The sequence below is a fragment of the Arachis ipaensis genome, chromosome B4, assembly GCF_059453495.1.
Source record: "Arachis ipaensis isolate K30076 ecotype BB chromosome B4, ASM5945349v1, whole genome shotgun sequence".
Lineage (NCBI taxonomy): Eukaryota > Viridiplantae > Streptophyta > Magnoliopsida > Fabales > Fabaceae > Arachis > Arachis ipaensis.
In genome coordinates, this window is record NC_142439.1 from 78677576 (window position 1) to 78749664 (window position 72089).

General features: G+C 38.7%; 2 non-coding genes across 2 annotated transcripts; both read right to left on the bottom strand.

Annotated features, from left to right (window-relative positions):
• Positions 1-20382: 20382 nt before the first annotated feature.
• On the bottom strand, positions 20383-20490 carry LOC148568051 (small nucleolar RNA R71). The gene has a single exon (XR_015882453.1). It is a non-coding gene; the product is annotated as a small nucleolar RNA R71 (small nucleolar RNA).
• A 23906-nt stretch (positions 20491-44396) lies between these two features.
• On the bottom strand, positions 44397-44504 carry LOC148568052 (small nucleolar RNA R71). Its single transcript, XR_015883075.1, has one exon. It is a non-coding gene; the product is annotated as a small nucleolar RNA R71 (small nucleolar RNA).
• Positions 44505-72089: the final 27585 nt, after the last annotated feature.

The following is a 72089-nucleotide window of genomic DNA, read 5'->3' on the forward strand; positions in this document are numbered from 1 at the left end:
GTACAAAATCTAGAGACTTGTGTCACATTTGGGCCAACCTTGTGCCATAACTGACCCGTCCGTGCACTGTGCGCGTCCGTGCCAGTCGCGAATTCCTCAAAGCACGCTTCTGCGCACTGTGCGCATCCACGCGCCTGCACCACATGCTAACTCTGGTACAAAAACCAGAGACTTATGCCAACTTTGTGCACGTTCTGTGCCAGGGGCACAACTCCCCTCGGACGTGCACGCCACTGATGCGTACGCGTCCCTTGCTAAAACCCTCACCGACGCGCCAGCGCACTGTCCGCGCGCGCCGGTTGCGCGAATCAGTTTTAAAGCTGCGCGCCCTGCTTTCTCATCCCCTTTCTTTTCTTAATTCAATTTTTTCTTCTTCTTTCATCACACCTCCTTCTCTTCTTCTCCTTTCACAACCCACCACTACCGTCTCCGGCCATTCACCGGCGACAACCACCTCTTCCGGTGGCACTACATCTCTCCTATTTCTTTCTCATCTTCACAAAAGAAAATTCAACCTTGTTCTTATATACTTTTCAAGGTTTCACTACTTCCATCTCTTTTCTTTCATTTTCTTTGCATCATTTCTTCTAGTTAGATTTTTCTTGTTGCTTTACTTAGTTTCTCTTTTCATTTGCATGATGATGTTTCTTACTTTTTGTTTGCTTACTTTTCCTTTTTTCTTATTTTTCCATGGATGTTGAATTTGAGCTTCATTTGCTTTAGTAGATCTTTTGTCATTTTCTTTCCTTATCTTAGCCAATATGTGATGTTTATGTGATGATTGATGTTTCATTTTGGGCTTTAAATTGATTGAGTATCTCATAATTGCTCATTGCTTGACAATTGCACGCCAAATGTTCGAGGAAATGCATCAATGCCATTTTGGTTTCTATTAGCAATGTGCTTTCGATTGGATGCTTATTCTCATTCACTTGTTGTCTTCCATACGCATTGAGTCTACTTCGCTTGCTAATTAGATACTCATTGAATATGACTTGCTCTTTGTTATGGATGCTTGAGATTACTTCTCTCATGCCATTGCATGCTTTACTTCCTCTTGCATCCCATGCCAAGTGTTGTAACCCATGTCTTTATGATTACTTTGTTGCAAGATTTCTTTCGGGCACTATCCTTCACTTGCATGTTTTTGTTAAGATGATGCTTTGGGTTTAATGTTTTCTTGTTTTGCCTCCTTTCTCAGGATGGCCACCAAGAAAGGCAAGGAGAAAGCTCCAAGGAAACCGGCCGCAAAGAGGGCACCCCAAAGATCAACTTCTAAGGCGCACTCTTTATTAGGAGCCAAATCCCTATCCAAGAAGGCTAAGATACCCGCTCCTATTGATGAGAAAGAAAAGAGCAAACTGGCAAAAGATTCTTCAAGGTTCCCCAACCGCTTCTGTGAACTTGTGTTCCCCTCCATGGTTGTGAGGAACTATCATCCCGAGCATCTACTTGCTCCGCCGGACAAGGTTGCTCCTTATATTCTACCCCACATTGAATGGCGAGGATGGGAGTTTCTTTTGAGAAAACCAAGATAAATCAACCTCTCTTGGGTGGAAGATTTTTACACAAACTACCATCTCCCCTCCCTTCAATCGGTGTACATGCGCCGGAAGTAAGTCTCAGTTTCAGAAGAGCCTATTCAACAAGTGCTTAACGTTCTACCGGTACCAAGTGACATGGATGGCTACCAAGAAGTCTTACGTCAGTGAGAGAAGTTTGGATTTGATTGGGACTCGATCCTCCGAGTCATTGCTGAGCCGGAGACATTTTGGACCCAAGGTCGACTCCAGATGAGGCCTAAGAGCATTGACGCTCACTTCTTCACTGTAGAAGCTAGAGCTTGGGCCCAGATCCTATCTCACTATGTGCTACCTAGCACCCACAAGTCGTCCTTCACGGCGGATCTCGCCTTGCTTGTTTGGTGTGTTCTCACGGAGAAGCCGGTGAATATTTCATTTCTTGTCAAGCAAGCGATAAGTCAAGTTCACGCCCGGGGTAATTTGCCATTTCCAGCATTGGTATCCAATTTAGTTGCTGCTGCGGGTGTTCCTTGGGAAGCAAAGGACAGGAAGATTATAGTTCTGGCTAAGGGCGATGCGGTCCCGAGCGGAAAATACTTACATCTTTCCATGAACAACCCAAGCCTTGACATAGCCCTTCCATCTACTATTCCTTCCATTTCATCATCACCACCACGGCAAAGATCCACGCATCAAAGGATAGAAGATCTACACCAGAAGCTTGATAGATATGAGCGGCCCAATCAACGCCGATACACCTACATCAAGAAGCTTCTGCGTTGTGTTACCCCTAGCATGGAGGAACCCGAAATATTCACATCCACCTCAAACCCAAGTGATAGGAACTCTGAAGAAGAGGATAGTGATGGTTCCGGTCCCGACTACCCTTTGCGCATTGATCGTAGCATGGAGGACCGTGCTAATTTCTAAGTGTGGGGAGGTCGTTCGACCGATCTCCATGGGTAACAATCTCTTCCTTTCAATACCCATGGATTTATCCTTTTCTTAGTAGTTAGTACATAGTTAGTACATTGCATGTGTAGTTAATTTGATTGTAAATACTCCTTGCATGATAGTTAGTTTCTATAGAGTTGCTTGGTCAAAACAATAACTTCTTTCCCAAGAAACTGTGTTTTGGGGTATCCTACCAAATTTTTGAAAACTTTTTGCAGTAAACTTGCTTTAAGAATGTATTTTGGAACATAGTGATTGAGCTAAGAACACAAGCATGTAAGTTTTGAGCCTATTGCATGGTTACATTTTCTAACCATTATTTCCCATTCTTGTGTGCATATCTCTCTCTATGATTGTGATCCTTGCTTTGTCTGATTCTATATGTCCATTACTTTGTGTATGAATGCATTTACATGATTGAGGCCATCTTTTCAATAGTCACTTTTCCCAAATGGCCTTAACCCTTTTATCAACCATTGCTAACGAATTTTGAGCCCATGATAAACCCTTTTTGTTCTTAAATAGAGCACATCAACAATCCTAAGCGAAAAACCACGAATGTCCCTAAATTTGGATCCTTGATTAGCTTAGGTAAGTTAGGATGTGTATCATTCGATTAGGAGGGTACACTTGGGAAATGTGGGTAGATATATAGGTGTATAATTGTAGTGTAATTGAAATTCTTGGATTTGGGAACATACTCATGTATTGAATGATTGAACTATATGCATTGAAACTTTTGTACACAAGGGCCCAAGAAAAGGGGATATATATATATATATATATATATATATATATATATATATATAAAACAAAACAAAGCAAAAAGGGGACAAAAAAACCCAAGATAAGATAAAGTAATGAAGAAAATAATGTATATGGGTGTGAATTGAAAAGAATGCATGAGTAAGCAAAAAGTGAAACTGAAGGGTAGCTAGGTAATGTATTGTAGTTGTATAGGTTGTTCTATGTGTCTAGTGGGATCCTAGGTTAATCAAGGACTCAAATTCGAAGCTCACTTGGCCATATACATCCTTACCTTCACTTTAGCCCCGTTACAACCCATGAATAAGACCTCATGATACTTGTAAGCATGTATTAAGTAATTGTTGATTGTTAGATGAAAGACAAATCTTGGAAAGCATGATTAGGAGAAAATTGAGTGACGAACCCTATACACTTGAGCGAATAGAGCGGATACACTTTCGGTGAGGGTTCGGTGAGGGTTCGGTGCTCAATTCTTTGTTCCCGGCTTTAACAAGCGTTCATTTGGCAACTTGTATGCACTCCTTAATGATGTTCAATTTGGTAGGATTCATGAGCAACATACTATTTCCGCCCCATATGTTCACATGTGTAGTTGCAGGATAGATTTGCCCTTGACCAAGTAGGTAGATGATTTTACATTAGTCGCATGCATTCACTTAGGTAGCTTACATTTCATAAACCCTTTCTCACCAAGATCTTTGGTCTTCTTATTTTAAGCATGAGGACATGCTTGGTTTAAGTGTGGGGAGATTTGATAAACCCCAATTTTATGGTTTATATTGTGTAGAATTTGGGGGGTTTTGTCAATATTTCTCACATTTATTCACAAGAAATGCATGGTTTTGTGTTCACTTCCTAATATTGCTCCATAATAAAAAACATGCTTGTTTTGCTTTAAAATTGCCATATTTTAATCCCCTTCTATTGCCATTCGATGTCGTGATGTATTTATTGAGTAATTTCAGGAACTATAGGATAGGAATGGCTTAGAAGAGAGAACGAAAGCATGTACAAAAGGGAGGAACATGAAGATTTGAATTTTTGAAAAGCAACATTGGCGCGCACGCGCACTCCACGCGCACGCATGGATGAGGATGGCTGGAAGCGGCGCGCAAGGATGGACGCATCCGCGCGGATCAGAAGATTCCTATCGACGCGCACGCGCACTTGGCGCGCACGCGTGGATCACAAAAGCAATCGGTGCGCACGCGCGGGAAGCTACACGTGACCTCATTAAAGGAAATCGTGCCTGGCAATTTCTGAGGCTCATCAGGCCCAAATTCAAGCTGTTTCTGCATGGAAAAGACCCAAGGATGCTAGGGGAAAGGGAGGGATCAATCATTTTACACTAAGACACATTTTTAGCTAGTTTTTAGTTCTTTGTTCTTCTAGAGATAGAAATCCTTGTTCCTCTCTAGATCTAGTTTTAATTTGATCTTCCCTTGTTGAATTGTGAATTGGATCTTGTTAATTACTAGTTTTAATTGTTCAATTTGAATTCCTTAGTATAATTTTACTTAGATCTTGTGTTAGTTTTATGAATTCTTGTCAATTGTCATTTTATACCCATTTCATGAATGTTGTGAATCTTGACTTGTTGATGTTGCATTGATGATTTCTATGATTAATTGTGTTGTTTGGATGATTGTATGTTTATAATTGTTAGTGGGTACTTGTTGATTTCAATTTAATTATTATTTTGAACACGTCTTTTGTTAATGCTTACCATGTGTTTGATGAATTGCTTACTTTGATTATGGAATAGTTCTCTTTACTCTTGGCCTAGGCTAAGGGAATTGGGTAAGCTTGAGTCATTGGGTCTAATGGATTTGATGATTTGGGAGCCCTTAGTGGTCAATTTGATAGCCATTGATGCTAACCTTCTATTAAGCTAATTAGTAGTGAGGTTAGAACTTATGGGTTGATGCTGACCAAACCATTTGACGTACTTCAAGTATAGAAGTAGACTTAATGCATTTGGTTCCTCATAATTGTCAAGATATGGTTATCAGACAAGGATGTTGACTCCAATTCCCATGCCTAGCCGAGAGTTTCTTTTATCATTCCTATTTGAAAACCCAAATTTTAATTACTTGTCTTAGTTATAGTTACTTGTTTTGTTAGAATAGAATCATATTGAATGTTACTTGTTAGTTTGGTATTGCTCATGTCTTGCTTAGTTATTTGAATTAGTTTCTTGCATTATAAGATTACTTGCTTGTTAAGATTCCCATTTATTTTTGTTCTCATGACTCACAACCCCAGATTTCTATCCAATGTTGAAGAATATGTTTGCCTATTCCTTATGAGACGACCCGAGGTTTGAATACTTCAGTTATTTCTACTGGGGTTGAACTTGTGACAACCAAATCCCTCTTCTAAATTTGACGGCCCGAGGCTTGTTGTTGGTAGAGCTATACTTGCAACGCAATTTCATTGAGAAAAATCTTTACCAATACAACCTTGGGCACCCATCAGTGCCCGCAGCTCCAACAAGAAGACAATACTGTGTCAGCTACTCATAACTTCTATGACCGCCCGAATCAAGGATATAATCAACAAGGCGGCAACTACAACCAAGGTGGGAACCATAACCAAGGATGGCAGGACAACTCTAACCAGGGTTAGAGAGATAATTCCAACCATGGCTGGAGGGACAACTATAACAGAGGAGGCAGGGACAACAATGGAAATCAGAGGTGGAACAACAATAATAGACAGCAGAATCAGAACCAGCCTTACAGAGCACCTCACCTAAGGCAGCCCCAAGGACCCCAGCACAACCAACAACAGGCCCTTCAGATCACTTATCCTCCTTCCTCATCAAATGACGAGATGCTTCGTTCTCTTGCACAAGGACAACAAGACATGCAGACTACACTGAACTCTACTCTAAATGGTTTGAATGCCACTTTACAAGCTCTCGTCTCCCAGATAGATTCATTACCCACTACCACCAACCAGCCTTCGAGCTCCAGTGGAATTCCTTCTCAACCCTTACCTAATCCCAAAGGCAGAATCAATGCCATCACTTTGAGGTCCGGAACCATACTGCAAGAGAGGAACCAGGATGAGCCAAGCCCACAAGAACATGCCCAAGTTGAAGACTTAGTTGAAGTGGAAGATGCTGAAGAGGAAGAGGAAGTACAAGACAAGGTTGAAGAATAAGTAGCTCAGCCAAGGAATGGAGCACCAAAGGAAGCAGAAGCTACAAGTGGCGCCATTCCTATCCCATTTTCACACCTTGCACGGAAGCCCGGGAAGCAGATGGAACTTGATCCCAAAATGGTGGAAATTTTCAAAAAGGTTGAGGTAACTGTTCCCCTTTTTGATGTTATTCAACAAGTACCTAAATATGCAAAGTTTCTAAAAGATTTATGCATACATAAAGACAAAATTAATGAATTAGAAACTATTCCTTTAGGTAGTTCTATATCTGCTTTAATGGGGGGGGGGGTATACCTGAAAAATATAGTGACCCAAGTCCATGCATGGTTAATTGTACCATTAGAGGTATAATATTTTCTGACTGCATGTGTGATTTAGGAGCGTGTGTTAGTATAATGCCATTGTCTATATATGATGCTTTGAGGCTCCCTCCCTTAAAAAGGTCGGCAGCTCGTTTTGTGTTAGCAGATAAAAGCATTATTACAGTAGTTGGAATTGCTGAAGATGTATTAGTGAGCATTAAGGGGCTCACATTTCCCATTGACTTCTATATCTTGGAAATGCCCCCTAATGACTCAGGAAGACCATCATCAATCCTCCTTGGAAGACCATTCCTGAAGACTTCAAAGTTCAAGCTGGATGCATTCTCAGGAACTTACTCCTTTGAGATAGATGGCAGAGCGGTGAGTTTTAGTTTAAATGAAGCTATGAAGCACCCTCTGGAAGATCATTCTATCTTTTAGTGCGATATCATTGATGAAACTATTGCTGAAGTTCACCAAGAAGAAGTAGAAGAGAAGTACATGGAGCAAGGTCCAAGTGTGGGGACACCCTCTGAACATAATGAAGACACTTCGCCATTATCACTAGCTCTAGATGATCCAGAGCCTAGCCATGAGCAGATAGTGGAATTAAAGCCCCTTCCTCCACACCTCAAGTATGCTTACCTTGAGGATAATTAGAAGTTTCCAATTATCATTACAAGGGAACTCACTTCCCAACAAGAGGAGCAGCTGCTTAGTGTGCTGAGAAGACACAAGGAAGCAATTGGGTGGAGCTTGGGGGATATAGCAGGCATTAGCCCTCGAGTCTGTGAGCACAGAATATTCTTAGAAGAGGGATCAAAGCATGTCCGCCAACCCCAAAGAAGACTGAATCCCACCAGCTTAGAAGTTGTCAAGAAAGAAGTGACCAGGCTACATGAAGCAAATATCATTTACTCCATCTCAGACAGTGAGTGGGTCAGTCCAGTACAAGTGGTGCCCAAGAAGTTTGGAGTCACTACAATAAAGAATGAGCATGGAGAGCTCCTGACAACTAGAGTGCAGAATTCATGGAGAGTTTGTATTGATTATAGGCGTCTCAACCAAGCTACTCGTTAAGATCACAACCCCTTGCCATTTATTGATCAGATGCTTGATCGCCTGTCAGGTAAATCCCATTACTGCTTTTTAGATGGTTATATAGGCTATTTTCAAATTTATATAGGTCCTAAAGATTAGGAGAAGACTACTTTTACATGTCCCTTTGGAACGTACGCATATAAGAGAATGCCTTTTAGCTTATGTAATGCACTGGCTACTTTCCAAAGATGAATGATGAGTATCTTTTCAGATCTTATTGAGAACTGTATGGAAGTATTTATGGATGATTTCAGCGTATATGGTGATTCGTTTAACCATTGCTTGGATAGTTTAGCTAGAGTATTAGACAGGTGTATTAGTTCAAACCTTGTATTGAATTTTGAAAAATGTCACTTTATGGTAAAACAAGGGATTATTCTAGGACATGTTGTGTCTAATACTGGTATTTCTGTAGATCCAGCAAAGGTGGATGTGATTTCTAGTTTACCTACCCCTCCTCCGTGAGGGAAGTCCGTTCGATCCTTGGACATGCAGGTTTCTACAGGAGATTTATTAAGTACTTCAATAAGGTAGCATTGCCTTTATCCAGACTGCTGCAGAAAGATATTGAGTTCGAGTTCAGTGAGGGTTGCATGCAAGCATTTGATAAGCTGAAGATCGCCCTGACTCAAGCTCCAATTGTGAGAGGACCAGACTGGAGCCAGCCTTTTGAGATTATGTGTGAAGCCTCCAACCATGCAGTAGGAGTGGTGCTGGCTCAGCGCGAAGGTAAGGACCCTTTCGTAATTGCTTATGCGTCTAAGACCTTAGACGCTGCTCAGTCTAATTACACAATCACTGAAAAAGAGCTTCTGGCTATTGTTTTTTGCTCTGGATAAATTCCGAGCCTATTTACTTGGTAATAAGGTGGTAGTGTACTCGGACTATGCAACTCTAAAATATTTATTAGCTAAAAAAGAGTCCAAACCAAGGTTGATACGTTGGATACTGTTGCTGCAAGAATTTGATTTAGAAATTAAGGATAGGAGTGGTAACCAAAATTTATTGGCAAACCACTTGAGTCGCCTTGAGAACATTAAGGATGACTCCACTCCTATCAATGATGCTTTTCCATTTGATAGCTTGCACATAGTATCCGAAGTAGTTCCTTGGTATGCAACTGTAGCCAACTATCTAGTCAGCCATACCTTCCCTCCAAATTTTACTAAACATCAAAGGGACAAGTTGAAAAGCGAGTCTAAATATTATATATGGGATGACCCATATTTATGGAGGCGTGGTGCTGACCAGGTAATTAGAAGGTGTGTGCCTCAATCAGAATTCCAGTCCATTTTAGAGGCCTCCCACTCTTCTGAGAGTGGAAGACATTTTGGCCCTCAAAGAACAGCTAGAAAAATATTAGACTGTGGATTCTGGTGGCCTACTCTTTTTAAGGATGCTACTGCTTTTTGTAAATCTTGTTCCCCTTTCCAAAGGTTTGGTAATATATCCAAGAGGGATGAGATGCCTCAACAGATTATGCTTTTCTGTGAAATTTTTGATGATTGGGGCATTGACATCATGGGTCCATTTCCAAACTCTAGTGGTTACTTTTATATATTGTTAGCTGTATATTATGTTTCTAAATGGGTGCAAGCAATTCCTACCCGTACTGATGATGCTAACACTGTTGTTTCTTTTGTTAGAAACCATATTATTTGTCACTTTGGTTCACCATGAGCAATCGTGAGTGATCAAGGCACTCACTTTTGTAACAGGAGATTAGCAGGATTACTGAAGAAGCATGGGATTGTTCACAAAGTAGCAATAGCATACCATCCCCAGACCAATGGACAAGCAGAGGTATCTAACAGAGAGATAAAGCATATCTTGGAGAAGATAGTCAAGCCTCATAGGAAGGACTAGAGTGCCAGGCTACAAGATGCGCTCTGGCATATCGAACAGCGTACAAGACACCCATTGGGATGAGCCCCTTCCGCTTAGTGTATGGAAAGGCTTGCCACCTTCCAGTAGAGGTGGAACACAAGGCTTTCTGGGCTGTGAGGGAGTGCAACATGGGATTTGAGAAAGATGGTGCTGAAAGGAAGCTCTAGCAGAATTAGAAAACCTTCGCCTAGAAGCATATGACAACTCCAGGCGATACAAAGAGAAGATGAAGGTTGTGCATGACAAGCACATAAAAAGGAGAGAGTTCAGACCAGGGGAGTTAGTTCTTCTTTATAACTCCAGACTAAGGCTCATGCCAGGTAAACTGAGATCAAGATGGGAAGGTCCCTACAGAGTAGAAAAGGCAGAGCTGTACGGAGTTTTTCACCTGCGTCATCCTTCTAGCTCCAAATTCATCAAGGTCAATGGACATCGCCTAAAGCTTTATCATGGTGAAAAGATAAAGGAACACAAAGAGCTAGAGGTCTTCCTCTTGGAGGACCCACCAACAAAAGCAGAGAGTCACACGGGAGCATGGCTGGAGGCGTGCCTTAGGCACAAACATGCCCACGCGTACACGTCCCTGACGTGTCCGCGTCAATTGCAAAATCAGCCCTCCATGCATGCGCGTCACCCACGCGCACGCGTGACCCTGCAAACTCGACGTAAAAGGGGTGTATGGCAGAGAGTTATGATGGAGTGGGGCTAGAATTGTGCTGGAAGCACAAGCCCTATCACGTGTTCGCGTGCCTCACGCGTACGCGTCATTTTTCCAAATCAGGCCACTCACGCGTGCGCGTCCCTCATGCGCACGCGTCACCCTAAATTTTTGCAATGTGCGTATAAAACAGAGAATTGTGCGTACGGGAGGCAACTCTTGTGCCAAAAGCACAATTCAGGTCACGCGAACGCATCCCTGACACGTCTGCGTCACCTGATAATAGCGCAAACCACACGTTCGCGTACTCCACGTGTCCGCATCGCCTGCGCCGCACAGTTTATCCAGATCAGCGCCAGAATTCTTATCTTTTCTCCCCCAATCCTAATTCTTTCTTCCCCCTTCTTAATTCTTTCTTCTTCCTTCTTTCTTTCTTCTTTATTCCTTCTTAGTTTTTCCTTTCTTCTTTCACTCTTAATCTTCTTCATCAAGGTTCTTTTCCTTTCTTCTTCCATTTTTAATTTTCCATTATTACTTTGATTTATGTTTTCTTCTTATTTTTCTTTTTACTTTCATTATCTATGTTTTTTTTTCTTTCTTTCTTTTTGCATTATTTTAATTAGTGTTAGAAATTTAATTGGGTGATTATTTTCTTCTATAATTACTTGTGGATTATTAAGGAATTATTTGACAATTATCAATAATTATCTTTTTGGGTTATTTGCATGTTCAAATTTAATACTTTCAATAACATATTTACCATGCATACTAATTGTTTGTGAAAAAGCTCGTATGACATTGTGCATTTTTAAGATTATTATATTCTTCTACTCTAATGCCTGTTTTTCACAAAACCCATTTTTATATATTATTGATTGAATATAATTGTCAATACAAACAGATTGTTAGTTTGAAACACTTGATAATCAAATTGGGCAATTAAATGCTTGATCTATGCCACTCATGCCTTTGCCAGCATGCCAATAAACATCTTGCATCTACTTGCCATAACATGCAGTTGCTATATTTCCATTGATGAACTAATCACATGTAGTCGCGATTATGTGTTAACGACATCCATCTTTACCTTGGCATTAATTATCACTTGTACCGTCCCTTCCTTGCTCTAACCCTTAGCCTTAAATGTTACTTACCTTTTCCCTATTCAGAATGGCCACCAAGAAGGGTAAAGAGAAAGCTACTCCCAAACTACCAGCAACGAAAGGAACAAAAAGAGCACTAGTTGTGGAGCAATCTTCAACAGCAGTAAAGCCCTCAACAAAGCGAGTCAAGAGGATCATCAAGGTTGATGAAAAAGAGAAAGCCTTCCCAACAAAGGACACTGCGCGGTTCACTAACCGCTACTGTAAGCAGATGTTCCCCATTCTAGCTGAGCGGAACTATAACAATGAGCACCTATTCATCCTTCCGACCCACATTGTTGAGTTTGTTGAGCCCCGCATTGAGAGCAGACAACAGGGATTCTTACGAAGACAGCCACGGTAGGTCAATCTTTCATGGGTAGTCGAATTCTACTCCAATTTTTACATGCCAACCCTGCAGTCTATCTATATCCGTTAGAAGCAAATCCCCCTAACTGAAGAAGCCATTCAATAAGCTTTATCTCTTCCCCCTGCTCCAGAAGGATTGGACATATTCCAAGAAGCCTCCTTCAAGTGCCAGACATACCAATTTGACTGGGACACTGTTCTCAGAGTTATAGCATAACCTGGCAGCAGATGGATCTACGGATACCATCGATCCCGACCTAAGGGCATATTAGCTTCAGCACTCACCTTGGAGGCTCGAGTATGGGCACAAATTATGTCCCATTACGTCTTTCTGAGTACTCATGAGTCCTCCTTCACTGCAGATATGGCTGTTATACTCTAGTGTATCCTTACAGACCAGCCTCTCAATTTACCAAGACACATCCGGAATGCCATGGGACACGTAAAGATTGTGGGCAACCTACCTTTTCCAGCCTTAGTTTCAGATCTAGTCTCAGTAGCCGGAGTCTCCTACAGAGCTGGGGACTCCAAGACCATAATTCCACGGGATGATCAGATCGTCCCTAATGGGAAGTATATCAGACCTCCAACAGCCACTACTAGCCGGCCTGTAGAACTGGCCGGAGATATTCCTTCTCCTTCCATATCACAAGCACCTACAACAAATCAGCTACTCCTTCAGATACTTGCGCAGTTGGATCAGCTTAACCGGCAGGGAAAGCGAAGAGAGCACCGTAACAAGTCGCCGATTTACATACCTCAAGGAGCTACTTGTTGGTAACAACCCACCTGAAGAAGACCTAGATACCCCGGAGTCCACTTCATTTACCAGCACAGGGAGCCATGACAGTCCAGATTGTGGAGATGCTGCTACCAGCTCCCCTTTGTTCCTGACTGATGGCACCGAGGACAGTGCCAAGCTTTAAGTGTGGAGAGGTCGGTCAGTACCTGACTTCCGGAGGTAATTTCTCTTTCTTAGCACCAATAAATTTTTTATTTTTCTTTTGTTTAGGATAGGATAAATTGCATAGTAATAGGTATTTGCATGCATGTTCTATTTGGTTGAAAAATAATAAGTTTCTTTTTAAGACTCTATTTTTTTTTTGAAAATTTCACTAATTTAAATTAAAATTTTGTGCTAAAATTGTTTGAAGACTGTAAATTGGAAACATAGTTTAAAGCTAGAACACACAAGCTGTGAGATTTGAGCTTAATTACATGGTTACATTATTTAACCATAAAATTTTATTCTTGTGTCTTTTTCTTCTATATGATTGTAATTTTTATTTTGTTCCATCCTATATGTCCAATATTTAATGTGTTTATATGCATGCATATGATTGAGGCCATTATTTGATTATTAGCTCACTTATCCCAAATAGCCTACTTCCATTTACCTTTGTTAGCCACTTTGAGCCTTTTAAAATCCCATTTGTTCTATATTTTACAACATCACTAGCCTTAAGCAGAAAAACAAGTAATCACCCCAATTGAATCTTTGGTTAGCTTAATATAGAGATTGTGTGTCAATTAAGTGTGGGAAAACTGTGGGAACATGGGTTAATAAGGAATGTCTTATGTTTTTATTTCATTTAATTATTGGGAATTTGGGTAGCTACTCATGTGAAAACAGAAAAATTAAAAACCCATGTGCATTGATAAGTTATGTTTACTTTTATTTAAAAAAAAACCAAAAATATTCAAGTAATTAAGTAAATAAATAAATGAATAAGGGGACAAAATTACCCCAATGTTAAGTTAATGAAAAGGTCAATGCATATGTGATACAAATTAAAAGAAAAGTTGATGCATGAGTATGTAATGGAAAAGTGGTAATTTTGGGTAGCTGGGTATGATTTCAAAAGTATAAAGAGTGTATGTATAGGTAAGAGCTTAGGTTAATCAAGGATTCAATTTATAAGCTCACTTAGCTCACTTATACCATCACCTTTACCTTAGCCCCATTACAACCTTGAAAAGACCTCATGATGTTTGCATTGGTACATTAAATACTTGTTTATTGGTTAGGTGAAGAACAAGGTTTATAAAGCATGACTAGAGAAGAGTAGAGTAATTACCCTATACACTTGAGTGATTAGAGTGCATATACACCATTAGTGAGGGTTCAATGCTGAATTCTATGTTCCCTGCTTTCATGAGCTGTCTTCTTACAAGTTTACTTGTTTTTACTGTATGATTTTAATTAGTGATATTTGATTTATGTTTGTCTTGACGAACTTATTTACTTTTAACCAAGTAGGCAAAAATCATCTTAGCATATAGTTGCATTTATATACATAGGTTGCATTGCATTGCATTGCATGAGTCTTACTTTTTCCTACTCATTTATTTTATCTCCTTAAGCTAAGCATGAGGACATGTTAATGTTTAAGTGTGGGGAGGTTGATAAATCACTATTTTATGGTTTATCTTGTGTTTAATTGAGTGGTTTCATCAAGTCTTTACCCACTTATTCATACAATTTGCATGATTTTACAATTCCTTCTTAGTTTTGTTCTATGGTTGAAAACTTGCTTCCTAGATATCTTTAATTTGTGTATTTTAATTCTCCTTTACACCATTCGATGTCGTGATCCATGTGTTAAGTATTTCAGGCTTTATAGGGAAGGAATGGATTAGAGAATGGAGAGGAAGCTTGCAAAAATGGAAAGAACACAAGAAACTAAGGAGATAACCAGCGAGCATCGACGCGCACGCCTGGCTCACGCGAGAGTGCGACATGAAGAAATTTGCAGCGATGCGTGCGCGTGCCTGACGCGTACGCGTGGATCGGAGTTTGCACAAAGACGCGTGCGCGTGACTGACGCATACACGTGACACGCAAAAACAACCAGCGACGTGCATGCGTGACTGACGTGTACGCGTGACATGCGCGATCTGCAGAAATAACAGAAAATGCTGGGGGCGATTTTAGGCCGGGTTTTAACCAGTTTTCGGCCCAAAAACACAGACTAGAGCTAGGGAACATGCAGAGACTCAAAACACATTCTCATTAGAATAGTTTTAGGTTTTTAGATCTGAATCTAGAGAGAAAAAAATTACTCTTCCTCTAGGTTTTCTTTTACATTCATAGTTTCCTAGTTTATTGTTTTTGCTTTGGATATTGAAGAGTCATCACCTCTGTTGAAGATATTATTCTAGTTTGTTTTCTTACTCCCAATTTATTTATTCCATATTCATAATTCTTGTTTAGAGTTACAATTGGATTATTTTTAGAATTTATTAATGCAAAGGATTATTCTTACTTTTAATTAATTTTGAATCTCTATTTTATTTAAATTACTATGTCTCTTTTCTATTCCAAACTCCCAATAACGAAGATGGTATCCATGTTGATGGAGTAGACTCCCAACTTGACATGGGGGTTGATGAAGAGGAGAAACTTGAGTTGGAATGCTCAAGTGATTAGTTAAAATGGAAGTTGTTGGCTAATTCTGTATTTACTAACGCTAGACCTTCCCAAGGGAGAGGACTAGGATTTGCGAATAAGAGTTAGCTCAATCACTTGACTTTCCTTTATTTAGTAAGGGTTAACTAAGTGAAAATAACAACCTCTTTATACTACACTTGAGAGAATTCCAACAAGGATGGAACTTCCAATTAATAATTCCCCCAGTCAAGGCTTTTTATTTTGAATATATAAATCTCTTTTAATTTTTATTGCTTTAATTTACAATTATATGCTTGTGCTCATTGCCCAAACTCAAAATCTCTTGGAAAACTCCTGATTAATGAATTAGCACACTTTTGGCAACTCGTTGGGACACGACCTGGGACTCATACTCCCAGTATTTTTATTCTAAACTTTTGTGATAATTTTTCTAAATTGATGAGGTGGATTTTAGCTGGTTAAAAACTATACTCACAAAGTATCTCCTAAATTGATTTCTTAATTGGCCGACTTACACCCTCCCGTCATACCGCATGGCTAATCATTTGTCGGTTTTCACTAGCGTCGGAATAGGATCTCTCTATCCTTTTGCACACTGTCACTGCGCCCAACATTCGTGAGTTTAAAGCTCGTCACAGTCATCCCTTCCCAGATCCTACTCGGAATACCACAGACAAGGTTTAGACTTTCTGGATCTCAAGAATGCTGCCAATTGGTTCTAGCCTATACCACGAAAGTTCTAATCTCACGGATTCGGATGCTCTGTTGTCAGGAGAGGTGATAAAAATTGTGGATTAGAGACCCAAGAAATTATACTCTGGCTGTTGTCCAATGACTACGTTGAACATCATGTAGACCGCTTGTGGTTGTCAGGCACGCTGATGAGCGGATAATTTATACGCTTTTTGGCATTGTTTTTAGTATGTTTTTAGTAGGATCTAGTTACTTTTAGGGATGTTTTCATTAGTTTTTATGTTAAATTCACATTTCTGGACTTTACTATGAGTTTGTGTGTTTTTCTGTGATTTCAGGTATTTTCTGGCTGAAATTGAGGGACTAGAGCAAAAATCGGATTCAGAGGTTGAAAAAGGACTGCTGATGCTGTTGGATTCTGACCTCCCTGCACTCAAAGTGGATTTTCCGGAGCTACAGAACTCCAAATGGCGCGCTTCCAATTGCGTTGGAAAGTAGACATCCAGGGCTTTCCAGCAATATATAATAGTCCATACTTTGGCCAAGAATTGAAGACGTAAACTGGCGTTCAACGCCAGCCTTTTGCCCAAATCTGGCGTCCAGCGCCAGAAAAGGATCCAAAACCAGAGTTGAACGCCCAAACTGGCACAGAAACTGGCATTCAACTCCACAAATGGCCTCTGCACATGCTACACTTAAGCTCAGCCCAAACACACACCAAGTGGGCCCCGGAAGTGGATTTATACATCAATTACTTACTCATGTAAACCCTAGTAGCTAGTTTATTATAAATAGGACCTCTTACTATTGTATTAGGCATCCTGGATTGTATTTTGATCCTGTGATCTCGTTTAGGGGGCTGGCCATCTCGGCCATGCCTGGACCTTCACTTATGTATTTTCATACGGTAGAGTTTCTACACTCCATAGATTAAGGTGTGGAGCTCTGCTGTTCCTCAAAGATTAATGCAAAGTACTACTGTTTTCTATTCAATTCTTCTTATTTCTCTTCTAAGATATCCATTCGCACCAAAAAACGTGATGAAGGTGATGATTATGTGTGACGCTCATCATCCTTCTCCCTTATGAACGCGTGCCTGACAAACACTTCTGTTCTACATGAATTAAGCTAGAATGAGTATCTCTTAGATCTCCTAACCAGAATCTTCGTGGCGTAAGCTAGAATGATGGCGGCATTCAAGAGAATCCGGAAGGTCTAAACCTTGTCTGTGGTATTCCGAGTAGGATTCAATGATTGAATGACTGTGACGAGCTTCGAACTCGCGATTGCAGGGCGTTAGTGACAGACGCAAAAGGATAGTAAATCCTATTCCAGCATGATCGAGAACCGACAGATGAATAGCCGTGCCGTGACAGGGTGCGTGAGCATATTATTCACTGAGAGGATAAGATGAAGCCATTGACAAGGGTGATGCCTCCAGACGATTAGCCGTGCCGTGACAGGGCATTGGATCATTTTCCCGTGAGATGACCAAAAGTAGCCATTGACAGTGGTGATGTATCACATAAAGCCAGCCATGGAAAGGAGTAAGACTGATTGGATGAAGATAGCAAGAAAGCAGAGGTTCAGAGGAACGAAAAGCATCTCCATTCGCTTATCTGAAATTCCTACCAATGATTTACATAAGTATCTCTATCCCTATTTTATTATTTATTATTTGAAAACCACATAACCATTTATATCTGCCTGACTGAGATCTACAAGGTGACCATAGCTTGCTTCATACCAACAATCTCCGTGGGATTCGACCCTTACTCACGTAAGCTATTACTTGGACGACCCAGTGCACTTGCTGGTTAGTTGAACGGAGTTGTGTCCACACATAGAGCCACAATGAGGATTCAATACAATTATATATTGTTAATCTCACACAAGTACAAAGAACATGGAACACAATTTCGTGCATCAAGTTTTTGGCGCCGTTGCCGGGGATTGTTTTGAGTTTTCGGCAAGCTTTTGGTCCGGTAACATCAGTGCCAGATTCCCTTTTGATCCGGCAACAGCACCAAGTTTTTGGCGCCGTTGCCGGGGATTGTTTGAGTTTGGACAACTGACGGCTCATCTTGTTGCTCAGATTAGGTAATTTTCCTTTTATTTTATTTTCAAAAATTTTTCAAAAATATTTCAAAATTTTCCCACTTGTTTTCGAAAAAAAAAAATGTTTTCAAAAATATTATTTTTCTTCAAAATTTTTAAGAATGAATTCTAGTGTTTCACGAAGCATGTTGAAGCCTATCTGGCTGTAAAGCCATACCCAAACTACTTTGGGATTGGCATTCAATCACTCCAGTCCATGTAATTATATGCTAAAGCTTGGCTGGCTATTAAGCCATGCCTGACCCTTTGATTGGAGCCTTAAGACTAACATGGCAAGATTCCTGGAATTCATATTAAAAATTTTGGAATCCTTATTTTTATTTTTTTACAATAATTTTCGAAAAAATTAAAAGAAAATACAAAAAAAATTAGAAAATCATAAAAATCAAAAATATTTTTTGTGTTTCTTGTTTGAGTCTTGAGTCATGTTATAAGTTTGGTGTCAATTGCATATGCATCTTGCATTTTTTCGAAAATATCATGCATTAATAGTGTTCTTCATGATCTTCAAGTTGTTCTTGGTAAGTCTTCTTGTTTGATCTTGATGATTTTTTGTTTTGTGTCTTTTATTGTTTTTCATATGCATTCTTGAATTCTTAGTGTCTAAGCATTAAAGAATTCTAAGTTTGGTGTCTTGCATGTTTTCTTTACATTAAAATTTTTCAAAATTGTGTCTATGATGTTCATCTTAACATTCATAGTGTTCTTGGTGTTCATCTTGACATTCATAGCATTCTTGCATGCATTCATTGTTTTGATCTAAAAATTTCATGCATTGCATAATTTTCACGTTTTCATAAAAATTCAAAAAATCAAAAAAATATCTTTCCTTTTTTCTCTCATCAAATTTGAAAATTTGAGTTGACTTTTTCAAAAATTTTTAAAATCAAATTGTTTCTCATGAGTCAAATCAAATTTTCAATTTGAAAATCTTATCTTTTTCAAAATCTTTTTCAAAAAATCAAATCTTTTTCAAAATTCTTAGTTATTTTCGAAAATTCCAAAAATATTTTTCAAAAATCTTTTTCTTATTTTTATATCAAATTTTCGAAAATAACATAATCAATTAATGTTTTGATTCAAAAATTTGAAGTTTGTTACTTGCTTGTTAAGAAAGATTCAAACTTTAAGTTCTAGAATCATATCTTGTGATTTCTTGTGAATCAAGTCATTAATTGTGATTTTAAAAATCAAATCTTTTTCAAAACTAATTTCTATCATATCTTTTCAAAAATATCTTCTTATCTTATCTTTTTCAAAAAGTTGATTTCAAAATATCTTCTCTAACTTCCTATCTTCTTATCTTTTCAAAATTTGTTTCAACTAACTAACTAACTTTTTGTTTGTTTCTTAACTTTTTCAAAACTACCTAACTAACTCTCTCTCTCTAATTTTCGAAAATATCTCCCTCTTTTTCAAAAATTTCTTTTTAATTAACTAATTATTTTTATTTTCTAGTTTTGATTTAAAAAATTTTCGAAAATTACTAACATTTTTCAAAAACCATTTTCGAAAATCACTAACTCTTTTTCAAAATAATTTTCGAAAATTATCCCTCCCCCATCTCATTCTATTTATTCATTCATATCCTAACATCTCATTTCACCTCTCTTCCATCCTCACAGTTGTGTTTCTTCCATTATATTACATTCTTTGTCTCCCCCTCTTCTTCCACTCACACAGGAATCCCTATACTGTGGTATAAAGGATCTCCATTATTATTATTATTTTTCTGTGCCTTCTTCCTTGTCATATGAGCAGGAGCAAGGATAAGAACATTCTTGTGGAAGCAGATCCAGAACCTGAAAGGACTCTGAAGAGAAAATTAAGAGAAGCTAAAATACAACAATCCAGAGATAACCTTTCAGAATTTTTCGAACAGGAAGAGGAGATGGCAGCCGAAAATAATAATAATATAAGGAAGATGCTTGGTGACTTTACTGCACCTAATTCCAATTTACATGGAAGAAGCATCTCCATTCCTGCCATTGGAGCAAACAACTTTGAGCTGAAATCTCAGTTAGTTTCTCTGATGCAGCAGAACTGCAAGTTTCATGGACTTCCATCTGAAGATCCTTTTCAGTTCTTAACTGAGTTCTTGCAGATATGTGATACTGTTAAGACTAATGGAGTAGATCCTGAAGTCTACAGGCTCATGCTTTTCCCTTTTGCTGTAAGAGACAGAGCTAGATTATGGTTGGATTCTCAACCCAAAGACAGCCTGAACTCTTGGGATAAGCTGGTCACGGCTTTCTTAGCCAAGTACTTTCCTCCTCAAAAGCTGAGCAAGCTTAGAGCTGATGTTCAAACCTTCAGACAGAAAGAAGGTGAATCTCTCTATGAAGCTTGGGAAAGATACAAACAATTGACCAAAAAGTGTCCTTCTGACATGCTTTCAGAATGGACCATCTTGGATATATTCTATGATGGTCTGTCTGAGTTATCTAAGATGTCATTGGATACCTCTGTAGGTGGATCCATTCACCTAAAGAAAACGCCTGCAGAAGCTCAAGAACTCATTAACATGGTTGCTAATAACCAGTTCATGTACACTTCTGAAAGGAATCCTGTGAATAATGGGACGCCTATGAAGAAGGGAGTTCTTGAAGTTGATACTCTGAATGCCATATTGGCTCAGAACAAAATATTGACTCAGCAAGTCAATATGATTTCTCAGAGTCTGCATGGAATGCAAGCTGCATCCAACAGTACTCAAGAGGCTTCTCCTGAAGAAGAAGCCTATGATCCTGAGAACCCTGCAATAGCAGAGGTGAATTACTTAGGTGAACCTTATGGAAACACCTATAACTCAACATGGAGAAATCATCCAAATTTCTCATGGAAGGATCAAAAGCCCCAACAAGGCTTTAATAATGGTGGAAGAAACAGGTTCAGCAATAGCAAGCCTTTTCCATCATCAACTCAGCAACAGACAGAGAACTCTGAACAAAATGCTTCTAATTTAGCAAATCTAGTCTCTGATCTATCTAAGGCCACTGTAAGTTTCATGAATGAAACAAGGTCTTCCATTAGAAAGCTGGAAGCACAAGTGGGCCAGCTGAGTAAAAGGATCACTGAAATCCCTCCTAGTACTCTCCCAAGCAATACAGAAGAGAACCCAAAAGGAGAGTGCAAGGCCATTGACATAAGCACCATGGCCGAACCTCTGAGGAGAGGAGAGGACGTGAATCCTAAGGAGGAAGACCTCCTGGGACGTCCAGTGGTCAATAAGGAGCTTCCCTCTGAGGAACCAAAGGACTCTGAGGCTCATCTAGAGACCATAGAGATTCCATTGAACCTCCTTATGCCCTTCATGAGCTCTGATGAGTATTCCTCTTCTGAAGAGAATGAGGATGTCACTAAAGAGCAAACTGCCAAGTTTCTTGGTGCAATCATGAAGCTGAATGCCAAATTGTTTGGCATTGATGCTTGGGAAGTTGAACCTCCCTTGTCCATCAATGAACTAAGTGATCTGGATCAACTGACATTGCCTCAGAAGAGACAGGATCCTGGAAAGTTCATAATACCCTGTACCATAGGCACCATGATCTTTAAGGCTCTGTGTGACCTTGGTTCAGGAATAAACCTCATGCCCCTCTCTGTAATAGAGAAACTGAGAATCTATGAGGTGCAAGCTGCTAAAATCTCATTAGAGATGGCAGACAGCTCAAGAAGACAGGCTTATGGACAAGTAGAGGACGTGTTAGTAAAGGTTGAAGGCCTTTACATCCCTGCTGATTTCATAGTCCTGGATACTGGAAAGGAAGAGGATGAATCCATCATCCTAGGAAGACCTTTCCTGGCCACAGCAAGAGCTGTGATTGATGTTGACAGAGGTGAAATAGTTCTTCAATGGAATGAGAACTCCCTTGTATTCAAAACTCAAGGATCTCCCTCTGCAACCATGCGGAGGAAGCAGAAAAAGCTTCTCTCCAAGCAGAGTCAACCAGAGCCCCCACAGTCAAACTCTAAGTTTGGTGTTGGGAGGCCACAACCAAACTCTAAGTTTGGTGTTGAACTCCCATATCCAAACTCTAAGTTTGGTGTTGGAGAGTCTCAACAAAGCTCTGCACATCTGTGAGGCTCCATGAGAGCTCACTGTCAAGCTATTGACATTAAAGAAGCGCTTGTTGGGAGGCAACCCAATGTTTATCTAATTCTTATTTTTATTGTTCTTCATGTTTTCTTAGGTTCATGATCATGTGGAGTCACAAAATAAATATAAAAATTGAAAACGGAATCAAAAACAGCAGAAGAAAAATCACACCCTGGAGGAGCATCTGCCTGGCGTTCAAACGCTAGACAGAGCATAGTTCTGGCGCTGAACGCCCAGAATGGGAGCATCCTGGTGCTGAACGCCCAGAACAAGCATGGTTCTGGCGTTCAACGCCAGAAATGGCAGCAAATGGGCGTTGAACGCCCAAAATGGGCACCAACCTGGCGCTGAACGCCCAGAGTTGTGTGCAAGGGCATTTTGCATGCCTAAATTGGTGCAGGGATGTAAATGCCTTGACACCTCAGGATCTGTGGACCCCACAGGATCCCCACCTACCTCCACTCACTTCTTCTCACCACTCTCTTCTCAATCATCCTCTATTCCCAATAAACACTCCTCCCTTCTGTCTTCCATTTACCACTCACACCCATACACCCACTTACCTTCAAAAATTCAACATCTCTTCCCCACCCAATCCCACCCATAAGGCCGAATACACACAGCCATCCATCTCCTCCATATCCTCTTCTTCTTCTATTCTTTCTTCTTTTGATCGAGGGCGAGCAACATTCTAAGTTTGGTGTGGTAAAAAGCATAGCTTTTTTGTTTTTTTTCCATAACCATTGATGGCACCTAAGGCCAGAGGAGCCTCTAGAAAGAGGAAAGGGAAGACAAAAGCTTCCATCAAGGGTCTATAGCTCAGTGGTAGAACATTTGACTGCAAATCAAGAGATCCCTGAGATACCTCAGGGGATACATTTTCTTCCACACAATTATTGGAAGCAATTAAGGGTGGAACATCAAGAGCACTCCATCATCCTTCATGAAATCAGAGAAGATCTAAAAGCAATGAAGGAGGAGCAGCAAAGACAAGGAAGAGACATAGAAGAGCTCAAGGACATCACTAAGGTGGACTCATTCCTTGTTCTTACTTTCTCTGTTTTTCATTTTCTATGTTATGTGCTTATCTATGTTTGTGTCTTCATTACATGATCATTAGTAGTAGTAACTATGTCTTAAAGTTATAAATGTCCTATGAATCCATCACCTCTCTTAAAAAAAAAAATGTTTTAATTCAAAAGAAAAAGAAGTACATGAGTTTCGAATTTATCCTTGAACTTAGCTTAATTATATTGATGTGGTGACAATGCTTCTTGTTTTCTGAATGTATGCTTGAACAGTGCATATGTCTTTTGAAGTTGTTGTTTAAGAATGTTAAATATGTTGGCTCTTGAAAGAATGATGACTAGGAGACATGTTATTTGATAATCTGAAAAATCATAAAAATGATTCTTGAAGCAAGAAAAAGCAGCAAAGAACAAAGCTTGCAGAAAAAAAATAGGCGAAAAAAAAAATAAAAAAAAAATATATAGAAAGAAAAAGAAAAAGCAAGCAGAAAAAGCCAATAACCCTTAAAACCAAAAGGCAAGGGCAAATAAAAAGGATCCCAAGGCTTTGAGCATCAGTGGATAGGAGGGCCTAAAGGAATAAAATCCTGGTCTAAGCGGCTAAACCAAGCTGTCCCTAACCATGTGCTTGTGGCGTGTAGGTGTCAAGTGAAAACTTGAGACTGAGCGGTTAAAGTCAAGGTCCAAAGCAAAAACAAAGAGTGTGCTTAAAAACCCTGGACACCTCTAATTGGGGACTTTAGCAAAGCTGAGTCACAATCTGAAAAGGTTCACCCAATTATGTGTCTGTGGCATTTATGTATCCGGTGGTAATACTGGAAAACAAAGTGCTTAGGGCCACGGCCAAGACTCATAAAGAAGCTGTGTTCAAGAATCATCATACTGAACTAGGAGAGTCAATAACACTATTCGAAATCTGAAGTTCCTATAGATGCCAATCATTCTGAACCTCAATGGATAGAGTGAGATGCCAAAACTATTCAAGAGGCAAAAAGCTATAAGTCCCGCTCATATGATTGAAGCTCTGTTTCATTGATAGTTTGGAATTTATAGTATATTCTCTTCTTTTTATCCTATTTGATTTTCAGTTGCTTGGGGACAAGCAACAATTTAAGTTTGGTGTTGTGATGAGCGGATAATTTATACGCTTTTTGGCATTGTTTTTAGTATGTTTTTAGTAGGATCTAGTTACTTTTAGGGATGTTTTCATTAGTTTTTATGTTAAATTCACATTTCTGGACTTTACTATGAGTTTGTGTGTTTTTCTGTGATTTCAGGTATTTTCTGTCTGAAATTGAGGGACTTGAGCAAAAATCGGATTCAGAGGTTGAAAAAGGACTGCTGATGCTGTTGGATTCTGACCTCCCTGCACTCAAAGTGGATTTTCTGGAGCTACAGAACTCCAAATGGCGCGCTTCCAATTGCGTTGGAAAGTAGACATCCAGGGCTTTCCAGAAATATATAATAGTCCATAATTTGGCCAAGAATTGACGACGTAAACTGGCGTTCAACGCCAGCCTTCTGCCCAAATCTGGCGTCCAGCGCCAGAAAAGGATCCAAAACCAGAGTTGAACGCCCAAACTGGCACAGAAACTGGCGTTCAACTCCACAAATGGCCTCTGCACATGCTAAACTTAAGTTCAGCCCAAACACACACCAAGTGGGCCCCGGAAGTGGATTTATACATCAATTACTTACTCATGTAAACCCTAGTAGCTAGTTTATTATAAATAGGACCTCTTACTATTGTATTAGGCATCCTGGATTGTATTTTGATCCTGTGATCTCGTTTAGGGGGCTGGCCATCTCGGCCATGCCTGGACCTTCACTTATGTATTTTCATACGGTAGAGTTTCTACACTCCATAGATTAAGGTGTGGAGCTCTGCTGTTCCTCAAAGATTAATGCAAAGTACTACTGTTTTCTATTCAATTCTTCTTATTTCTCTTCTAAGATATCCATTCGCACCAAAGAACGTGATGAAGGTGATGATTATGTGTGACGCTCATCATCCTTCTCCCTTATGAACGCGTGCCTGACAAACACTTCTGTTCTACATGAATAAAGCTAGAATGAGTATCTCTTAGATCTCCTAACCAGAATCTTCGTGGCGTAAGCAAGAATGATGGCGGCATTCAAGAGAATCCGGAAGGTCTAAACCTTGTCTGTGGTATTCCGAGTAGGATTCAATGATTGAATGACTGTGACGAGCTCCAAACTCGCGATTGCAGGGCGTTAGTGACAGACGCAAAAGGATAGTAAATCCTATTCCAGCATGATCGAGAACCGACAGATGAATAGCCGTGCCGTGACAGGGTGCGTGAGCATATTATTCACTGAGAGGATAAGATGAAGCCATTGACAAGGGTGATGCCTCCAGACGATTAGCCGTGCCGTGACAGGGCATTGGATCATTTTCCCGTGAGATGACCGAAAGTAGCCATTGACAGTGGTGATGTATCACATAAAGCCAGCCATGGAAAGGAGTAAGACTGATTGGATGAAGATAGCAGGAAAGCAGAGGTTCAGAGGAACGAAAAGCATCTCCATTCGCTTATCTGAAATTCCTACCAATGATTTACATAAGTATCTCTATCCCTATTTTATTATTTATTATTCGAAAACCACATAACCATTTATATTTGCCTGACTGAGATCTACAAGGTGACCATAGCTTGCTTCATACCAACAATCTCCGTGGGATTCGACCCTTACTCACGTAAGGTATTACTTGGACGACCCAGTGCACTTGCTGGTTAGTTGAACGGAGTTGTGTCCACACATAGAGCCACAATGAGGATTCAATACAATTATATATTGTTAATCTCACACAAGTACAAAGAACATGGAACACAATTTCGTGCATCACACGCAGATCTTGGCAAAGCGAGTAACAAAGATAGTGGGTGATTGTCACAGGTCACTCCTTCATTCTAACTTAACTGAATTAAGTACGAGAGTATATCTTGGCGAAGAAGTAAGCGTGAATTGAAAGAGAAATAATAGTACTTGCATTAATTTATGAAGGACAGCAGAGCTCCGCACCTTAATCTATGAGGTGTAGAAACTCCACCGTAGAAAATACATAAGAGAAAAAGGTCTAGGCATGGCCGAATGGCCAGCCTCCAAGTCCAAGGATAGTATAAGTCTAAGGACTAAACGTCCAGAGATGCGAATACAATAGTAAAAAGTGCTATTGATACTAAAATAGTTACTAGGATTACAAAAAATAAGTAACTAAGTTCAGATAGTGCAGAAATCCAATTTCGGGGCCCACTTGGTGTGTGCTTGGGCTGAGCATTGAAGCTTTCACGTGCATAGGCCATTCTTGGAGTTAAACGCTAGCTTGGGTGCCAGTTTTGGCGTTTAACTCCAGTTCTGGTGCCAGTTCTGGCGTTTTACGCCAGAAAAAGAGTCTCTGGTGTGCGTTTGGACACCAGTTTGGGCCATCAAATCTCGGAAAAAGTATGGACTATTATACATTTCTGAAAAGCCCAAGATGTCTACTTTCCAAAGCAATTGACAGAGGGCCAATTGGGCTTTTTTAGCTCTAGAAAATCCACTTCGAATGCAGGAGGGTCAGAATCCAACAGCATTTGCAGTCCTTTCTCGGCCTCTGAATCAGACTTTTGCTCAGGTCCCTCAATTTCAGCCAGAAAATTCCTGAAATTATAGAAAAACACACAAACACATAGTAAAGTCTAGAAATGTGATTTTTGCATAAAAACTAATAAAAATATAATAAAAAGTAACTAAAACATATTAAAAACTATGTAAAAACAATGCCAAAAAGGGTATAATTTATCCGCTCATCAAACATCCTTCCAAGCATTTCATCAAACACTTGGAAGGTATAAAAGGAAAGCATAGTAAAATTGCAAGGAAAGTAAATCTACACTACTCAATTGCAAGAAACTAAACAACAACAAATCAAATGAACAATAAAGGAAATCAAAATATGCATTGCATTAAAAAGAAATAGAAGAACAAAAGTGCATCACATAAAAGTAGAGAATTACAAGAATTAAATGCTAAACTAAAGAGAAGAGATGTAGAAGAAGAAGAATTACAAAAGGAAAAGTGAATCAAAGCATGAAATTAAACCTAGATCTAAGAGTTCATAATCTACATCTAACCTAATCCTAATCCTAGAGAGAAGTGAGAGCTTCTCTCTCTATAACTAACTAATACTCTCTCTAATGTGTGTAGTGGTGTCTATGATGTCTTCCCCTTCATTCCTTGGTCTATTTAGCCTTTTTCCGCTAAAAACCCAGCTCCAAATGGGGCCAGAAACCCTCCAAAATCGCTAGGCACGAGTTCTTCTTTAAAAATCATGTGGGCCTTCGGCGCTTACGTGCACAGTGCGCGTATGCATCCCTGGAGTATTTCGCAATCCGCACGTAGGCGCATTGTGTGCGGCGCGCCCATGGGCTTTTTCCAAATCTTTGGCTTTTCATGATTTCTCTACTTTGTATGTTTTCCTTCCACTCCTTTGATCCTTTCCTAGCCCTTTTCAATCTGAAATCACTAGCAAACACATCAAGGCATCTAGTGGAATCAAAGGGAGATAAAAATCATCAAATTAAAGGTCTAAAAAGCATGTTTTCATATTTAAGCACAAATAAGGAGACAATCACAAAATCATGCTATTTCATTGAATAAATGTGAGAAAAGGTTAATAAAATGCTCTAAATTTAACACAAGATAAACCCTAAAAATGGGGTTTATCAACCTCCCCACACTTGAACCTTAGCATGTCGTCATGCTAAACCAAGAATGAAGCAAAGGGTATGAGATTTATTCAATGCAACTAAACTATCTAAATGCAAACTATCTAAATGCAACTAACTATATGAATGCAAATGCTTGGCCAAAACAACTCAACTTCCAAGAGAACATATATAAGCATAAAGGCTAGAGTAATTAGAATCAAAATCCAACCCACAATTGAATTGAATTATCAAAAATAGTTTACAAACTTGCATGAATAGAATGATGGTGACGAATACATGCAATTGAGCAATCGAACCCTCACCGGATGTCTATCCGCTTTAGTCACTCAAGTGTTTAGGGGTTGATTCACTCAATTCTTCCCTAATCATGCTTTCCAAAATTTGTTCTTCATCTAACAATCAACAATTATTCAATGCATGCATACAAATATCATGAGGGCTTTTCCATAAGGTTATAATGGGGCTAGGGTCAAGGTAGGATTATATATGGGTAAGTGGACTAGGATTTGAATCTTTGATTAGCCCAAACTTTCCCCCCTAACCTATATAATACCCTATACAATTAAGTACTAACCTAAACTACCCATCCTTCACTTTTCACATACTCATGCATTTTCTTTTGATTTTCACAACTGGTGCACGAAATCACAATCACACTTTTGCAATTCTGCACAACTAACCAGCAAGTGCACTGGGTCGTCCAAGTAATACCTTACGTGAGTAAGGGTCGATCCCACTGAGATTGTCGGTTTGAAGCAAGCTATGGTTATCTTGTAACTCTTAGTTAGGATATCAATAATAATTCTCAGTTTTAATTGGAATGAGTAAAAGAACATGAATTAAATAATACTTGTTATGCAGTAATAGAGAACAGGTTGAAATTTTGGAGATGCTCTGTCTTCTGAATCTCTGCTTTCCTACTGTCTTCTTCTTCACGCACGTAAGTCTCCTTCCATGGCAAGCTGTATGTTGGGGGATCACCGTTGTCAATGGCTACCGTCCGTCCTCTTAGTGAAAATGGTCCAAATGCGCTGTCACTGCACGGCTAATCATCTGTCGATTCTTACTCATGTTGGAATAGGATCTATTGATCCTTTTGCGTTTGTCACTACGCCCAACACTCGCGAGTTTGAAGCTTGTCACAGTCATTCCTTCCCGAATTCTACTCGGAATACTACAGACAAGTTTTAGACATTCTGGATCTCAAGGATGTTGCCAATTGATTTTAGCTTATACCATGAAGACTCCGATCTCACAGATTCGAATGCTCTGTTGTTAGGAGAGGCAATCAAACTCATGAATCAGGAACCAAAGAGATACACACTCAATCTAAGGTAGAACGGAAGTGGTTGTCAGGCACGCGTTCATAGGTTGAGAATGGTGATGAATGTCACGGATCATCGCATTCATCATGTTGAAGTGCGAGTGAATATATTAGAATAGAAACAAGCGTGATTGAATGGAAAACAGTAGTAATTGCATTAATCCATCGAGACACAGCAGAGCTCCTCACCTCCAACCATGGAGTTTAGAGACTCATGCCGTAGAAGATACAAAATTCTAATGTAAAATGTTATGAGGTACAAAATGAATCACTAAAAGTGGTTTTTATAATGAACCAGTAACCTAGGGTTTACAGAAATGAGTAAATGATGCAGAAATCCACTTCCAAGCCCACTTGGTGTGTGTTTGGGCTGAGCATTGAAGCTTTCACATGTAGAGACTTTTCTTGGAGTTAAATGCCAGCTTTTATGCCAGTTTGGGCGTTCAACTCCAGCTTTTATGCCAGTTTTGGCGTTTAACGCCAGAATAGGGTGGAAAGTTGGCGTTTAAACGCCAATTTGCGTTATCAAAACTCGAGAAAAGTATAGACTATTATATATTGCTGGAAAGCCCAGGATGTCTACTTTCCAACGCAATTGAGAGCGCACCAATTGGGCTTCTGTAGCTCCAGAAAATCCACTTCAAGTGCAGGGAGGTGAAAATCCAACATCATCTGCAGTCCTTTTTCAGCCTCTGATTCAGATTTTTGCTCAGGTCCCTCAATTTCAGCCAGAGAATACCTGAAATCACAGAAAAACACACAAACTCATAGTAAAGTCCAGAAATGTGATTTTTATTTAAAAACTAATAAAAATATAATAAAAAGTAACTAAAACATACTAAAAACTGCCTAAAAACAATGCCAAAAAGCGTGTAAATTATCCGCTCATCAATAACACTTATGCATTGACTTTTATTGGACTTTGCTTTGGGGTATTTTGTCCCCTTTTTATTGTTTTCTTCTTTTTCTTTCTTTTTCTATATATTTTTTTCATTTGTTTTCTTTTTTTTCTTTTGTTTTTCTCATTTTTTTTTCTTTCAAGCTACATACAAGAACATCAATGCATAAAGTCTATACATTTGATCAATTCATGAGTGTGCACCCAATTCTCAAATATATAAATACCAAACCCCCTTTTATTCCGACCAATGTTCCCAATCTCCCCAAACTTGAATATAAAACACTCTCACTAGCCTAAGCTAATCAAAGATCCAAATAATAGACTTTATTGTTTTCCGCTTTAGGCTTGTAATGTGCTAAAATAAAGAACAATTGGGTTAAGCGTAGGCTCAAATTTGGTTGACAATGGAGAGTAAAAGGTGGGCTATTTGGGTAAGTGAGCTAATGAAATAATGGCCTCAATCATATAAAGCATGAATAAAAGGAATATTTAGACATAAAGAATTAAACAAATCAAAGATCACAATTATAGGAGGAGAACAATTTCACACAAGAAGAAAACTAAGTGGTTATAAAATGTCACCACACAATTAGGCTCAAAACTCACAATCTTGTGTTCTTAGCTCAAAATATGATCCACAAAAGTATGAATTCATGCAAGTTCCACAAAAATTTTCCACTCAATTGGGGTGGTGCCCTTTATATAAATTCCTTGGAAAAATTCATTATTTTGATTAAGCTTATTCTAAATACAATGTTGTGATTAAGAAATTCTAGAATTCCTTAGTTTACCCTCTTTTTTCAATCAAAACAAATTCTTTTATGCACAAAGGGTTTAACTAGGTTTTCAACAATTCAAAACATTTTTTAAATCACAACCACAAGGCTAAAATGCAATATATACAATAAAAGTGTGCAATAACCAAAATAAAAGTATCCACAATAGCAAATATGTACAATAATCCCAAAATAGTGCAAAATAAAGCAAAATAAGATGAACTAAGTGATAGTGTCTGAAAATGTTCACCAAATCCACCGACGGCGATGATGGTGACCTCCCCACACTTAAGATGAATCATCATCCTCGATGCTACTGATAGGGCTCATGGTGAGGGTCAACAGTCGCATCTGGTTCCGGCTGGGGCTCAATCTGGGGCACTGGCTCCTCGGGAGGCTGCTGGGTCTCTTGAGTAGCCTGCGTCTGTGGAGGTGCCTCCTGCCAAATCGGCTCCTCAACATGCTCCTCCTCGTGTTCTGCCTCGTGATCCTCCGCATCGGAAGCGGGAGAGTCGGGGAGAGGGGGAAGCTCAATGCCCTGTGATACAAACACCTGGTTTATGCGATCGAGACGTCGCATGATACGATACTCGTTGCGCTCCATGAAGCGAAACAAGCACTGTACTAGCAGATATGTCGGCTCGGGTGCTGGTGGTGGTGGTAAAGGTGCTACTACTGCTGCTGAAGAAGAGGAAGGTACTGCCGCTGCTGTAGAAGATGAAGGTCTAGTTGCCTCTACTGCTGCTCTAGCTCGAGAGCGGCGCTTGGATGGGGGCTTCTCGTGCACCTACGTACCCCACGGAATAGTAACCTTCTTGTCGTCGTCGTCTAGGGGTGGTGGTGTCACGTCATCGTCCCTCCATGGGGCACTGGGAAAAGGTAGTAGGCCACGGATGTGTGCTCGCCACATGCCTCGCCTGAACAGCCGGGGGAAGTATACCTCCTTCCCCTCCATGACACAGCCAATCGGAAAAAGCATATCCATTGGAATCTCAGAAAAATGGGTAGTAGGAAGGACATAGTGGGCGAATATCTACTGCCAAGTCCTAGCCTCTCTAGACAGATAACCAAATAACATCCCCTTGGGCTTCTTGTTGTCAGCATCCATTACCCAAGGGGCGTCCGTTGTGGCAGTAACGCACTTCAGCACCTCATAATCAAAGTTCATAGCATTTATTACTATCTCTGCCTACTGGTATGCACATGTGTCACCAGTTCGAGGTAGGCAATGTAATACACCCTCAATAGCAGCCTCAGTCACTAAGAACTGCCCGCCCCGTAGGTGGACTGACTCAAGGGTCGTGCGAAAGAGGTTGCAGTAGAACTCCTTGACCCATGAAGTGTTTATTCTTCCAAAATCTCTATCAACAAAGCCTAAGCCCAATCCCTGAATACGGGTATTAATGGAGCGCCTCAGGTCATTAGGAAGGGCCAATTTCTTCTCAATGTTTAGTTTTATCTTCTGATAAGTAGGGAAGCGCAGCTCGCAGTAAAGATTGGGAAATTTGTACGTGTCAATGGGTGGTAGCAGCTAATTCTGTTTATCTACTTCATTAAGTGGGTTCATGGCATAGTTGGCATAAGGAGAGAGGGTAGAGGCTTGAGATTTCTTCCTCTTTCTTGAGGTAGTAGCCTTTGCTTTTCCTCTATCGGCCATCCTGAAAGCAAATATGACATGATATAACAAATAGGCCAAATAGGGGCATGGAAAGGCAAGGAATGGCATATTAAAATGAAGTGAGTTAAAAAGAAGAAAACTTGGAATACAAGCAACAAGAAGTAGCATTCAATACAAAAGCCATAAACCAAGAATGCAAGCAATATCTGCACAATGCTTGTTCATTAAGCTCAATGAGCATCATACCCAAAAAGAATGGTTAGAGAGTTAGTTGAAAACTAAAAAGAAAAATTAGTATGTTAGGCAAGTTAAAAGTTAGAAAAATTAGTTCAACGGTTAGGGGTATGATGGTCATTTGCTTAATCACAATGAATCAAAAGTACGGGTAACACGCATACTAACAAACATGAGGAGGAAGCAGTCATTTATGATGAAATAAGAGATTGCAAAAGAAGCAATTATTTAAAAGCAAGTCATCAATCAATGTCATGGTCATGGATTATGCAATAATTGGTGTTGCAAAGGGTGAAATGTACTTTGTGTAACTAAGACAAGTTAGAAATCAATTTGAGTGAGAAAGAGTTACACAAGTTGAAATGCACCAAATGTTGTAAAATAGTGAACCATGTTCAAAGATATTGTCAAGCTAAATCAAATGGTGAATGTAGCACAATTCAAAAGGCATTTGACTAACTTGAAAAGTGAAAGCACGGAAAGGTTCGAATGGATGCATAACACGGGAATCATGACAAAAGCGGCAATACCAACCCAAGTAACCTAGGGTTGAACTTAGTAAACTCAATCGAAGCTCAATATGAGAGGTACCTAGTCCAATCCTAAGTGACAAGTTGAAGAATAACAATTTTTAGAAATTCGGGCAGCATTCCGGCAGTAATTTAGACGTTCCCAAATAGCAAAAACAGTCATATGAGTTCACCATATCAAATAGGTAGAACAATCAAGGGACTCATATGACTTGGCAGCATTAAGCAAGCAAGACAGCAGTGAAACAGAACATATAAAATAGAGCACACCACTCATCATTCAGCATGTAACACTTGGACAAAATAAACACAACAGAGCACTTATCAGGCCTAAAATCATCTAACCACATCCTAACTACCTAACAGCATGCATTTCTAAGCTAACCTAACAAACAGATTATTCAACTAATTAATCTAATCTAATCATACCAAAATTAATGAAAAATAGTAAAGAAATAGAGAAGAGGCAGGGGTAACCTGGAGTGCAGAAGCAGAAATGAAAGAGAGAAATAGAGGAAATGATGGTTGATGACAGCGCCACCCAGCAGTGGTGACGGCGGACTCATGGTGGCGCAATGAGGAGCGCACAGCGTAGTGGCCCGGGGCAGTAGAGTAGAGGGTGGTTGCAGTGATGATAGAGGTGGGTGGTGATTGAGGAAGAGGAGAAATGGAGGGAAGTGAAGTCCAGATGCTCGCCGGCGGTAGCTGGTGGCCGCGACGGAGTTCGGTGGCAGAGGAGGGGGGAATAGGCAGAGGGGTGGAAAGATGGGAAATGAGAGAGGGAGCAGATAAGAGAGAACGGTGAGAAAAGAGGATAAGGGAGGAAGAAAGAGGAGATGGGGTGAAGGCGGCCGGCGGTGACGAAATGTTCGCTAGACGGTGGCGGTTATGGGTGGTGACTGTGGAGGTTTGGAAGGAGGGGAGGGAAGAGTGAACGTTGAAAAGAAGGGGGTGGAAGTGCGCGACTGCGCTAGGGTTCTCGCATCCCTTGGGATTAATTAATTTGAATCCGCGCGTGCGCGCACTGTGCGCATCCGCGCGGATGGGAAAATGAGCGAGTGGCGCGGAAGTGTCAAGTACACTTTTGCGTAGGTGGAAGATGTAGGCGTGGGCCCGAACGCGTACAGTGTGCGTCCGCATGGGGTGAGTTAGGCCAGAGGCTTAATGCTAGCCCAGCATCATCACAACTCTCGGGTTGTAGTCCTGGGAACTGCTTTAGTGAGTCGACGCGCGCGCGGTATGTGCGCGTTCGCGTGCGTTGCAGATTATGCGTATCGACGCGTATGCACGCAGTGCGCATACGCGTGCATGAGGTTATGCCATTAGCCTAGTGTTGGCACAAGGATGGCCTAACTCTCTGGGAAATGTATGGGCCTGCATCTGTGTATGGACGTGTGCGCGCACAGCGTGCGTACGCATCCCTGTCCCCTCTCTTTTTTTTTTTCAGAAATAACAAAAACAGCTTAAAATCCTCCTAATATTACCTACAGCTCAAAATTAGCCAAAAATACAAAATGACAAAATTTCTTTTTGGCTTTTTTTTAGAATCTTCAAATACAAGCAAAAGAGACTTGCTCCACAAGCAACCTACAACCAATTTATTGAAAGAAATATATGGAAAGAAAACTATCTACAGTGGTAACTCAATTCACTTATTAATAAAAAATTCAAGGGGGTGGAAAAAGTTTACCATGGTGGGGTGTCTCCCATCTAGCACTTTTAGTTTAAGTCCTTAAGTTGGACATTTGGGAAGCTCTTTGTCATGGTGGCTTATGCTTGTACTCATCCTTGAATCTCCAAGGGTCTTTGCTCCTCAAATGGTTGACAGAAGCTCCAACCATCTTCACCAAGTTTGGATGGAAGTCCACCCAAGATACGAGCTTCCATAGTTGGTCTCTATGAATTTTCCATTGGGGTGGTTGACAAGTAGAATTCTCTTTAGCATACCAAGTCTTTTTCCTAGACCCATGTAAAGTGGTATTCATCCAATCATGGTCCCTATGCTTTGAAGCTTTGACATCAATGAGCCTAATTCCAAACTTCCAACCACTACACAACTCCTTCTTACTCTTAGTTTTACAAAGAGTTCTAAGTTGTCCATCCATTTCAATCAAGCCATATTCAAGTGAGAAAGTAAAGCTTAGGTTTGAGGATTTTACCCACTTGAATGTCATGTTGGACGGTGATTTAGGGAGGGAAACCTCCCCACACTTAGACAATGCAAGGTCTATTCCCTTATGCTCTTCTTTGAGTAGCTCCACCTCTTGACAACTTCTTTCATCTTCTTCTTGCTTGTTGACTTCTTCCAATTCCTCCTCATCATCAATCAAGTCAAACTTGGGAGGTTGTGTGAAATCTACTTCCATATCAACTTCACCTTTGATGGAAGAGTCTTCAATGAGATCACCAACATCATTTGGTGTTGCGTTGTTTTCAATAGCATCAGTTTCACGCCCCATGGGAGAGGATTCAATTATTGATAAGAATTCATTGATGATTGAATCCATATCTTGATCAACCTTCTCATATTCTTCAATCTTTATATGCTCCGGAGGTTGTTGAGACTGCCATGGTGGTTCCACATCTCCTAGATCTTCAACCACTTCTTCCTTTTCTTCAATGACCCTAGGTTTCTCCAATTGCTCCAACACAAAGCTCGACTCTTCCTTCTTCTCCACCGGATTTTCCAATTTCTCTTTCATGCGTTGCTCCTCTTTTGGTTTTTCACATGTGGCTATGGAGACACCTTGAGTGTTCAAGCATTGGTAGGCTAAACAATCCACTACCTTAGACAAATTAGTCATAAACTCTAGGGTGTTCCTTTACATATCCGCTTGGCCTTGAAGTAGCAAGGTGAGAGAATAATCTATTTGGGGCTTGGGGTGGATAGGAAGGTTCATTATTTTGGAGAAAGGGTTCATAGTGGGCAGGCGGTTCTTCTTGGTAAGGGTATGGAGATGGTATGTATTGAGGTGGTTCTTGGTGGTAATCACGATAGGGTTGTGGTGGTTCTAAAGGTTCTTGCTCATAACAGTCACAAGGAAATGGTATGGGTGATTGGTTATATGGTGGGTATGGGTCACAAGAAGGTGCTTCGTAAAAATGGGCTTGTGAGCATGGTTGATAGTCATGTCGAGGGTAAGGGTCATAAGCATATGGTGGTGGTACTTGATTATCACAAAAAGAGTCACCATGGCCATTGAATTGGCATGCACTAGGATGTGAATTATACCTATGAGTATCCGGAGGTTGTTGCCAATAGGAGTGATCAATTCCTTGAGGCTCCTCCCATCTTGAAGTGTTCCATCCTTGGTACATGTTGTCAGTAAAGTCCACATTTCCTACAACATAGTGAGAACCAAACTCATAGCCAAAGTGGGAATTCATAGTGGAAAAACAAAATAAAACTAACAAAAACTAGTAAACAAGCAAAAGACAAACCTATTCACAATATTCACATATATACAATAACCAATAACATAACACCATTGCAAATCCCCGGCAACGGCGCCATTTTGATGAACGAATTTTTGACGGTTTAGAATTTCTCCAATGAGATCTCGTTGCAAGTATAGTTTCTAAACCAATCAATAATCCTTTCATACAAAAATTTGTTTGTCACATGTACAAACCCCTAAAATCTATAAACCGAAGTATTTAAACCTCGGGTCATTCTCCCTAGGAATTGTAATAAAGTGTTCTTGTTATTGGTTAGGATTAATGTTTGGGGTTTTGATAAGAGACATGAAAGATAAATGGCAATGAAAATAAACTAATAGCTAAAAAGGTCTTGGTAAGGTTTGGTGGTCAAGGATCTCTATCCCTATCACTAACCACAACATGAGAATTGGCAAGGATCAATCCCATTAAGTCATCCTCTAACTAGGTAAAGGAAAGTCAAATGAGCTATATCAATCCAAGTCCATAAGTCCTAACTCTCCACCAATTCAATTAGTGAGACCTAGAGTTAATGGCTCCCAATCATCAATTACTTGGGCATTAGTAACTCAAGAGTTCCTAAGTTACAGTCCCAAGCCAAGAGCATAAAATTCTACTCTAACCTCCTTCCAAGCATTTCATTAAACACATGGAAGGCATAAAAGGAAAGCATAGTAAAATTGCAAAGAAGGTAAATCTACACTACTCAATTGCAAGGAATTAAACAACAACAAATTAAATGAACAATAAAGGAAATCAAAACATGCATTGCATTAAAAAGAAATAGAAGAACAAAAGTGCATCACATAAAAGTAGATAATTACAATAATTAAATGCTAAACTAAAGAGAAGAGATGTAGAAGAAGAAGAATTACAAAAGGAAAAGTGAATCAAAGCATGAAATTAAACCTAGATCTAAGAGTTCCTAATCTAGATCTAACCTAATCCTAATCCTAGAGAGAAGTGAGAGCTTCTCTCTCTAAAACTAACTAAAACTCTCTCTAATGTGTGTAGTGGTGTCTATAATGTCTTCCCCTTCATTTCTTGGTCTATTTAGCCTTTTCCCACCAAAAACCCAGCTCCAAATGGGGCCAGAAACCCTCCAAAATTGCTAGGCATGAGTCTTTAAAAATCACGTGCGGCCTTCGGCGCGTAAGCGCACAGTGCGTGTACGCGTCCCTGGAGCATTTCACAATCTGCGCGTAGGCGCATAGTGCGCGCGCGCCTCCATGGGCTTTTTCCAAATCTTTGGCTTTTCATGATTTCTCCACTTTGTATGCTTTCCTTCCACTCCTTTGATCCTTTCCTAACCCTTTTCAATCTGAAATCACTAGCAAACACATTAAGGCATCTAGTGGAATCAAAGGGAGATAAAATTCATCAAATTAAAGGTCTAAAAACCATGTTTTCACATTTAAGAACAAATAAAGAGACAATCACAAAATCATGCTATTTCATTGAATAAATGTGAGAAAAGGTTATCAAAATGCTCTAAATTCAACACAAGATAAACCCTAAAAAGGGGGTTTATCAACTGGACTTAGGCAACGGGAACTGAAACTAACATGCAATAATTGTAATGTTTCCGAAAACTCAAACGAAACAAAACCCAATACTTAAAACCTTACGGTAGTTTTTCCCAGGAACGGAGGCTCGACCAGAAGCTTTGGCAGTGGCAAATCTGGTGGCGACAGCAGAACACGGTGGCTTCTCCACGGCAGCAACTCCTTCGCCGCGCGTCTCTCTCTCTTTGCGAACGGCGACGGCGCGGACAGGAGATGACAACGCAAACAGCGGTGGCGACGTCTTCCTCTCTTACTGGCTCGTGCTTGGAGGCGGCAGAACTGGAAGCTCCTGCGACTGTGACGCAACGGCGGCGAGCCCAGTCACGGTGCCATCCCTTCCTCTTCTCCCCGTCGCTCTCCTTCTTCTCCCCTTGTGCATGACGGCAACGCGGCTGTGACGGCGAGGCGTAGTGCATCGGCAGTTGATGCGAGATTTTATGTTGATCTAGAATTTACCAATAAATTTCCGTTTTGAGTATAGTCTAAACCAACAAGCTATCCCACACTAAATTTAGAAAATGTGTCATTGATGAGTGGATAATTTATAGCCTTTTTGGCATTGTTTTTACATAGTTTTTAGTATGTTTTAGTTACTTTTTATTATATTTTTGTTATTTTTTATTCAAAAATCACATTTCTGGACTTTACTATGAGTTTGTGTATTTTTCTATGATTTCAGGTATTTTCTGGCTGAAATTGAGGGACCTGAGCAAAAATCTGATTCAGAGGCTGAAAAAGGACTGCAGATACTGTTGGATTCTGACCCTGTTGCACTCAAAGTGGAGTTTCTGGAGCTACAGAAGCCCAATTTATGCCCTCTCAATCGCGTTGGAAAGTAGAGATCCTGGGATTTCCATCAATATATAATAGTCCATACTTTGCCCGAGATTTGCTGGCCCAAACTGGCGTTCAAAGTCAGCCTAAAACATCTTGGCGTAAAACGACCAAACTGGCACCAGAATTGGAGTTAAACGCCCAAACTGGCACCAAAGCTGGCGTTTAACTCTAGGAACAGCCTATGCATGAAAAAGCTTCAATGCTCAGCCCAAGCACACACCAAGTGGGCCCCGAAAGTGGATTTCTGCACTATCTGCACTTAGTTACTCATTTTCTGTAAACCTAGGTTACTAGTTTAGTATAAAAACTACTTTTAGAGATTTATTATATAGGTTTTTATCTCTGGTCGTTTAGTCCTTAGACCTTTGGCATGGAAGCTAGCCATTCGGCCATGCCTAGACCCTTTTCACTTATGTATTTTCTACAGTGGAGTTTCTACACCCCATAGATTAAGGTATGGAGCTCTGCTGTTTTTCATGGATTAATGCAATTACTATTGTTTTTCTATTCAATTAACGCCTACTTCTTCTCCAAGATATACTCTCGTACTTAATTCAGTTAAGCCAGAATGAAGGGGTGACCCGTGACAATCACCCAATCTTTGTTACTCACTTAGCCAAGATCCGCGTGCCTGACAACCACAAAGTGGTCTACATGATGTTCAACGTAGTCATTGGACGACAGCCGGAGTATATTCTCTTGGATATCTAATACACAGACCGAGTCCGTGAGATTAGTATCTTTGTGGTATAGGCTAGAACAATTGACAGCATTCTTGCGATCCGGAAAGTCTAAACCTTGTCTGTGGTATTCCGAGTAGGATCCGGGAAGGGATGACTATGACGAGCTTCAAACCTGCGAACGTTGGGCGCAAGTGACAGTATGCAAAAGGATCAATGGATCCTATTCCGATGCTAGCGGGAACCGACAGATGATTAGCCATGCTGTAGCTGTACCTGGTATTTTTCATCCGAGACGAGAAATCCGACAGTTGATTGATGAGCGGATAATTTATACGCTTTTTGGCATTGTTTTTAGTATGTTTTTAGTAGGATCTAGTTACTTTTAGGGATGTTTTCATCAGTTTTTATGTTAAATTCACATTTCTGGACTTTACTATGAGTTTGTGTGTTTTTCTGTGATTTCAGGTATTTTCTGGCTGAAATTGAGGGACTTGAGCAGAAATCAGATTCAGAGGTTGAAGAAGGACTGCTGATGCTGTTGGATTCTGACCTCCCTGCACTCAAAGTGGATTTTCTAGAGCTACAAAACTCGAAATGGCGCGATTCCAATTGCGTTGGAAAGTAGACATCCAGGGCTATCCAGCAATGTATAATAGTCCATACTTTGGCCAAGAATAGATGACGTAAACTGGCGTTCAATGCCAGCTTTCTACCCAAATCTGGCGTCCAGCGCCAGAAAAGGAGCCAAAACCAGAGTTGAACGCCCAAACTGGCACTAAAACTGGCGTTCAACTCCAAGGAGGACCTCTACACGTGCCACACTTAAGCTCAGCCCAAACACACACCAAGTAGGCCCCGGAAGTGGATTTATGCATCAATTACTTACTCATGTAAACCCTAGTGACTAGTTTATTATAAATAGGACCTCTTACTATTGTATTAGACATCTTTGGACGCCTGGTTCTTAGATCAGAGGGGCTGGCCATTCGGCCATTCCTGGACCTTTCACTTATGTATTTTTAACGGTAGAGTTTCTACACTCCATAGATTAAGGTGTGGAGCTCTGCTGTTTCTCAAAGATTAATGCAAAGTACTACTGTTTTCTATTCAATTCATCTTATTTCGCTTCTAGGATATCCATTCGCACCCAAGAACGTGATAAAGGTGATGATTATGTGTGACGCTCATCATCCTTCTCCCTTATGAACGCGTGCCTGACAAACACTTCTGTTCTACATGAAATAAGCTAGAATGAATATCTCTTAGATCTCCTAACCAGAATCTTCGTGGCGTAAGCTAGAATGATGGCGGCATTCAAGAGAATCCGGAAAGTCTAAACCTTGTCTGTGGTATTCCGAGTAGGATTCAATGATTGAATGACTGTGACGAGCTCCTAACTCGCGATTGCAGGGCGTTAGTGACAGACGCAAAAGGATAGTAAATCCTATTCCAGCATGATCGAGAACCGACAGATGAATAGCCGTGCCGTGACAGGGTGCGTGAGCATATTATTCACTGAGAGGATAAGATGAAGCCATTGGCAAGGGTGATGCCTCCAGACGATTAGCCATGCCGTGACAGGGCATTGGATCATTTTCCCGAGAGATGACCGAAAGTAGCCATTGACAGTGGTGATGTATCACATAAAGCCAGCCATGGAAAGGAGTAAGACTGATTGGATGAAGATAGCAGGAAAGCAGAGGTTCAGAGGAACGAAAAGCATCTCTATTCGCTTATCTGAAATTCTCACCAATGAATTACATAAGTATTTCTATCCCTATTCTATTATTTATTATTCGAAAACATCATTATCAATTTATATCTGCCTGACTGAGATTTGCAAGGTGACCATAGCTTGCTTCATACCAATAATCTCCGTGGGATTCGACCCTTACTCACGTAAGGTATTACTTGGACGACCCAGTGCACTTGCTGGTTAGTTGTATCGAAGTTGTGAACCATGGCATTGGCACCATGTTCTTGGCGCCATTGCCAGAGACAAGAAAGAGCCATGAATTTTACATAATTAAAGTGTAATCACGATTACGCGTACCAAGTTGCTCACGTTGCCAGGGATTGTTCGAGCCTGGACATCACAATTTCGTGCACCAAGTTTTTGGCGCCGTTGTCGGGGATTGTTCGAGTTTGGACAACTGACGGTTCATCTTGTTGCTCAGATCAGGTAATTTTTCTTTTTGTTTTGTTTTCAAAAATTTTTCAAAAGCCTTTCAAAAAAATTTTCTCCTTTGTTTTCGAAAAAAAAAATGTTTTCAAAAATAAATTATTCTATGGCTTCAAAATTTTGAAGAATGAATTCTAGTATTTCATGAAGCATGTTGAAGCCTGGCTGGCTGTAAAGCCATGTCTCAATTCTTATACTCAAGAGAAGAGCTTCTTTATCTTTCTTAGCCAATTGGCTGTTGAATGTAAGGAATGTCAGGCGTGTCATGTCTGAGTTACATACTAAAGCTTGGCTGGCTATTAAGCCATGCCTGACCCTTTGATTGGAGCTTTAGAGCATAAGATTCCTGGAATTCATATTAAAAATTTTGGAATCCTTATTTTTCTTTTTCAAAATAATTTTTCGAAAAAAAATATAAAATAAAAATCCAAAAAAATATTTAGAAAATAAAAAAAATAAAAAATATTTCATGTTTCTTGTTTGAGTCATGTGTCATGTTATAAGTTTTGTGTCAATTGCATGTACATCTTGCATTTTTCGAAAATTTCCATGCATTCATAGTGTTCTTCATGATCTTCAAGTTGTTCTTGGTAAGTCTTCTTGTTTGATCTTGATGTTTTCATGTTTTGTGTCTTTTCTTGTTTTACATGTGCATTTTTCGTTTCTTAGAGTCTAAACATGAAAGATTTCTAAGTTTGGTGTCTTACATGTTTTCTTTGCATTAAAAATTTTTCAAAATTGTGTCTATGATGTTCATCTTGACATTCATAGTGTTCTTGGTGTTCATCTTGACATTCATAGCATTCTTGCATACATCACATGTTTTGATCTAAAAATTTCATGCATTGCATCTTTTTAGTGTTTTTCTCTCTCATCATAAAAATTCCAAAAAATCAAAAAAAAAATATCTTTCCCTTTTTCTCTCATCAAATTAGAAAATTTGGATTGACTTTTTCAAAAATTTTTAAAATCAAATTTTTTCTCATGAGTCAAATCAAATTTTCAATTTGAAAATCTTATCTTTTTCAAAATCTTTTTCAAAAATCAAATCTTTTTCAAATTCTTAGTTATTTTCGAAAATTCCAAAAATATTTTTCTTATTTTTATATCAAATTTTCGAAAATAACATAATCAATTAATGTTTTGATTCAAAAATTTCAAGTTTGTTACTTGCTTGTTAAGAAAGATTCAAACTTTAAGTTCTAGAATCATATCTTGTGATTTCTTGTGAATCAAGTCATTAATTGTGATTTTAAAAATTCAAATCTTTTTCAAAAACTAATTTCTATCATATCTTTTCAAAAATATCTTCTTATCTTATCTTTTTCAAAATTTGATTTCAAAATATCTTCTCTAACTTCCCAACTTCTTATATTTTCAAATTTGTTTCAACTAACTAACTAACTTTTTGTTTGTTTCTTAACTTTTTCAAAACTACCTAACTAACTCTCTCTCTCTCTAATTTTCGAAAATATCTTCCCTCTTTTTCAAAAATTTCTTTTTTATTAACTAATTATTTTTATTTTTTATTTTAAAAATTTTTCAAAAAAAATACTAACCTTTTTCAAAAACTATTTTCGAAAATCACTAACTCTTTTTCAAAAATTGTTTTCGAAAATTCACTTCCCCCTCTCATCTTCTTCTATTTGTTTATTGATATACTAACATCTTTCCTTCAACTCTCCAAAAATCCGAACCCCCTCTCTCTCTGAGTTCAGATTTTCTTCCCTTCTTTTCTTCTACTAACACAAGGATCCCTATACTGTGGTATAAAGGATCCATATTATTATTACTATTTTTTCTGTGCCCTCTTCTTTGTCATATGAGCATGAGCAAGGACAAGAACATTTTTGTTAAAGCAGATCCAGAACCTGAAAGGACTCTGAAGAAAAAATTAAGAGAAGCTAAAATACAACAATCCAGAGATAACCTTTCAGAAATTTTTGAACAGGAAGAGGAGATGGTAGCAAAAAATAATAATAATGTAAGGAAGATGCTTGGTGACTTTACTGCACCTAATTCCAATTTACATGGAAGAAGCATCTCCATTCCTGCCATTGGAGCAAACAACTTTGAGCTGAAACCTCAATTAGTTTCTCTGATGCAGCAGAACTGCAAGTTTCATGGACTTCCATCTGAAGATCCTTTTCAGTTCTTAACTGAATTCTTGCAGATATGTGATACTGTTAAGACTAATGGAGTAGATCCTGAAGTCTACAGGCTCATGCTTTTCCCTTTTGCTGTAAGAGACAGAGCTAGATTATGGTTGGATTCTCATCCCAAAGACAGCCTGAACTCTTGGGATAAGCTGGTCACGGCTTTCTTAGCAAAGTACTTTCCTCCTCAAAAGCTGAGCAAGCTTAGAGCTGATATTCAAACCTTCAGACAGAAAGAAGGTGAATCCCTCTATGAAGCTTGGGAAAGATACAAACAGTTGACTAAAAAGTGTCCTTCTGACATGCTTTCAGAATGGACCATCCTGGATATATTCTATGATGGTCTGTCTGAGTTATCTAAGATGTCATTGGATACTTCTGCAGGTGGATCCATTCACCTAAAGAAAACACCTGCAGAAGCTCAAGAACTCATTGACATGGTTGCAAATAACCAATTCATGTACACTTCTGAAAGGAATCCTGTGAATAATGGGACGCCTATGAAGAAGGGAGTTCTTGAGATTGATACTCTGAATGCCATATTGGCTCAGAATAAAATATTGACTCAGCAAGTCAATATGATCTCTCAGAGTCTGCATGGAATGCAAGCTGCATCCAACAGTACTCAAGAGGCTTCTTATGCAGAAGAAGCTTATGATCCTGAGAACCCTGCAATAGCAGAGGTGAATTACTTGGGTGAACCTTATGGAAACACCTATAACTCATCATGGAGAAATCATCCAAATTTCTCATGGAAGGATCAAAAGCCTCAACAAGGCTTTAATAATGGTGGAAGAAACAGGTTTAGCAATAGCAAGCCTTTTCCATTATCCACTCAGCAACAGACAGAGAACTCTGAACAAAATACTTCTAATTTAGCAAACTTAGTCTCTGATCTATCTAAGGCCACTGTAAGTTTCATGAATGAAACAAGATCTTCCATTAGAAATCTGGAAGCACAAGTGGGCCAGCTGAGTAAAAGGATCACTGAAATCCCTCCTAGTACTCTCCCAAGCAATGCAGAAGAGAATCCAAAAGGAGAGTGCAAGGCCATTGACATAAGCACCATGGCCGAACCTGTAAGGGAAGGAGAGGACGTGAATCCCAAGGAGGAAGACCTCCTGGGACGTCCAGTGACCAATAAGGAGCTTCCCTCTGAGGAACCAAAGGACTCTGAGGCTCATCTAGAGACCATAGAGATTCCATTGAACCTCCTTATGCTCTTCATGAGCTCTGATGAGTATTCCTCTTCTGAAGAGAATGAGGATGTTACTGAAGAGCAAGCTGCCAAGCTCCTTGGTGCAATCATGAAGCTGAATGCCAAATTATTTAGTATTGATACTTGGGAAGTTGAACTTCCCTTGTTCATCAATGAACTAAGTGATCTGGATCAACCGACATTGCCTCAGAAGAGACAGGATCCTGGAAAGTTCATAATACCCTGTACCATAGGCACCATGATCTTTAAGGCTCTGTGTGACCTTGGTTCAGGAATAAACCTCATGCCCCTCTCTGTAATAGAGAAACTAGGAATCTATGGGGTGCAAGCTGCTAAAATCTCATTAGAGATGGCAGACAATTCAAGAAAACAGGCTTATGGACAAGTAGAGGACGTGTTAGTAAAGGTTGAGGGCCTTTACATCCCTGCTGATTTCATAGTCCTGGATACTAGAAAGGAAGAGGATGAATCCATTATCCTAGGAAGACCTTTCCTGGCCACAGCAAGAGCTGTGATTGATGTTGACAGATGAGAATTAGTCCTCCAAATGAATGAGGACTCCCTTGTGTTTAAAACTCAAGGATCTCTCTCTGCAACCATGGAGAGGAAGCATGAAAAGCTTCTCTCAAAGCAGAGTCAACCAAAGCCCCCACAGTCAAACTCTAAGTTTGGTGTTGGGAGGCCACAACTAAACTCTAAGTTTGGTGTTGAACTCCCATATCCAAACTCTAAGTTTGGTGTTGGAGAGTCTCAACAATGCTCTGAACATCTGTGAGGCTCCATGAGAGCCCACTGTCAAGCTATTGACATTAAAGAAGCGCTTGTTGGGAGGCAACCCAATTTTTATTTATCTAACTATATTTTTCTTAGTTATATGTCTTTATAGGTTCATGATCATGTGGAGTCACAAAATAAACAAAAATATTAAAAACGGAATCAAAAACAGCAGAAGAAAAATCACACCCTGGAGGAGCATCTGTCTGGCGTTCAAACGCCAGAACAGAGCATGGTTCTGGCGCTGAACGCCCAAAATGGGCAGCATCCTGGCGCTGAACACCCAGAACAAGCATGGTTCTGGCGTTCAACGCTAGAAATGGCAGCAAATGGGCGTTGAACGCCCAAAATGGGCACCAACCTGGCGCTGAACGCCCAGAGTTATGTGCAAGGGCATTTTGCATGCCTAAATTGGTGCAGGGATGTAAATGCCTTGACACCTCAGGATCTGTGGACCCACAGGATCATCTCAGGATCTGTGAATCTCACAGGATCCCCACCCACCTCACCCTCTATCTCTCCATTCATGACCATCCCTTCTGTTTTCCATCCACCACTCACATCCATACACACATCCCTCCATCTCCTCCATATCTTCTTCTTCTTCTATTCCTTCTTCTTTTGCTCGAGGGCGAGCAACATTCTAAGTTTGGTGTGGTAAAAGCATAAGCTTTTTTGTTTTTCCATTACCATTGATGGCACCTAAACCTCTAAAAGAGGGGAAGGGAAGACAAAGGCTCCTACCTCCGAGTCATGGGAGATGGAAAGATTCATCTCAAGGGTCTATAGCTCAGTGGTAGAACATGTGGCTGCAAATCAAGAAATCCCTGAGATACCTCAGGGGATGCATTTCCCTCCACATAAATATCAGGAGCAAATCAACACCTCCCTAGGAGAATTAAGTTCCAACATGGGACAATTAAGGGTGGAACATCAAGAGCACTCCATCATCCTTCATGAAATTAGAGAAGATCAAAAAGCAATGACGGAGGAGCAACAAAGACAAGGAAGAGACATAGATGAGCTCAAGGACATCATTGGTTCCTCAAGAAGGAAACGCCACCATCACTAAGGTGGATTCATTCCTTGCTCTTATTTCTTCTATTTTTCGTTTTCTATGTTATGTGCTTATCTATGTTTGTATCTTCATTACATGATCATTAGTAGTTAGTAACTTTGTCTTAAAGTTATGAATTTCCTATGAATCCATCACCTCTCTTGAATGAAAAATGTTTTTATTCAAAAGAACAAGAAGTACGTGAGTTTTGAATTTATCCTTGAACTTAGTTTAATTATATTGATGTGGTGACAATGCTTCTTGTTTTCTGAATGTATGCTTGAACAGTGCATGTGTCTTTTGAAGTTGTTGTTTAAGAATGTTAAATATGTTGGCTCTTGAAAGAATGATGACTAGGAGACATGTTATTTGATAATCTGAAAAATCATAAAAATGATTCTTGAAGCAAGAAAAAGCAGCAAAGAACAAAGCTTGCAGAAAAAAAAAAAAGAAAAAAAAATAGGCGAAAAAAAATAGAAAGAAAAAGCAAGCAAAAAAAAAAAAAAAAGCCAAAAGCTCTTAAAACCAAGAGGCAAGAGCAAAAAGCCAGTAACCCTTAAAACCAAAAGGCAAGGGTAAATAAAAAGGATCCCAAGGCTTTGAGCATCAGTGGATAGGAGGGCCTAAAGGAATAAAATCCTGGTCTAAGCGACTAAACCAAGCTGTCCCTAACCATGTGCATGTGGCGTGAAGGTGTCAAGTGAAAACTTGAGACTGAGTGGTTAAAGTCAAGGTCCAAAGCAAAAAAAGAGAGTGTGCTTAAGAACCCTGGACACCTCTAATTGGGGACTTTAGCAAAGCTGAGTCACAATCTGAAAAGGTTCACCCAATTATGTGTCTGTGGCATTTATGTATTCGGTGGTAATACGGGAAAACAAAGTGCTTAGAGCCACGGCCAAGACTCATAAAGAAGCTGTGTTCAAGAATCATCATACTGAACTAGGAGAATCAATAACACTATCTGAACTCTGAGTTCCTATAGATGCCAATCATTCTGAACCTCAATGGAGAAAGTGAGATGCCAAAACTATTCAAGAGGCAAAAAGCTATAAGTCCCGCTCATTTAATTGTAGCTATGTTTCATTGATAGTTTGGAATTTATAGTATATTCTCTTCTTTTTATCCTATTAGATTTTCAGTTGCTTGGGGACAAGCAACAATTTAAGTTTGGTGTTGTGATGAGCGGATAATTTATACGCTTTTTGGCATTGTTTTTAGTATGTTTTTAGTAGGATCTAGTTACTTTTAGGGATGTTTTCATCAGTTTTTATGTTAAATTCACATTTCTGGACTTTACTATGAGTTTGTGTGTTTTTCTGTGATTTCAGGTATTTTCTGGCTGAAATTGAGGGACTTGAGTAGAAATCAGATTCAGAGGTTGAAGAAGGACTGCTGATGCTGTTGGATTCTGACCTCCCTGTACTCAAAGTGGATTTTCTGGAGCTACAGGACTCGAAATGGCGCGATTCCAATTGCGTTGGAAAGTAGACATCCAGGGCTATCCAGAAATATATAATAGTTCATACTTTGGCCAAGAATAGACGATGTAAAATGGCGTTCAACGCCAGCTTTCTACCCAAATCTGGCGTCCAGCGCCAGAAAAGGAGCCAAAACCAGAGTTGAACGCCCAAACTGGCACTAAAACTGGCGTTCAACTCCAAGGAGGACCTCTACATGTGCCACACTCAAGCTCAGCCCAAACACACACCAAGTGGGCCCCGGAAGTGGATTTATGCATCAATTACTTCCTCATGTAAACCCTAGTGACTAGTTTATTATAAATAGGACCTCTTACTATTGTATTAGACATCTTTGGACGCCTGGTTCTTAGATCAGAGGGGCTGGCCATTCGGCCATGCCTGGACCTTTCACTTATGTATTTTTAACGGTAGAGTTTCTACACTCCATAGATTAAGATGTGGAGCTCTGCTGTTTCTCAAAGATTAATGCAAAGTACTACTGTTTTCTATTCAATTCATCTTATTTCGCTTCTAAGATATCCATTCGCACCCAAGAACGTGATGAAGGTGATGATTATGTGTGACGCTCATCATCCTTCTCCCTTATGAATGCGTGCCTGACAAATACTTCTGTTCTACATGAAATAAGCTAGAATGAATATCTCTTAGATCTCCTAACCAGAATCTTCGTGGCGTAAGCTAGAATGATGGCGGCATTCAAGAGAATCCGCAAAGTCTAAACCTTGTCTGTGGTATTCCGAGTAGGATTCAATGATTGAATGACTGTGACGAGCTCCTAACTCGCGATTGTAGGGCGTTAGTGACAGACGCAAAAGGATAGTAAATCCTATTCCAGCATGATCGAGAACCGACAGATGAATAGCCGTGCCGTGACAGGGTGCGTGAGCATATTATTCACTGAGAGGATAACATGAAGCCATTGGCAAGGGTGATGCCTCCAGACGATTAGCCGTACCGTGACAGGGCATTGGATCATTTTCCCGAGAGATGACCGAAAGTAGCCATTGACAGTGGTGATGTATCACATAAAGCCAGCCATGGAAAGGAGTAAGACTGATTGGATGAAGATAGCAGGAAAGCAGAGGTTCAGAGGAACGAAAAGCATCTCTATTCGCTTATCTGAAATTCTCACCAATGAATTACATAAGTATTTCTATCCCTATTCTATTATTTATTATTCGAAAACATCATTATCAATTTATATCTGCCTGACTGAGATTTGCAAGGTGACCATAGCTTGCTTCATACCAACAATCTCCGTGGGATTCGACCCTTACTCACGTAAGGTATTACTTGGATGACCCAGTGCACTTGCTGGTTAGTTGTATCGAAGTTGTGAACCATGGCATTGGCACCATGTTCTTGGCGCCATTGCCAGAGACAAGAAAGAGCCATGAATTTTACATAATTAAAGTGTAATCACGATTACGCGTACCAAGTTGCTCACGTTGCCAAGGATTGTTCGAGCCTGGACATCACAATTTCGTGCACCATTGATTAGCCGTGCAGAAACCATAGAGGACCATTTTCACTGAGAGGATCATACAGCTTGCCATAGAAGGAAGTAACGCATGGTTGGAAGAAGGCAATAGAAAAGCAGAGGTTCAGAAGCAACAAAGCATCTCCAGACGCTTATCTGAAATTTCCACCAGTGAATTACATAAGTAACTTTATTTTATTTTATGTTTTATTTATATTTTAATTATTAAAACCTCATAACCATTTGAATCCACCTGACTGAGATTTATAAGGATGACCATAGCTTGCTTCAAGCCGACAATCTCCGTGGGATCGACCCTTACTCATGTAAGGTTTATTACTTGGACGACCCAGTGCACTTGCTGGTTAATTGCATAGAGTTGTGAGTAAAGTGTGAGATCATGATTCCGTGTACCAAGTTTTTGGCGCCGTTGCCAAGGATTGTTCGAGTTTGGACAACTGACGGTTCATCTTGTTGCTTAGATTAGGTAATTTTATTTTATGTTTAAGCTTTTTAATTTTTATTTATTTTCGAAAAAAATTTATTATTTTATGTTCTTCAGAATTTTTAAGAACGAATTCTAAAGTTTCATAAGATATGTTGAAGCCTGGCTGGTTGTTAAGCCATGTCTAATCTTTTGGACTGGGGCTTCCACTTCTCATTGACATGCTTGTATGTTTTATGCTAAAGCTTGGCTGGTCATTTGGCCATGTCAAATCTTTTAGACCGAAGCTTTCACTTAAAGCTTGGCTGGCTATTAAGCCATGTCTAATCCTTTGGACCCGAGCTTTAGAATAACATTGCATGATTCCTGGAATTCATATTAAGAAATTTGAAATTTTTATTTTCTTTTTCCAAAATAATTTTCGAAAATTACAAAAAAAAAATTTAATAAAATCATAAAAACCAAAAATATTTTGTATTTCTTGTTTGAGTCTTGTGTCAAATTTTAAGTTTGGTGTCAATTGCATGTTTTAATTATCTTAAAATTTTGAAAAATTCATGCATGTGTTCTTCATGATCTTCAAGTTGTTCTTGATGAATTTCTTTGTTTAATCTTTACATTTTCTTGTTCTGTGTCTTTTCTTGTTTTTCATATGCATTTTCGAATTATTAGTGTCTATAGTTTAAAAATTTCTAAGTTCGGTGTCTTGCATGTCTTTCTTTTCTTAAAAATTTTCAAAATTATGTTCTTAATGTTCATCATGATCTTCAAAGTGTTATTGGTGTTCATCTTGACATTCAAAGTGTTCTTGCATGCATTTGTTGTTTTGATCTTAAACTTTTATGTTTTGTGTCATTTTTTTTGTTTTTCTCTCTCCTCATTAAAAATTCAAAAATCAAAAAGATATCTTTCCCTTATTTCACTTATAAATTTCGAAATTTTGAATTGATTTAGTCAAAAAGTTTTAAAATTTAGTTGTTTCTTGTTAGTCAAGTCAAAATTTCAAATTAAAAATTCTATCTTTTAAAATCTTTTTCAAATTTCTTTTAATATTTTCGAATTCTTTCTTAAATAAATTTTCAAAATATTTTTCTTATTTTTATTTCATGATTTTCGAATTAATTGCTAACATTTAATGTTTAGATTCAAAAATTTTCAAGTTGTTACTTGCCTATTAAGAAAGGATCAATCTTTAAATTCTAGAATCATATCTTTTAGTTTCTTGTTAGTCAAGTAATCAACTTTAATTTCAAAAATCAAATCTTTTTAATTTCCTTTTCAAATATTTTTCAAAATGAATTTTCAATCATATATTTTTCAAAATTTAATTTCAAAATCTTTTTCTAACTTCTTATCTTTTCAAAATTGATTTTCAAATCTTTTTCAATTAACTACTTGACTTTTTGTTTGATTTTAAAAGTTTTCTATTTCACTCATATCTTTTTCAAAACCACTTAACTACTTTTCTCTCTCTAATTTTCGAAATTCACTAACCACTTTTTTAAAAATCTTTTTAATTAATTAATTTATTTAGTTTTCAAATTTTATTTTATTTCTTCTCTTAATTTTCGAATACTAACCAATAATTAAAATAAATAGAAAAATATTTTTCTTTTCTTATAATTAAAATTCGAATAATACTCTCTCTCTCTCTCATCTCTTTCCTTTTATTTTATTTATATACTAACACTTCTCCTCTTCTTAAAAATTCGAACCCTCTCCTTCTCTCTGTGTTCGAATTCTTCTTCTTCTCCCTTCTTCATTCTATTCTTCTATTCTTCTACTCACATAAAGGAATCTCTATACGGTGACATAGAGGATTCCTCTTCTTTTCTGTTCTCTTCTTTTTCATATGAGCAGGAACAAGGATAAGAACATTCTTCTTGAAGCTGATCCTGAACCTGAAAGGACTCTAAAGAGAAAGCTAAGAGAAGCTAAAGTACAACACTCTGGAGAGGACCTAACAGAAATTTTTGAAGAAGTAGAGATGGTAGCCAAAAATAACAATAATGGTGGGATACAAGGAAGGTACTTGGTGACTTTATTGCACCAACTTCTGACTTCTATGGCAGAAGCATCTCAATTCCTGCAATTGGAGCAAACAACTTTGAGCTTAAGCCTCAATTAGTTTCTCTAATGCAGCAGAATTGCAAGTTTCATGGACTTCCATTGGAAGATCCTCATCAGTTCTTAGCTGAATTCTTACAAATCTGTGACACTGTTAAGACCAATGGGGTTAATCCTGAGGTCTACAAACTTATGCTTTTCCCCTTTGTTGTAAGAGACAGAGCTAGGACATGGTTGGACTCGCAACCTAAAGAAAGCCTGAACTCTTGGGAAAAGTTGGTCAATGCCTTCTTGGCCAAATTCTTTCCACCTCAAAAATTGAGCAAGCTTAGAGTGAAAGTCCAAACCTTCAAAATGAAGGAAGGTGAATCCCTCTATGAAGCTTGGGAAAGATACAAGCAATTGATTAGAAGGTGTCCTTCTGACATGCTTTCATAATGGAGCATCCTATGTATATTCTATGATAGTCTGTCTGAATTCTCCACTATGTCATTGGACCACTCTGCTGGTGGATCTCTTCATCTGAAGAAGACGCCTGCAGAATCCCAGGAACTCATTGAGATGGTTGCAAATAACCAGTTCATGTACACTTCTGAAAGAAATCCTGTGAATAATGGGATGACTCAGAAGAAATGAGTTCTTGAGATTGATACTTTGAATGCCATATTGGATCAGAATAAAATATTGACTCAGCAAGCCAACATGATTTCTCAGAGTTTAACTGAAATGCGAGCTGCATCAGGAAGTACTAAAGAAGTCTCCCCTGAAGGAGAAGCTTATGACCCTGAGAATCCTGCAATGGAAGAGGTGAATTACATAGGAAAATCCTATGGAAAAACCTATAATCCTTTATGGAGAAATCACCCTAATTTCTCATGGAAGGATCAACAGAAGCCTAATCAAGGCTTCAATAATAATGGTGGGAGAAATAGGTTTGGCAATAGCAAGCCCTTTCCATCATCTTCTGAGCAATAGACAGAGAATTCTAAGAAGAGCCACTTTGACTTAGCAACCATAGTCTCTGATCTATCTAAGACCACTCTCAATTTCATGACTGAAACAAGGTCCTCCATCAGAAATTTGGAGGCACAAGTAGGTCAACTGAGTAAAAGAGTGACTGAAACTCCTCCAAGTACTCTCCCAAGCAATACAGAAGAGAATCCAAAAAGAGAGTGCAAGGCCATAAATACGTCCAACATGGCCGAACCTGGAGAGAGTCAAAAGGCAGTGATTTCCAATGAGGAAGACCTCAATGGACATCCACTGGCCACTAAGGAGTTCCCTCTTGAGGAACCAAAGGAATCTGAGGCTCATATAGAGACCGTAGAGATTCCACTGAACTTACTATTACCATTCATGAGCTCTGATGAATATTCTTCCTCTGAAAAAGATGAAGATATTATTGAAGAGCAAGTTGCTCAGTACCTAGGAGCAATCATGAAGTTGAATGCCAAGTTATTTGGTAATAAAACTTGGGAGGATGAACCTCCATTGCTCATTAATGAACTGAATGCTTTGGGGCAACTAAAGTTACCTTAGAAGAAACTGGATCCCAAAAAATTCTTAATACCTTGCATCATAGGCACCATGACCTTTAAGAAGGCTCTGTGTGACCTTGGTTCAAGTATAAACCTCATGCCACTCTCTGTAATGGAGAAACTAGGGATCTTTGAGGTACAAGCTGCTAAAATCTCATTAGAATTGACAGATAATTCAAGGAAACAGGCTTATGGACTTGTAGAGGATGTCTTAGTCAAGGTTGAAGGCCTGTACATCCCTCCTGATTTCATAATCCTAGACACTGAGAAGGATGAAGATGAATCCATTATCCTTGAAAGACCCTTCCTAGCCACAACAAGAGCTGTGATTGATGTGGACAGAGGAGAGTTAGTCCTTCAACTGAATGAGGACTACCTTGTGTTTAAGGCTCAAGGATCTTCTTCTGTAACCATGGAAAGGAAGCATGAAAAGCTTCTCTCAATGTAGAGTCAAACAGATCCCCCACACTCAACTTCTAAGTTTGGTGTTGGGAGGCCACCATTAAGCTCTGAGTCTCTATGAAGCTCTCTAAGAGCTCACTGTCAAGCTATTGACATTAAAGAAGTGCTTGTTGGGAGGCAACCCAATGTTATTTAATTATATTTAATTATTTTCCATTGTTATTTTATGTTTTCTTTAGGTTGATGTTCATGAGAAGTCATAAAAATAACTGCAAAATTAAAGCAAAATGAAAAATAGCATGAAAAATAGCACACCCTGGAGCACAGGCTTACTGGCATTTAAACGCCAGTAAGGATAGCAGAATGGGCGTTTAATGCCCAGCCTGGCAGCATTCTGGGCGTTAAATGCCAAAATGGGCAGCACTCTGGGCGTTTAACGCCAGAAATGGGCAGCAGACTGGCGTTTAACGCAGGAAAGGTAGCAGAACTGGCGTTTAACTCCATGAAAGGTAGTAGAACTGGCGTTTAACGCCAGAAAAGGTAGCAGAGCTAGTGTTTAACGCCAGAATTGGCACACAATGGGCGTTTGAATGCCAGAATGGTGCAGGGAGCAGAATTCCTTGACACCTCAGGACCTGTGGACCCCACAAGATCCCCACCTACCCCACATCTTCTTCTCTCCTCCCCACACCTTTCCATAACACTCTTCCCCAAATACTCTTGACCAATTCGATCAATAACTCTTTCCCAAATACCCTTCACCTATCACATCTTACCCTCTTCCCCATATTCTCTTCACCACTCACATCCATCCATCATAAAACCCCACCTACCTCACCATTCAAATTTAAACAATTTCCCTCCCAAACCCATCCCCTTCATGACCTAATTCCCTCTCTCCCTTACCCTATAAATACCCCTCCTTACAACCTTCAATTTCACACTTCATACACACTTAACCCCCTTGGCCGAACCCACTCCTCACCTCCATCTCGTTCATTTCTTCTTCTTCTACTCATTTCTTTCTTCTTTTGGTCGAGGACGAGCAACCATTCTAAGTTTGGTGTGGGAAAAGCTAAGCTTTTTTGTTTTTCCATAACCATTAATGGCACCTAAGGCTGGAGAAACCTCTAAAAAGAGGAAAGGAAAGGCAATTGCTTCCACCTTCGAGTTTTGGGAGATGGAGAGATTCATCTCAAAGGTCCATCAAGACCACTTCTATAAAGTTGTGGCCAAGAAGAAGGTGATCCCCGAGGTCCCCTTCAAGCTCAAAAAGAGTGAATATCCGGAGATCCGACATGAGATTCAAAGAAGAGTTTGGAAAACTCTCACAAACCCCATTCAACAAGTCGGGATCTTAATGGTTCAAGAGTTCTATGCCAATGCATGGATCACTAAGAACCATGATCAAAGTATGAACCCAAACCCAAAGAATTGGCTCACAATGGTTCGAGGGAATTACTTGGATTTCAGTCTGGAAAATGTGAGGTTAGTATTTAACTTGCCAATGATGCAAGGAAATCCTCACCCTTTCACAAGAAGGGTCAAATTTGATCAAAGGTTGGACCAAGTCCTTATGGACATCTGTATGGAAGGAACTCAATGGAAGATAGAGTCAAGAGGCAAGCCGGTTCAACTAAGAAGGCTTGACCTTAAACCCGTGGCTAGGGAATGGTTAGAGTTCATCCAACGCTCTATCATTCCTTCTAGCAATCGGTCTGAAGTTACAATAAACCGGGCTATCATGATCCATAGTATCATGAATGGGGAGGAAGTAGAAGTTCATGAGATTATATCCCTAGAACTCTACAAGGTGGTGGACAAGCCCTCTACTTTGGCAAGGTTAGCCTTCCCTCATCTCATTTGTACCCTATGCAATTCAGCTGGAATTGTCATAGAGGAAGACATCCTTATTGATGAGGACAAGCCCATCACTAAGAAGAGGAAGGAGCAAACAAGAGAGCCTACTTATGGACCTCAACAAGAGCATGAGGAAGTTCCTCATCTAGAAATCCCTGAGATTCCTCAAGGGATGCATTTTCCTCCACAAAACTATTGGGAGCAAATCAACACCTCCTTAGGATAATTAAGTTCCAACATGGGACAACTAAGGATGGAGCACCAAGAGCATTCCATCATCCTCCATGAAATTAGAGAGGACCAAATGGCCATGAGGGAGGAGAAAAAAAGGCAAGGAAGAGACATAGAGGAGCTCAAGCACTCCAAAAGATCTTTAAGAGGAAGAACTAGCCGCCATCACTAAGGTGGACCCGTTCTATAATTTCCTTGTTCTTATTTTCCTGTTTTTCGAATTATATGCTTTATTGTTTGTCTATGTTTGTGTCTTTATTACATGATCATTATTGTCTAGTGTCTATGTCCTAAAGCTATGAATGTCCTATGAATCCTTCACCTTTCTTAAATGAAAAATGTTTTTATTTGCAAAAGAACAAGAAGTGCATGATTTCGAATTCTATCTTGAAATTAGTTTAATTATTTTGATGTGGTGGCAATACTTTTTGTTTTTCTGAATGAATGCTTGAACATTGCATATTTGTGATATTGTTGTTTATGAATGTTAAAATTTTTGGCTCTTGAAAGAATAATGAAAAAAGGAAAAATTTTATTGATAATCTAAAAAATCATAAAATTGATTCTTGAAGCAAGAAAAAGCAGTGAACACAAAGCTTGCGAAAAAAAAGAAGAAAAAAATGGCAAAAAAAATAATAGGGTGAAAAAAAAAGAAAGAAAAAGAAAAAGCAAGCAGAAAAAGTCAATAGCCCTTTAAACTAAAAGGCAAGGGTAAAAAGGATCCAAGGCTTTGAGCATTAATAGATAAGAGGGCCCAAAGGAATAAAATCCTGGCCTAAGCGGCTAAACTAAGCTGTCCCTAACCATGTGCTTGTGGCGTGAAGGTGTCAAGTGAAAAGTTTGAGACTGAGCGGTTAAAGTCATGGTCCAAAGCAAAAAGAGTGTGCTTAAGAGCTCTGGGCACCTCTAACTGGGGACTCTAGCAAAGCTGAGTCACAATTTGAAAAGGTTCACCCAGTTATGTGTCTGTGGCATTTATGTATCCGGTGGTAATACTGGAAAACAAAATGCTTAGGGTCACAGCCAAGACTCATAAAGTAGCTGTGTTCAAGAATCAACATACTGAACTAAGAGAATCAATAACACTATCTGAATTCTAAGTTCCTATGGATGCCAATCATTCTAAACTTTAAAGGATAAAGTGAGATGCCAAAACTGTTCAGAAGCAAAAAGGCTACTAGCCCCACTCATCTAATTGGAACAAAGTTCGTTGATAAGTTTGGAACTCATTGTATATTCTCTTCTTTTTATCCTATTTTGTTTTTAGTTGCTTGGGGACAAGCAACAATTTAAGTTTGGTGTTGTGATGAGCGGATAATTTATACCCTTTTTGGCATTGTTTTTACATAGTTTTTAGTATGTTTTAGTTACTTTTTATTATATTTTTATTAGTTTTTATTCAAAAATCATGTTTCTAAAATTTACTATGAGTTTGTGTGTTTTTCTGTGATTTCAGGTATTTTCTGGCTGAAATTGAGGGACCTGAGCAAAAATCTAATTCAGAGGCTGAAAAAGGACTGCAGATACTGTTGGATTCTGACCCTGCTGCACTCGAAGTTGAGTTTCTGGAGCTACAAAAACCCAATTGCGTTGGATATTAGACATCCTGGGCTTTCCAGCAATATATAATAGACCATACTTTTTCCGATATTTGATGGCCCAAACTGACGTTCAATCTCAGCCTAAAACATCTTGGCATAAAATGCCCAAACTGGCACCAGAATTGGAGTTAAACGCCCAAACTGGCACCAAATCTGGCGTTTAACTCTAGGAACAGCCTATGCACGAAAAAGCTTCAATGCTCAGCCCAAGCACACACCAAGTGGGCCCCGGAAGTAGATTTCTGCACTATTTGCACTTAGTTACTCATTTTCTATAAACCTAGGTTACTAGTTTAGTATAAAAACTACTTTTAGAGATTTATTATATAGCTTTTTATCTCTGGACGTTTAGTCCTTAGACCTTTGGCATGGAGGCTGGCCATTCAACCATGCCTAGACCTTTTTCACTTATGTATTTTCTACGGAGGAGTTTCTACACCCCATAGATTAAGGTGTCGAGCTCTGCTGTTTTTCATGAATTAATGCAATTACTATTATTTTTCTATTCAATTCACGCCTACTTCTTCTCCAGGATATACTCTCGTACTTAATTCAGTTAAGTCAAAATAAAGGGGTGACCCGTGACAATCATCGAATCTTCGTTACTTGTGTAACGACCCAATTTTCAGTATGTCTAGATCATATCGAAAACTGAGTGCTACCAATTTGTCTTCCTAATTATTATCTATTATTTATCATATGAGCCTGATTCGTTGCTAAAAGCGTACTTAATTTGCGAGGTATATTTTTTTTTAAACGTTTGGATTAATAGATGGAATCATTCATAATCAACTCACAACTGATAACAGATAAAATAGTTATAAGCAACCACACATAAATACATCACAAGTAGCTAGCAATATTCAGTGATCCAGCCTTTATTAGATTATAGACCTTTAGTTAGAACACCCCTAGATATAGCTAGATAATAACTATATACATATTCATACATACAACATCCCAGGTCCTGACCTGTTCAAGAGGTCCCTAAGCTGGCACCTAGGCTAGCCTAGACTCTATACTCACCTAGTCCCTCTAAACTTCTAAAGCGAGGGAAAATACTTTCTAAGCCTTCAAAACTCAAGTCAGGTGGAACGTCATCAAAAGGTAGAACATAATTTGCTACTCCTCTGCACGATCGGACATTTCCATAAGACGTCTCTCTGGTACCTCATCAAGTAGCCACACAGCAGGAGTCTCGTACACAGGATTTAGGTTAAAGTTCACGTATAAACGGGGTGTAGACATTGGCTGGTCTCACAGTATATACATATAAATTGAGAACGATATTCACCCTAGACTCAGAAGACTATCTAGAGCGAAATCCTCTTTGCAGAACCATCATCAACGAACTACGGTAAGGTACTCTCACTTCCATCTGAAGGGGGAAAGGAGAGAGAAGGGGTAAGAAAATAGAAAATACTATGTTGTTTAGCAGACTAATAATAGAAAAGGAGAGAGAAGGGCCGGGGTTATTAGTTATGTTCATTAATTCTATGTTGTTTAGCAGACTAATAACAGAATACAGAGAAGCAGTAACTAGAAAATACAGATAAATAGAGAAGATAGAGAAAACAGATAGCAAAACACAAACAGAAGAATACAAGAAAATAACACGAACACAAACACAGAGAATAGAATACAAACAAGGAACGCATACATTCATGCAACAATCATAATAGAGAAAATGCACAACCAAGTATGATGCATGTCTAGCCCTAGTGCAGGTAATGAGCTCATTTGTCGGTTTCTACCCGCTCCCGACGTAACCCGAAGCAGCTGAAACGGGTATGGCTTTCCTGTTGGCTATACCCCTGTGTATAGGAAATAACCCCTCTGCCACCACAGGGTCCACTGCACGCAAGAAATAACACATCTGCCATTGCAGGGATGTATACCGACACACCTTCTGTATACAGGAAATAACCCCTCTGCCACTACAGAAATGGAACAGGTGGTCGCGGTACTTCTAAAGCAGGAAATAACCCCTCTGCCTTACAGAAATAAAGTATGGATCTGTACCGTAGGAAAGCATTCTCAGTGGTCTCAACACCATCTATCTGACTGCCTCAATGCAGCAGATGAACAAATAAATAACTCTGGAGTTGCCTTAATGCAACAAATAAACAAACAAGCATCTCTTGGGTTGCTTCAAGCAACAAATGACCCTTCAACAGGTCCTCTTCTTTTTATCATACTACTCTTTTCTCTTTGTTTCTTTACTCTGCTCTGATTACTCTCTTCTCTGTATCTCTTTACTTTTATCTGATTACTCTGCTTAACGTATGTATTTAAAGCTTATGTAAATTTTGGTATGAATAGTTAGCCTGTCCCAAGTATAGGTTCATTAAGTCTATACTGAAATAGTTTAACTTTTCATATAATACCTAACCCTAGTCGCAACTCAAGGACTAACTATGTTTCCCTAGTTCGTTCACTAATCTTTGTCTGTTTTTCTGTCATTAAAATTTTACAGACGTTTTCTTTGGTTTTTATCTTTTCTTTAACTTTTTATTTTTTTTTTATCTTTGCCTCACTAACATGTTCTTACCTCTCCCTAAGTGTTTTATGAAGATAATTATGAGATTCTGCACTTAAAGTTATCTTTCTAAAGCTTTTACAGAAAACTGTCTTTTTCGCATTATTTTATTATTTTTATTAAAATATTATTTTTAATTAAATATTATTATTTAATATTTTATTATTATTTATTATTTTATTAATATATTTTCGAAAATTACCTTCCTTTAACGTTTTACTTTATAAATTCACTTTTTACCACCCGTAACTTTTAATATTTCTACTTTAACCACCCTAACTTTCAGAAATTACAAAATAACCCCTCAAACACCAAAATATTTACTTCCCTGCCCTTTCTAAGATCTAAAAGGTGTTCTTCAATGTTCTTCACCACACTCAAAGTGTTCTTTATGTTCTTCATTTATTCTTCAGATTCTTTCTCTGTTTTTACCCGTTTTTCAGTCTTTTCAGCAACCGATTTTTACCAAAATTCAAAATAAATTCCCAACCACTAAAACCCCATCTTTTCTACATGATTTTAACACAAATTGAACCTAAATTTAAGCTCTAGGGTTTTATTTTCCAGCAGCCCCAAGAACACACATTCATAGCTTGAATTTCATCAATTCTCATCAAATTTTGCACCAAAATTTCAACAAGAATTACTCATAAAAAAATCAATTTCAAGCACAGCCAAACCATATCATAATCACACAACTCAAACATAATCAATCAAGATTAAATTCGTCAAACTCTACCTTGATTTGCTGCTCCAAATCTGGTTACTCTTTGAAGTGTTCTTAAAGCACTGTTTCCTCCTAAAACAGATCAAGAACAACTTTAAAACTCTAAACCATCAACTAAACGAACTTCAGCAGCATCTTAGGAAGGTTATCCTCACCTTAAACATGCAGGAAATCAAAGATCTTTAGCCCACAAGTCAAGCTAAGCAAGAGATCTAAGGAAGAACATCAAGAAAACACTTGTTTAAGCATGTTTCCTTGAGAACCGAATTAAAGAGGGAGGGAGACAGCCATCTCACCTTATTTCCAGCCTTGATAAGTCACATGGTTATGTAGAAGAAGAAGAGAGAATCATTTTGGTGAAATCAGAGTTTTGATTTGAGTTTTAGTTCAGAAGAAATCAAGCTTTGAAGATTAAGTGTTCATGAAAGTTTCTCTCTTGTTATTTTCGGCCAAAATGATGAAATGAGACAGCCTTGGAGGTCTTGGAGGTATAAGGTGAGTTGTGATTGGTTGGCTTGGAGGTAGGTTAAAATAATATTAAAATATCTCAGGTGTATAACTACTAAAACTAAATGTATCGGAACACTCGTAAAAATATCTCTAAAAATTATTTTCTGAGCTACTAGCATAAATGACACTAGTAACATATTTATTATGAGAATAGAACATGTATGATGAGGCCTTAGCATTGCTAAAGTCAGCAGAGAGTGCTGGTGCTAAGCTGCACCAGTAAACTGTGAACCCGGTTAAACTAATTTTCTGTTTTTAACTAAAACAGACCAGGTAACCTTATAATATCATTCAAGCATTTTCTAATACTAATATAATGATAATATTATACTATTATCTCTCTCCTCTCATGAATCGAGTCCGGTTCGTCAAACAGAGACTATTTACGAAAATCAGAATCAAAACTGCCAACCGATACGGTTCAAAAATTAGGTTCTTTGCGATTGCATTATCGAGTTTGCCTCAGAAGAGGTTCTAGCTTAAGGATGACATAATGACAATGAGGATTGAGATGCTTGATGATATATCAGAGGTGTTCCCTTTACTGATCTTCTGGAGAAATCCGTACTTTTAGAAAAGATCTCACGTACTCGAAAATCAGGGTTGTTACAACTCTCTTAGCCAAGATCCACGTGCTTGACAACCACAAAGTAGTCTACATAATGTTCAACGTAGTCATTGGACGACAGCCGGAGTATATTATTTTGGATATCTAATACACGGACTGAGTCCATGAGATTAGTATATTCGTGGTATAGGTTAGAACGTTTGGTAGCATTCCTTGGATCTGGAAAGTCTAAACCTTGTCTGTGGTATTCCAAATAGGATCCGAGAAGGGATGACTGTGACGAGCTTCAAACCTGCGAATGTTGGGCGTAAGTGACCCGACGCTAGCGGGAACCGATAGATGATTAGGCATGCGGTAGCTGTACCTGGTATTTTTCATCCGATATGAGAAATCCGACAGTTGATTAGCCGTGCAGAAACTGTAGAGGACCATTTTCACTGAGAGGATCATACAGCTTGCGATGGAAGGAAGTAACGCATGGTTGGAAGAAGGCAATAGGAAAGTAGAGGTTCAGAAGCAACAAAGCATCTCCAGACGCTTATCTGAAATTTCCACCAGTGAATTACATAAGTAACTTTATTTTCTTTTATATTTTATTTATATTTTAATTATCAAAACCTCATAACCATTTGAATCTGCCTGACTAAGATTTACAAGGATGACCTTAGCTTGCTTGAAGCCGACAATCTCCGTGGGATTGACCCTTACTCACGTAAGGTTTATTACTTGGACGACCCAGTGCACTTACTGGTTAATTGCATGGAGTTGTGAGAAAAGTGTGAGATCACGATTCTGTGTTCCAGTCACCACAATTCAAAATCAATAACCGGGAGTAGAATCCCAGGTTGTTCTCCCTAGGAGTTGCCCTAAGATGCACATCATTGGTTAGGAGTTCTCTTGGTATTTTGAAGTTGAGTACAAGAAAAGTAAATAAACATGAATTAAAGCAATGAGCAATCAACAAATTAAACTAATAAGGGCAAATGACAATCAATCAATATAAAATCTTGGCTAGGGGTGAGAATTGGAATTCCTATCATCATTGCCTCCATCAATTGTGACAATAATTGGCTATTTCTCCACTTAGTTAATTTCTAACTATAAAGGAAAGACAAGTGGAGATAATCAATTTGTGTAACAACCCTGATTTTCGAGTACGCGAGATCTTTTTTAAAGGCACGAATTTCTCTGGAAGATCAGTAAAGAGAACACCTCTTCTATATCAACAAGTATCTCGATACTCATTGTCATTATGTCATCCTTAAGCTAGAACCTTTTCTGAGGCAAGCTCGATAACGTAGTCACGAAGAACCTAGTTTTTGAACCGTATCGGTTAGGAGTTTTGATTCGGTTTTTCGTAAATAGTCTCAATTTGATGAACCGGACTCGATTCATGAGAGAAGAGAGATAATATGATAATATCATCATTATATGAGTATTAGAAGCTTCTTGAATGATATTATAAGGTTACCTGGTCAGTTTTAGTTAAAAACAGAAAATCGGTTTAACCGGGTTTACGGTTTACTGGTGCAGCTTAGCACCAGCAATTCTGATGACTTTAGCAATGCTAAGGCCTCATTATACATGTTTTATTTTCATAATAAATATGTTACTAGTGTTATTTATGCTAGTAGCTCAGAAAATAATTTTTAGAGATGTTTTTACAAGTGTTCCGATACATCTAGTTTTAGTAGTTATACACCTGAGATATTTTAATATTATTTTAACCCACCTCCAAGCCAACCAATCACAACTCACCTTACACCCCCAAGACCTCCAAGGCTGTCTCATTTCATCATTTTGGCCGAAATTGAAAGGAGAGAAAAGAGAGAAAACTTCATGAACACTTAATCTTCAAAGCTTGATTTCTTCTGAACTAAAACTCAAATCAAAAGTCCGATTTCACTAAAATGATCCTCTCTTCCTCCTCTACATAACCATGTGACTTATCAAGGCTAGAAATAAGGTGAGATGGCTGTCTCCCTCCCTCTTCAATTCGGTTTTCAAAGAAAACCATGCAAAACATGTGTTTTCTTGATGTTCTTCCTTAGGAATCACGCTTAACTTGACTTGAGGGCCAAGAAACATTAATTTTCAGCAAGTCTAAGGTGCGATATCTCTTCCTAACATGTTGAGGGAGATTTGGTCAGTTGAGAGTTTGTGGATTTAAAGTTGTTCTTGATGTGTTTTAGGAGGAAAAAGTGCTTAAGGACCACCTGAAAGTCTAACCGAATTTGGAGCAGCAAATCAAGGTAGGGTGTCACGAAATTAATCTTGATTATTTGTTTTTGATTTGTGAGAATGTTGTATAAATTGGATGTGCTAAAAATTGGTTGCATATATGATTGATTCTTGGTGAAAATTTGGTGAAATTTTGATGAAATTTGATGAAATTCAAGCTTTAAAATTCATATTCTTGAGGCAGCTCGGAAAACGAAACCCTAAGCTTAAATTAAGGATCAATTTGTGTTGAAATCATGTAGAAAAGATGGGGTTTTAGTGGCTGCAATTTTATTTTGAATTATGGTAAAAATCAGTTGCTGAAAAGACTAAAAAAACGGGTAAAAACAGAGAAAGAATCTGAAGAATTTATGAAGAACATGAAGAACACTTTGAGTGTGGTGAAGAACATTGAAGAACACCTTTTAGATCTTAGAAAGGGCAAGGAAGTAAATATTTTGGTGTTTGAGGGGTTATTTTGTAATTTCTGAAAGTTAGGGTGGTTAAAGTAGAAATATTAAAAGTTACGGGTGGTAAAAAGTGAATTTTTAAAGGTTAAAAGTTAAAAAGGGGTAATTTTCGAAAAATTAATGATAAAATAATAAATAATAATAAAATATTAAATAATAATATTTAATTAAAAATAATATTTTAATAAAAATAATAAAATAATGAGAAAAAGGCAGTTTTCTATAAAAGCTTTAGAAAGACAACTTTAAGCGCAGAATCTCATAATTACCTTCATAAAACACTTAGGGAGTGGTAAGAACATATTAATGAGGCAAAGATAAATGAAAGATAAAAATTTAAAGAAAAGATAAAAAGAAAAAAAAACAAAGAAAAAGTCTGTAAAGTTTTAATGACAGAAAAACAGACAGAGACTAGTGAACGAACTAGGGCAACTTAGTTAGTACTTGAGTTGCGACAAGGGTTAGGTGTTATATGAAAAGTCAAACTGTTTCAGTATAGACTTAATGAACCTATACTTGGGACAGACTAACTATTCATACCGAAATTTACATAAGCTTTAAATACATATGTTATGAAGAGAAATCAAAGCAGAGTAAAGAAACACAGAGAACAGAGTAACCAGAGAAAAGTAAAGAGATACAGAGAAAAAAGTAATCAGAGCAGAGTAAAAAGACAAAGAGAAAAGAGTAATGTGATAATGAGAAATGGTTTGAGTTACGATGTTGTAAAAGTAAAAGCTGTAAAGTTTGTATAGCATGATTGAACAGAGAAAGAAAGAGGTACTGCATAAGAATGTGAAAGTGATGATGATAATGAGAATAATTATGTGATGATCTGCTGTGTGAAGGCAGTCAGATAGATGGTTGTACGACCACTAAGAGTGCTTTCCTAGGATACTTAGCTACAATGCTATTCTGTAAGTCAGAGGACTCTTACAGAGGTATCGAGAACACACGACTAGCATATACTCCTGTAAGTCAAAGGACTCTTACAGTGAGAGTGTGTAAATGCTCTTGTAAGTCAAAGGACTCTTACAGAGAGTGTGTTGGGCAGATATAAGTTAACTAACTCCGCCATGCAAGTCAAAGGACTCTTGCAGTGGTTTGCCTCACAAGTCAAAGGACTCTTACGAGGGGCATTGCCAACAGGGAAGCCCTACCTGGTCAAAGGACTCCGGGTAACGTCGGGAGCGGGTATGTAACCGACAGATGAGCTCATTACCTGCGCTAGGGCTAGACATGCATCATATTTGGTTGCGCATTTCTTCTGTTATGATTGTTGTTTGAATGTATGCCTTCTTTGTTTTTATTCTATTCTCTGTGTCTGTGTTTTGTTTTCTTGTATTCTTTTGTTTGTATTTTGCTTTCTGTTTTCTTTACTTTCTCTATTTATCTGTTTCTTTCTTCTACTGCTTCTCGATATTCTGCTATTTATCTGCTAAACAACACGGAATTAATGAACGTAACTAATAACCCCGGCCCTACTAAGAACTCCCCAGTTCTTACCCCTTCTCTCACCCTTCCCCCTTCAGATGGAAGCATGAGTACCCTTCCGTAGTTCGCTGACGATCGTTCACAAAAAAGATTCCACTCTAAATAGTCTTCTGAGTCTAGAGTGAACTCCGTTACCTGTTTATATGTATATACTATGAGGCCAGCCAACGTCTGCACCCCGCTTTTCTACAAACTTTAGCCTAAATCCTGTGTACGAGACTCCTATTGTGTGGCTACCTGATGAGGTACCAGAGAGACGTCCTATGGCAACGTCTGATCGTGCAGAGGAATAGTAGATGATGTTCCATCTTTTGATGACGTTCCACCTGACTTGAGTTGTGAAGACTTAGAACGTACTTTCCCTCAGTTTAGTAGTTTAGAGGGACTAAGTGAGTATAGAGTCTAGACTAGCCTGGGTGCCAGCTTAGGGACTTCTTGAACAGGTCAGGGCATGGGATGTTGTATGTATGTATATGTATATAGTTATTATCTAGCTATATCTAGGGGTGTTCTAACTAACAGTCTATATTCTAATAAAGGCTGGATCACCGAATGTTGCTAGCTACTTGTGATGTATTTATGTGTGGTTGATTATAATTGTTTTATCTGTTATTATTTGTGAATTGATTATAAATGATTCTGTTTATTAATTCACACGTTTTCAAAAAAAAAAGTACCTCGCTAACTAACTATGCTTTTAACATCGAATCAGGCTCATATAATAAATAATAGATAATAATTAGGATGACAAATTGGTAGCACTCAGTTTCTGGTATGTCCTAGGCGTACTGAAAATTGGGTCGTTACAATTGGGTATCAGAGCAGTTCGTTCCCAGTAGAGCCTGGGGAGTGGACTGACTATGCTTTATTGCATACTCTGCTTGTGTGTCTCATGCTGTTAGGGTATCTTCAAGATACATTTGGCATGAATGTCTATGAGTGCTCATTTTGGGAATGTTCATGCCTAACTTGAGATATTAAGACTGATCACCTTAATGTTGATTGTTTGGTGTGGATAAGACCTCAATGACTGTGAATAGGCATGGTTTAATCGAGTTTCGAACGACAAATTCGTGTGAGGCACAACTATTCTTATAGCTGTTATGATCTCCATGGGCATGGCTATGTGATATTTAGATGCTGTAAGGAACGAACTGATATCTTCGTCAGGATGGCTTGAAGGAAATAGACTGCTTGGAGATGGATTCTTGCACGCGGCTGAAATTTTGAGGGCAAAATTTTCTTTTAGGAGGGTAGAATGTAACAACCTTGATTTTCGAGTACGCAAGATCTTTCTTAAAGGCACGAATTTCTCTGGAAGATCAGTAAAGAGAACACCACTTCTATATCAACAAGTATCTCGATACTCATTGTCATTATGTCATCCTTAAGCTAGAACCTTTTCTGAGGCAAGCTCGATAACGCAGTCACGAAGAACCTAGTTTTTGAACCGTATCGGTTAGGAGTTTTGATTCGGTTTTTCGTAAATAGTCTCAATTTGATGAACCGGACTCGATTCATGAGAGAAGAGAGATAATATGATAATATCATCATTATATGAGTATTAGAAGCTTCTTGAATGATATTATAAGGTTACCTGGTCAGTTTTAGTTAAAAACAGAAAATCGGTTTAACCGGGTTTACGGTTTACTGGTGCAGCTTAGCACCAGCACTTCTGATGACTTTAGCAATGCTAAGGCCTCATTATACATGTTTTATTCTCATAATAAATATGTTACTAGTGTCATTTATGCTAGTAGCTCAGAAAATAATTTTTAGAGATGTTTTTACAAGTGTTCCGATACATCTAGTTTTAGTAGTTATACACCTGAGATATTTTAATATTATTTTAACCCACCTCCAAGCCAACCAATCACAACTCACCTTACACCCCCAAGACCTCCAAGGCTGTCTCATTTCATCATTTTGGCCGAAATTGAAAGGAGAGAAAAGAGAGAAAACTTCATGAACACTTAATCTTCAAAGCTTGATTTCTTCTGAACTAAAACTCAAATCAAAAGTCCGATTTCACAAAAATGATCCTCTCTTCTTTCTCTACATAACCATGTGACTTATCAAGGCTGGAAATAAGGTGAGATGGCTGTCTCCCTCCCTCTTCAATTCGGTTTTCAAGGAAAACCATGCAAAACATGTGTTTTCTTGATGTTCTTCCTTAGGAATCATGCTTAACTTGACTTGAGGGCCAAGAAACATTAATTTTCAGCAAGTATAAGGTGAGATATCTCTTCCTAATGTGCTGAGGGAGATTTGGTCAGTTGAGAGTTTGTGGATTTAAAGTTGTTCTTGATGTGTTTTAGGAGGAAAAAGTGCTTAAGGACCACCTGAAAGTCTAACCGAATTCGGAGCAGCAAATCAAGGTAGGGTGTCACGAAATTAATCTTGATTATTTGTGTTTGAGTTGTGTGAATGTTGTATAAATTGGATGTGCTAAAAATTGGTTGCATATATGATTGATTCTTGGTGAAAATTTGGTGAAATTTTGATGAAATTTGATGAAATTCAAGCTTTAAAATTCATATTCTTGGGGCAGCTGGGAAAACGAAACCCTAAGCTTAAATTCAGGATCAATTTGTGTTGAAATCATGTAGAAAAGATGAGGTTTTAGTGGCTGCAATTTTATTTTGAATTATGGTAAAAATCGGTTGCTGAAAAGACTGAAAAAATGGGTAAAAACAGAGAAAGAATCTGAAGAATTTATGAAGAACATGAAGAACACTTTGAGTGTGGTGAAGAACATTGAAGAACACCTTTTAGATCTTAGAAAGGGCAAGGAAGTAAATATTTTGTTGTTTGAGGGGTTATTTTGTAATTTCTGAAAGTTAGGGTGGTTAAAGTAGAAATATTAAAAGTTACGGGTGGTAAAAAGTGAATTTTTAAAGGTTAAAAGTTAAAAAGGGGTAATTTTTGAAAAATTAATGATAAAATAATAAATAATAATAATATATTAAATAATAATATTTAATTAAAAATAATATTTTAATAAAAATAATAAAATAATGCGGAAAAGGTAGTTTTCTGTAAAAGCTTTAGAAAGACAACTTTAAGCGCAGAATATCATAATTACCTTCATAAAACACTTAGGGAGTGGTAAGAACATATTAGTGAGGCAAAGATAAATGAAAGATAAAAATTTAAAGAAAAGATAAAAAGAAAAAAAAATAAAGAAAAAGTCTGTAAAGTTTTAATGACAGAAAAATAGACAGAGACTAGTGAACGAACTATGGCAACTTAGTTAGTACTTGAGTTGCGACAAGGGTTAGGTGTTATATGAAAAGTCAAACTGTTTCAGTATAGACTTAATGAACCTATACTTGGGACAGACTAACTATTCATACCGAAATTTACATAAGCTTTAAATACATATGTTATGAAGAGAAATCAAAGCAGAGTAAAGAAACACAGAGAACAGAGTAACCAGAGAAAAGTAAAGAGATACAGAGAAAAGAGTAATCAGAGCAGAGTAAAAAGACAAAGAGAAAAGAGTATTGTGATAAAGAGAAATGGTTTGAGTTACGATGTTGTAAAAGTAAAAGCTGTAAAGTTTGTATAGCATGATTGAACAGAGAAAGAAAGAGGTACTGCATAAGAATGTGAAAGTGATGATGATAATGAGATTAATTATGTGATGATCTGCTGCGTGAAGGCAGTCAGATAGATGGTGGTACGACCACTGAGACTGCTTTCCTGGGATACTTAGCTATAATGCTATTCTGTAAGTTAGAGGACTCTTACAGAGGTATCGAGAACACACGACTAGCATATACTCCTGTAAGTCAAAGGACTCTTACAGTGAGAGTGTGTGTATGCTCTTGTAAGTCAAAGGACTCTTACAGAGAGTTTGTTGGGCAGATATAAGTTAACTAGCTCCGCCATGCAAGTCAAAGGACTCTTGCAGTGGGTTGCTACTTGATGCACGGAAAACTTGTCTCTCAACAAATCTCCCTTCGGCAAGTGTACCGAAGTTGTCGTCAAGTAAAAACTCACAATAGAGTGAGGTCGAATCCCACAAGGATTGATTGATCAAGCAACTTTAATTAGAAGAATGTTCTATTTGAGCGAATCCAGAATTTGGGTTGAGAGTTGCAGAAAATAAAATAGCGGGAATGTAAATAACAGAAAAGTAAATGCTAGAATTAAAGGACTGGAAGTAAATGACTGAAAATAAATTGCAGAATTGTAAATGGGAATGGGGGATTTGCTCATAAAAGTAAATCGCAGAAATTAAAGAGAATGGGTGAGATTAGAGATGGGGAGTTCATTGGGCTTAGGAGATGTTGCAATTCTCCGGATCAAGTTCATTTTCATCTCTTCCTCAATCAATGCACTCATTGATCTCCTTGGCAATCTTAAGTGATTGAATTACAATTCCTTGCAATTCAATCTCTCAAATCTTGATCAATAGTCAATTCCTTGGTCAATTGCTCATGAGAAGAGATGAAGTATGGTCACTGATTATACCACATGCATTTCCAAAACCAAGTATTGAGAGGGTTATAGTCACATACCCATCCAAACACAATTTGGTCCAGCATGAGAAAGCATTTCTAGCTTGATCTCTTCATTCCTCTTCCAAAGTTCAAAAGAGATCCAAGTTTGAATAGCTTCTCTTCCAAGATAACTACTCAATTGGATGAAGATCGAAAGCTTTCAAGTAAAATCAAGAGGAAAGATAGAAGAAGAACAATGAAAATTAGTGTTGATCCATCAAATTACAACAGAGCTCCCTAACCCAATGAAAGGGGTTTAGTTGTTCATAGCTCTTGAAAATGAAAACAAAGATGGAGAATACATCATAAAACTAGAAATTGCAAAGAAAGTAAATACAGAGAGTGGTTCTTCAGCCTCCAGAACTCCTTTACAATTCAAAGCTATTCCTATATATACTACTCTTCTCAGCTTCTAGTTCACTCTTCAAGTCTTGGGCCTTTGGATCTTGAGTTTGAAGCAGTTCCTTTCTTTATTTGGGCTTGGCTTTACTTGCAGAGAGAAAGTGCGGAGTGGGCAGAGACTTAAGCTCAGGGCGTAAGGAGTGTTAATCATTTAGTGAAAGTCCAAGTTCGGGAACGTTAGTGACAATTAACATTGTCACTAACGTTCCAATCCACCCCTTTTGCCTTACGTTAAAAACCCACGTTAACTAGGTTAACGTGGCTTTTAATGTTGCCTTGTCAACCTTCGAGAACGTTAGT